At 40.6% G+C, this 72,089-nt stretch overlaps 1 pseudogene; it reads left to right on the top strand.

Moving 5' to 3' along the window:
• Positions 1-17,346: 17,346 nt before the first annotated feature.
• LOC149142315 (asparagine--tRNA ligase, cytoplasmic 1-like) lies at positions 17,347-54,193 on the top strand (annotated as a pseudogene).
• The last annotated feature ends 17,896 nt before the right edge of the window (positions 54,194-72,089 follow it).

Raw genomic sequence — 72,089 nt, 5'->3', positions numbered from 1 at the left:
TCACAGAAATAGGTTATTGGGATGGTGCAGAGATGAAAAGGTAAAGGGCCAGAATGAGCATGTAATGATGAATTCATTCATCAAGAAGAAAGAACACTTGCATGAAGGTATCAACAAAGAGCATATAACTTATGAATTTTGTTTACAACTCATGGGATGATCACAAGAAGGCATAGAAATGGCAGGAAAAAGAAATATTAGAGAAAAACACTTTCACAGACGCATACCACAAGAATCCCAAGATAATAACTACAACTTCCTGTTATATTACTGCAAAATGTACACTAGCTCTAAGCTATGATTCACAAGCATCCAATGCGCAATACTTTGAAATCTGAATTATTTATACAATTATTTACAAACATAGATATCCCAAAATAGAACTCAATATTTGTTACAAAAATTTATAAAAATAGTTTCAAACTGCTAATAATATCGGTTGGTTGAGTTTCTGGTGTTGTTCTAGGCATTTTTGTGGTAATTGAGGCCTCGAATAGACATTACTAATAGTCCTGTTGGCTAATGAACTATGTTGTTGTCCCTATTTTTCAACATTTTGTTTGAGTGGAGGTGGAATGGATGATTTGTGCTCTATGAAAGGAGGCTATCGTCATTTGGTGCTCTGTAAATGGAGGTAATTACATGAAAATCAATGAGAAACTATGACCAGGAGCACAAAAAATGAACTAATTTGACCACCTGGGAGGATTATGAACCGTTGATCTAGGTTGGTTGATCCAGGCTGATTAAATCTAGGTCATTGATCTAGGCCATTTTATTATCACAATCACAACAGGGGAGAGCCCTTTTACCATGATTTTTCCTATTTTTCCGATGGGCTAGACCCGAAACTTCAAAAACCATAATATATAAAATATCGTGTCTATTGCCTTTATCACATCGCAGTTGAAGAGGGGATGGTGGAGGAGGGACTTAAGTCTCATGCGATCCTCAATTACGATATATCAATCGGTAGGAAAGGACTTATAGCAATCGACGAGAGGACGAAACTTGTGATATCACAATTGGCATGCAGGACTTTATCACAATCGGCAAGGAGTGTTAACTGTAGACTCGGACCTGAAATGTATTAAAACTTAGCATATAGTATTTCAAATCTGGCAGGGCTCAATGCATATCGCAATCACAATGGTTGAGGGAATGGGCCTTGGTTATTGTGAGTTTCAATTGCGATTTTGCAATCACAATTGGAAAGGAGACAAGGGAGCCAACTTCTGTATACGTGGCACTGTAGGGCCCAGATCTCTTGCAACTGAGGAAGAAGTATAAGTGTAAAGGCTTTTAGGCCATGTAACATCATATTAATAAAAGTTACAGAGGTATGGCCAAGGCATGAGAGTTAACAACAATAGTGCAAGGCTAGAGTTAAAATGGATACATCCAAAGTTTAAATGATTTAAAGTTTAAAGTTTAAATGGATTATAATAAATGAAATAGTATGGGATATGGCTAGAGTTAAATGGAAAAGAATGGGAAAATATAAAATGGCTAGAGTTTGGAAATATGAAGGGAGAATGAAATTAAGGCTGGAAAAGGGAAAAAACACAGTCATGGGTCCACGAGACAAGTCAAATTTAATCTGAAAGTATTATAATTTGACATAAAAAATTGTCATCAATATGAAAGAGTACATTTGATCACAAATACTATTCAACACTAACATTGGCTCCAACTGGGGATGACAACTCCTTTAGGAGGTGTCAAGAACCGCAGATCTCTAAATTTTCAGATCAATGCCTAGTCCATTGGGCTACTCCCAACCATTACCCTGCAACCTGATGACTTGCAACCAACTTATTCTGCAATCAAACCCAAACTAAAAACCAAATTGTACACCACTGCAAACCAAACTGAAATTACTGTAGGCTGAAACAATGTTGAAAAACTTACTGCTAAAAACCAAAGCTATGTTACTGGAAAAATTTCTCAAAGTGTTGAGCTTATTCACACTCCTACTTACTCTAATTGATCCATAACCTTCTCACTCAAGTGATACGAAATTTCCAATGAAGCCAAAAAAGGAGGTGGTCATTCACTGAAATTCTTCTCACATCCTCTATAAGCACACAGAATGATGTACATGTAGGCAACCCATAATGAAAACTGAAACCAAGACTTATGCTAACAAACAAAACAACATTCACCTTTTCCCATGCTTGCAAAAGACTGCCCAAGGGGTCTTGAAAATCATGAAACATTACCTCCTTTGATGACTGTAATAAATCAGTAAAAGGATCTTCAAATGGAGGATCTAACAAGTTACACTTCTTTTCTATGCGGTCTTCATACCATGGTTTCAAATTTTCATCTGCATCATTTCTTTTCTGGAGCTTCAACTCAAAACTGTCATGATAAGGTAGTAAGACTTCCTGTGGCCTTTTTGATAAACGTGATGAGATTACTGATGGACAAGACAACAATGTTGTTTGCTAAACTAAATCTCCCTTACCCCTGTTATTGGGCTCACAAACAACCAATTCAGGACCACTCTAACTACAAAAATCATCCAAATAATTTCCTACTGGATCACTACAAATGTTGGGATGGGGTCCCCTGGGTCAATTTTGGGGAAAATGCCCAATTTTTTTATGTATAAAGATGTAAATTCTCCGCAAATTGTGGTTGCGGAGCGTGTAGTTAATTAAAGAGTCAAAAAGGGTTTTACCCTATTTTATGTAAGTCAAGTCGACTTTTGAAGATCTACCCATGGTTCGCAGACCATGGAATTGTATAAATAGGTGTCTCTTAGATATTCTAAGGCATAAAGAAGAATAGAAGTTGTCTATGAGTATGACAGAAGGAGTCTAAGTTAGCGTAGAAGGTAGACGAAAGGATCTGTTACGAATGAATGTGCTTTATGCTATGACAAATGATGGTTTCATGAAATAATGATGTATTGATGCGCAACTTTACTGGATCTATATTGTTATCTGAATGAAATTGATGTTAAGTTCTTACGTGAAGATTATATCATTGTATGTTAAAAATATTGAACACTTAAGTAGGTCTGAGTAAATACTAGGTTAAGAGTAATCTATAATTTGTGTAAGTAGCTAATTCACTTGTTCAGGGTCCACGAAAGCCAGTCATAAACCTTCATAGAGTTCTAGAGGATGATTAAAAGAAGTTACATCGATAAGCCATAAGGGATTATCAATCTGCATGAAGACAGATATAGGGCACAAAATGACATCACACTAATCTCTGGGTGCGGAAACTTGGTTCGAACATCCCCCCATACTACTTCGGGTGAGACTTCAGTCCGAGTTTCATGGATTGATGCCGAAAGGGCCAGTATTGTAGGGATTTGTTTGGTGCAACTAACTCTAAACCTAGGTCAGGACCCACTAAGCCAACAAATGGTTCTGTTGCCAGGACCAGGATCTACATAGAGATATGTGTGATGTTGCATCACTAGAATCTGACCAAGAAGGAAATTGAGAAGTGGTTGGATAGAAAGATCCACGAATCCGTGGCGCAAGAAAACAGAAATCTGTGCCTAAAAAAAGAATAGTGGTTGGACATATATTTATACACAGAAATAGACAAAATCTTCTTCTGCACCTTCCCAATCAAACTATACGAGTGGATCTCTAAATTGGTAGACAGCCAAGGAAGGTGGAGGCTTGACGGTCGAATAGTGTGGACTCCAGAGCTCATGCAGAGGGTGGAAGCTTCTGAAGATAAGATCACACGTGCAGTTGATCACTAGCTTGATCGAATCATTGGAGAATTTGTTACAGAGTTTGCGGTTGATACCTCAGTCAGTAAGAGCGAAGCAGATTGACACTTCTTTAAGGGACTATGAGGTAAGTACTTGAGATCTTCAAGTACTTGGATTAAAATGCTCTTGTGTGAAAAGCAGGTTATGCAATTACCTTGATGTTTGGGTTTACGTGAAGCAGACAAAGTTTTAGAACTCAAGAAAGAATAAGTCCTGAATATAGTCCATTGATTGGACCTCCTTCAAGTGACAACAAGGGAGTAGCACAGGCTTCACCATAGAGCATTGTCCAGTTGATAAGGCAGGGCTTTCCATGGATACCTCATCTACCCCAACCACCTCCACCTTCACTGCCACAACATACACCTTCACCCACACCGCCACCACCCCTGCCATTGGTTAACATGTCAAATACAATGAAGTTGTTGGTTTTCAAGGGATTAGGAAGTGAGGATCCAGATCAATTTTGGTTTCTTGCAAAGGTTGTATGGACATCACAGAAAATTATGGGTGATAATATAAAGAAGGCGTAGTTTGTTATGCTCTGTAGGATTGCGCGTTGACATGGTACATTAAGTACTGTACCAATAACCTGCTGGCATAATTAACAGACACTCAAACCACTCTGAAAAAAGAATTTGGTAAGCCTAAGTTTGAATCATGATTAGTAATTAGATTCAAGGAAATCATGATGAGTTCCAATGAAACACCCTAGTGTTGGGTTGTGTTATATTCTTTCCACGACTAACCTATGTAGTGAACCGGGGGGTTAGAGGGGGGGCGGAGCCCCCCCTTCATTGCGCTGATTGTGTAGTGGGGGAGTGTCATAGGGGCGTTTGAGGGGGGCAAGTAGCCCCCTTCTATGGGGTCCAGGGCAGCGCCTTGAGAAATTTTTTGTGGACCCTATATTAGGTTGGGCAAACCTACCTATGGTTTTTGGTCCATGGTTTTGGACACGATGGTTTTCGGTCCATGGTATTGGATGCTTCGGCATGTATAAATATGTATTGTACCATTGAAAGGAATATAATGAAAAATCAAGCTGGTAGTCCCAGTTTTGGGATCTAGGGAAAATCTCTATGTATATGTGTTTTATGTGTTATGCTCTCGCATTGTTTATTTATTGTGTTTAAGAATTTGTATGCAGGTAATTTCTATATGGGCTTAAAACCTACATTTAGTATCAGAGCTATTTTGGCTTCAAGGGGATGCCTTTGTTGCTGAGGGGTTTTTCTCGGGCTTGTGGTAGACCCTGTTCAGTGGGAGATCTGCGAGATCGATTCTGGTGGTGAAAGAAGATGGCAAGCAGTGGAAAGATAGAGATTGAGAAATTTAATGGTCAGAGCTTTGAGTTGTGGAAACTCAAGATGAAGGATCTTTTGGTGGATAAATATCAGTGGATCGTGGTAGATTCGGGTACTAAACCAATGGGAGTGTCTGATGAAGAATTGAAGAAGCTGGATTGGAAGGAAAAGAGCACAATACGATTGTGTGTCTCAGATTTAGTATTGTTGAATGTATCAAGGGAAGCTACGATGAAGGCTTTGTGGGAAAAATTAGGGACTTTGTACCAATCTAAGTCTCTAGTGAATAAACTGTTCCTACGGAAAAAGATGTATAACCTGAGGATGAAAGATGGAGACTCAGTGACAGAGCATCTGAATGCTTTTAATAGTGGTAAGTCAGTTAGCATCTGTTGATATTAAAATTTCAGATGAAGATAAGTGCATCAGTTTGTTGTGTTCTCTACCAGATTCGTGGGATAATTTAGTTATTGCAATAGGTAGCAATGCAACTGCCTTGCATTTTGATGAAATAGTCTCAGCCTTGTTGACGAAGGAGATGAGATGGAAAAATATGGAGAGCTAGAATGGTGATGCCTTGTCTATATGAGGACGGTCCCAGAACAGAAACAAAAATAAGTCATCGAGTGGGAGATCTAAATCTAGAGTGAGATCTAAATCTCTAGGAAAACCTGTAAAGGTGGTGTGTTGGAAATGCAGAAAAGAAGGGTACTACAAAAGATACTGTAAATCTAAAGCTCCTGACAAAGGAAAGGGATCTAATGAGGCTCCTTCTACAAAGGCGAAAACCACCTCAGGTGAAGGTGAGGATGTGTACTTGGCTTCTTCAAGTACACATGTAGATCATGAGGCATGGTTGATTGACTCAGGTGCATCCTTTCACTTCACTCCCCATAGAGAGTGGTTCAGCAAGTATGATAAATACGATGGTGGTGATGTCTTCTTAGGGGATGATGGGAAGGCTAGAATCGTTGGTCGTAGAAAAGTAAAGTTGAAGTTGCAAGGTGGAAGGGTTAGAACACTTTCGGGTGTTCTACATATTCCTGCATTAGCCAGAAATCTGATTTCTATAAGCAAGTTGGATGATGCAGGTGTAAAAACAGTGTTCAAGAAGGATATCTACAATATGGTTCGAGGAGCACTGGTATTGATGCGGAGAGTTCAGATTGGAACTCTGTACAAGCTACAAGGTAGCACTGTTGTTGATGGGTACAACAGATCTGTGGTTCCTAAATGTGGAGCAAAAAATCTAGTGGTCTCTGGAGAGAAGACCATGCTGTGGCATCAAAGGCTTGGACATATTGGAGAGAAGGGATTTGAATACTTCATGATAAAGGTATGGTAGAAGGTATGAGTAATAGCTCTCTGGATTTTTATTTCTGTGAAAATTGTGTATATGGGAAGCAAAATCAGGTGAGTTTTCCCTCTGGTGGTAAGAGGGCAAAACGGATATTAGTGCTTGTGCACAGTGATGTTTTTGGACCTGTGATGGTTCCATCCCTGGGTAAGTCTATGTACTATGTATCATTTATAGATGACTTCTCAAAGAATACATGGATATATTTCCTTAAGAAGAAATCTAAAGTCTTTGACAGGTTTAAAGAATTTAAGGCTCTAGTGGAAAACTAGATAGAGAAGAAGATAAAGGTGCTAAGGACAGATAACAGTGGAGAGTTTTGCAGTAACGAATTTGAAGAATTTTGTAAGAAGTGTGGTATAGTACGGCATAAGACTACTCCATATACACCTCAGCAAAATGGAGTTGTAGAAAGAATGAACAAGATGTTGATGGAAAGGGAAAGAAGCATGCTCAGTGGTGCTGGGTTAGGACAGGAATTTTGGGTAGAGGCGGTGGAGACAGCATGTTACTTGGTCAATAGATCACCTTCATCAGCGTTGGAGGATAAAACTCCACAAGAGGTATGGATTGGTAAGAAACCCTCTCTTTCACATCTGAGGGTATTTGGATGTGATGCATATGTACATGTTCCAAAGGAGAAATGAATCAAGTTGGATATTAAATATAAAAAGTGCATCTTTATTGGGTATAGGGATGGTTTAAAGGGTTATAAGCTTTGGAACCCAGTACCAAGGAAGGTTGTGTATAGCTGAGATGTGGTGTTTAGAGAGGTGAAAGATGTTATTAAACATGAAGTCCAACGAAAGGAACCTGAGAAGATTGAGTTTGAGCTAAAGGAGGAAGAATCAAACTCTACAGCAGAGGAGGAATCAGAAGATGAAGAGCCACAAACTCCGGGTGTAAGAAGATCAGTTTGAGAAAGAAGGTAGCTAGAAAGGTATAGCCCATCTGATTTTGGTTCAAATTTTGCTTTATCTATTACTGATGATAATCCCAGAACTGTGAAGGAAGCAGTAGATTCAGAGGATGGAAAACTCTAGAAAGAGGCCATGGTTGATGAAATGGCATCTTTGCACAAAAATGAGGCTTGGGATCTAGTGGAGTTTCTGGCTGGAAGAAAACCCATTGGCAGTAAATGGGTGTTCAAGAAGAAGACAAATGCAGAAGGAAAGATGGAGAAATACAAAGCTCGGTTGGTAGCAAATGGTTATTCCTAGGTGCCTGGAATTGATTTTGGTGATATTTTTTCTCCTCTTTCCAAGGTAACTTCTATTAGGTTACTTTTATCTGTTGTTGTTGCTTTTGATTTTGAGGTAGAACAGATGGATGTGAAGACTGCATTTCTTCACAAGAATCTGGAAGAGGAGATCTACATGAAGCAACCTGAAGGCTTTGTGGTGAAGGGTAAGAAAGAACTGGTATGCAAGTTAAAGAAGTCTTTGTATGGGTTAAAATAGTCACCAAGGATGTGGTATCAGAAATTGGATACATTTATATGGGGACTTGGCTTCACCAGAAGCAAAGCAGATCACTGTGTGTATTTTAAATTAACTGGTGACCGTGTTATTTATCTGGTCTTGTATGTGGATGATATGTTGCTGGTTGGAAATGGCAAATAAATTATCCAGGATTTGAAGACCCAATTGTCCTCCAAATTTGACGTGAAAGATCTTGCTGCGACAAACTATATTTTGGGCATGGAAATTAAAAGAGATCGGGCAAAGAGGAAGCTCTGGTTAAACTAGAGGAAGTATGTCGAGACAACACTGTAGAGGTTTAATATGCAGGATAGTAAACCGGTGAAGGTTCCTATTCCTGTAGGTGTAAAGTTATTTGCTGAACAGTGTCCCAAGACTCAAGAAGAGGAAGAGGATATGTCTCGTGTTTCATATGCAAGTGTAGTCGGAAGCCTGATGTATTCAATGGTCTGTACTAGACCAGACATTGCACATGCAGTGGGAGTATTGAGCAGGTTTATGTCAAAACTAGGGAAGGAGCATTGGACAGTAGTGAAGTGGGTTTTCAGGTATTTGCGTGGCACTAGTGATTATGGTTTGTGCTAGCAAGGAAGACCATGATTGCATAGAGTGTTGGATATTCATGGCTTTGTTGATGCAGACAGGGCTAGAGATCTAGATCAGAGAAGATCTACAAGTGGGTATGTGTTTAACTTATTTGGAGGTGCAATCAGTTGGATGAGTAAGAAACAATCTGTAGTGGAACTATCAACTACAGAGGCAGAATACATGGCAGCCACTCATGCAAGCAAGGAAGCAGTTTGGTTGCAGAGATTGTGTTCAAGTATGGGTTAATACAGGGAGCTATAAGGATGGACTGTGATAGCCAAAGTGCAATTTTCTTGGCAAAGAACCCTGAACAATGTAAACTTTGAAACGGGAACTGATATTGTTACCCATTTCGTAGAGATAGCAAAAAAGTGACCTCATTTTGAAAAGGGGTGATGCAGAACGAACATGTTTTTTTTAGAGCATAGTTTTTGGAAGGAATGTCATGGGAATGATAGTTTTATGTACATTACATTTTAGAATGGTAGTGATTTTCATGCTGATTTTGAAAAGTGAGTATTCTGCATCACCCCCTTTTTTTAAAAGACCTGTTTTTTGGCTTTAAATTTTCTAATGTATAAAATGTAAATAATTATTTTGTAAATTTGATCATTTTTGAAGTGGTCGTTTTCTTCACATTTTCTTGTTTTTTATTTTAATTTTAACCTTTTTTTTAGTGAGGTTTTTATTGTTTTGCATTTTTAAATTAGAAGATCGATATTTAGAATTTTCGATATTCTACATATTTATACATCCTTAATTAATTTTTAAATCCACATGAAATAATTGTTTCTAAAAAACAATATTTTTTAACAATGGACATAAAAATAACCATTTTTAACATAAATATAACTAAAAAACTACACGTTTTGATCATTTTTTGCTAGAATTGACATGTCAAAATCACAATTTTTATACGATAATTTTAACTAAAAATGGTTAAATAATAGCTTTTTTTATGAATTTCATGTCAAAAAGATAATAATAATCATTTTTTTTCAAAAAATAATGATTAACTTAAAAATCAATGCAAAAATCACATATTACAAATATTGAACGGATAACAACTCTAATTGAGTGTTTATTCTTCTCATAAAATGTCAAAGTCAAAACATTGCAAAGCTTGATTTACAAGCATACTTAAATTTAATCAGCAATGTCACGTAATCCAAACTCTTCGTCCTCTAGAGTTTCATCATTGTCTTCTTCCACAATATTTTCTGCTTCCTTTTGCTCATTTTCCTCTTCCAATGGATATTTGATATCTGCAAATCTCCCAATCTATGTCTTTCCAAACATTCCATGTAATGGTGGTTGGAGTTCCTTTGCCTTTTTTGCCACACGTGATTCACTAAAGTCCCATTTCTTCAACCCAATTTCTTGCATTGCATCTGGAAGAAATTGAAGAGCATTAATTCTTTGTTGAATAAAATTGCACTGTAGTGGATCTTTTTCAATTGCAATGCAATTTCTTCCTTTTTGAAGGCAACATGCTAATGTTGTACCTAATTATCAAGCAAAAAAGAAATAATGAACTAAATTTGTACAATGACATATTAATTAAAAAATAACATATTGAAATTCAATTCCATATAATAAAACTTACCTGAGCTAGAAAATAAATCCAGAACCCAATCTCCTTCATTTGAACAAATGTCTATAAGATAGTTAATCAATAATTGTGGTTTTTGATAAATGTTAACTATCTCTCATTTTGCTTCTTTGTCTTCATATGTTAGTTTTCTCACAAAACCATCATAAGTCAGTATTTGGCTATGACTCTTTCTTTGTACCCGATTAAAAATAATAGACATATGGCTATCATCTTTTGCCCAACTATCAATATGAATGAACTCACAATCATTTATAAATTGTTGATCTTCATTGTTAAGAAGATTTGACTTTTGCCTGTAACATGAAATAGTAAAAGTTCAATTAACTTATACATAAATGAATTTTTCAACATTAATCAAATATACATTTTAAACGTCTTACCATGTAAGTTGCATCCTTGAATTTGTTTTCCCCTTGAAGCTTGACAATATCATTGCCAATTGTGTGTCTGAATGAAATGTCACAAATCTCCATAATGGTGATGACGTGAGTTCTACAAATCCCGCAACCACTTTACTAAGAGCTTGATAAATATAAGGGTCACTATCATAGTCAATGTTTGGAATATTGAAACCATGGGGAATATCTGCAATGACCACCTGCCATCGCCCATGCCCGCCCTACCTGCTCATTCGCCCCCTCACCCGCCCTCGCACACCCCACCCCCTCACCTGCCCTCGCACCCCCCCTCACCCCCTCACTCGCCCCCTCACCCGCCCTCTCGCCGACCCCCTCACACACCCATCCACCCCCTAACCCGCCCTCGCCGTCGCCGTCGCCCACCCATTCACTAGCTCACCCAAACACTCACCCACCCTCACCCACGCCCACGCCCGCCCCACCCCCTCAGCCGCCCTCGCCCACACCCTCACCCGCCCTCACCTACATCCTCGCTTGCGCCACCCCCTCACCTGCCCTCGCCCACCCAGCCACCGCTCGCATGGTGGCTGTGTGATTCCAGGAATCACCCAGCCACTAGGTGGCCGCAGGCTGGGTGATTCCCGGAATCACCCAGCCACCAAGCATCCGTAGGCTGAGTAATTCCCGGAATCACCCAGCCACCAGCCGGCGGCCCGGCTGGTGGCTGGGTGATTTCCGAAATCACACAGCCACCAACCGGGCAGTGGCTTGTGGCTGGGTGATTCCCAAAATCACACAGCCACCAGCCGGGCGGTGGCTGGTTGATTCCAGGAATCACCCAGCCACCAGTCGGGCGGCCGCCTGTTGGATCGATGATCCCGGGAATCACCCAGCCACCAGCCAGGCATTCCAGGAATCATCAAGCCACCAGCTGCCTGTGATTGCTGGAATCACCCAACCACCAGGCGATCGCCCTACTGGTGGCTACGTGATTTCCGGAATCACCCAGCCACCAGTCGGGCGGCCGCCTAGTGAGTCGGGCGGGGGCTAGGTGATTCCAAGAATCACCCAGCCACCAGCCGGGCGATAGTTGGGTGATTCCCAGCCACCAGCAGCCCGCCCGACTGGTGGCTGGGTTGGGCGGCTGGTGGTTGGGTGATTCTTGGAATCACCCAGCCACATGCCCGGCTGGTGGTTGGGTGATTCCCGGAATCACCCAGCCACCAGCCGGGCACCCGAGAATCACCCAGCCACCAGGCGGCCGTAGGTTGGATGATTGCGAGAATCACCCAGCCACCAGGCGACCGCAGGCTGGGTGATTCCCGGAATCACCCAGCCACCAGCCGGGCGGTGGCTAGGTGATTCCGGGAATCACCCAGCAGGGTGGCTGGGTGATTCCTGGAATCACCTAGCCACCAGGCGGGCAGCCGCTTGGTGGCTGGGTAATTCCCAGAATCAACCAGCCACCACCTGCCTGGTGGCTGGGTGATTCCTGGAATCCCCCAACCACTAGGCGAGTGGTGGCAGGGTGATTCTAGGAATCACCCAGCCACCAGGCGGCCACCCGGCTGGTGGTTGGGTGATTCTCGGGGCGTCCGCCCGGCTGGTGGTTGGGTAATTCCGAGAATCACCCAACCACCAGCCGGGTGGCCTCCTGGTGGCTGGGTGATTGATTCATGGAATCACCCAGCCACCAGCTGCCTGCCCGGCTAGTGGCTGGGTGATTTCGAGAATCACCTAACCACCAGCCACCCGCCCAGCTGGTGGCTGGGTGATTTCGGGAATCACCTAGCCACCAGTCGGGTGGGCGGGTGGTGGTTGGGTGATTCTTAGAATCACCCAGTCATCAGCGACCCACCCGGCTGGCAGCTAGGTGATTTCACCTAGCCACCAGCCGGGCGGGTCGCTGGTGACTGGGTGATTCCAAGAATCACCCAACCACCAGCCGCCCACCCGGCTGGTGGCTGGGTGATTCTCGGAATCACCCAGCCACCATCTGGGCTCGTGGCTCGTGGCTGGGTGATTCCGAGAATCACCCAGCCACCAGCCGCCCAACCCATCCACCAGCCTCTGGCAGCTGGTGGCTGGCTGATTCCGAGAATCACCCAGCCACCAGGCGTCCGCCCGGTTGGTGGCTGATTCTCGGAATCACCCAGCCACCAACCAAGCGGTTGCTTGGTGGCTGGATGATTTATGAAATCACCCAGCCACCGCCCGAATGGGCGAGCGGATGGTTGCTGGGTGATTCCGAGAATCACCCAGCCACCAGCCGGGTGAGCGGGCGGGTCGCTGGAGTGGCACGGCCTGGCCGACTGGTGGCTGGGTGATTCCCGGAATCACCCAGACACCGCCCGACTAGTGGTTGGGTGATTCCAGGAATCACTCAGCCACTAGGCGACCGCTTGGCTGGTGGTTGGGTGATTCCCGGAATCACCCAGCCACCAGCCGGCCAGGCCGTGCCACCCCAGTCGCCCGCTCGCCCGCCCAGCTTGTTGCTGGGTGATTCCTAGAATCACCCAGCCACCAGCCGAGCAGGTGGATGGTGGCTGGGTGATTCTTGGAACCACCAAGCCACGAGTTGCCCACCCGGCTGGTGGCTAGGTGATTCCCGGAATCACCTAGCCATTGCCCGCCTGGTGGCTGGGTGATTCCTGGAATCACCTAGCCCCCGCCCAGCTGATGGCTGGCTGGGTGATTCTGGGAATCACCCAGCCACTGGACGACCGGAATCACCCGGCCGCTAGTGGCCGCCTAGTTGCTGGGTGATTCGAGGAATCACCCATCCTACGGCCGCCTGGTGGCTGGGTGATTCCCCGGAATCACACAGCCACCGCCCACATGGTGGCTAGGTGCTTCCCGGAATCTCTGAGCCACCGCCCGCATGCTGGCTGGTTGATTCCAGGAATCACCCAGCCACCAGGTGGCCACTCGCCTGGTGGCTCGATGATTCCTGGAATCACCCAACCAACAGCCGGCCTGGCCGCGCCACCCCGACAGCCCACCCGCCCGCCCCGCTCGAGGCGGGATGATTCTTGGAATCACCCAGCCACCAGCCTTAGAATCACCCAGCCACCAACCACTAGCCGAGCTACCGCTTGGTGGCCCCGGAATCACCCAGCCACTAGTCGGGCGAGTGGCTGGTGGTTGGGTGATTCCAGGAATCACCCAACCACCAGCCACTCGCCCGACTAGTGGCTAGGTGATTCTGGGAATCACGCAGCCATCAATCGGCCGCCCGGTTGGTGGCTGGGTGATTCCCTGAATCACCCAGCCACCAGCCTCAGAATCACCCAGCCACCCCGCCGACTGGTGGCTGGGTGACCCTGGGAATCACCCAGACACCAGGCGACTGCCCGGCTCATGGCTAGGTGATTTTCTGGGTGGAATCACCTAGCCACCAGCCAGGCGGTGGCTAGGTGATTCCCGGAATCACCCAGACACCAGGCGGCCGCCCGGCTCGTGGCTGGGTGATTTGCCGGGTGGTGGCTGGGTGATTCTTGCGAGGTGGGCGGCTGGTGGCTGGGTGATTCTGGGAGTCACCCAGAAACTAGCCGGGTAGGCAAGCAGGCCACCAGGGTGGCGCGGCCTGGGTAGGCGGGGTGCTGGGGTGGCGCAGCCTGGGCTGGCGCCACCCCGGTGGACTGCCTGTCCACCCGACTGGTGGCTGGGCAATTCTGGGAATTTCCTAGCCACCAGCCGGGTGGGCGGTTGCTGGTGGCTGGTGGTTGGACAATTCCCGGAATTGCCCAGCCACCAGTCGGGCAGGCGGGCGGGTCGCTAGGGTGGCGTGGCCCCGGCTGGTGGCTGGGTGATTCTAAGAATCACCGAGCCACCAGGTGGCCGCCCAATTGGTGGCTGGGTGATTCCTGGCTGGGTGATTCCGGAAATCACTTAACCTCCAGCCGGGTGGGCGGCTGCTAGCTGGGTGATTCCCGGAATCACCCAACCGCCAGCCAAGCGGCTGGTGGCTGGGTGATTCTGGGATCATCCAGCCAGCAGCCACCCACCTGGCTAGTGGCTGGGTGATTCCTGGAATCACCCAGCCACCAGCCGAGCGGCTGCTTGGTGGCTGGGTGATTCGGGAATCACCCAGCCGGAATCACCCAACCACCAGCCGGACGGGCGAGTGCAGGCGGCTGGGCAATTCCTGAAATCGTGCAGCCACCAACCTGGCGGGCGGGCGGGCCGCCGGGGTGGCGCGGATCACGAAGCCACTAGCCAGGCAGGCGGGCAGGCCGCTGGGGTGGCGTGGCCTATGCTGGCGCCACCGCGGTGGCCCGCTCTCCCGCCTGGCTGGTTGCTGGGCATTTCCGGGAATCACCCAGCCACCAGCCGCCCGGCTAGTCGCTGGGCGATTCCGGGAATCACCCAGCCACAACCCCGGTGGGCGGGTGGGCCACCGGGGTGGCGCGGCCTGGGCTGGTGCCACCCCAGCGGCCTGCTTGCCCGCCCAGCTGATGGTTGGGCGATTCTGGGCTGGCCGCTGGGGTGGCGTGGCCTGGGCTGGCGCCACCCCAGCAGCCCACCTACCTGCCCACCAGTCGCCTGCCCGACTGGTGGCTGGGCGATTCATAGAATTTCTCAGCCTCCATCCACCTGCCTGGCTGGTGGCTGAGCGATTCCGTGAATCGCCCAGCCGATTCTTGGAATTGCCCAGCCACCAGCTGGGCCGACGGGCGAGCCGCTAGGGTGGCGCGGCCTGGGCTGGCGCCACCCCGGCTGCCCGTCTGCCCAGCTGGTGACTAGGCGATTCCCGGCCCGCTTTCCTGGCTTGTGGCTGGGCAATTTCCGGAATCATTTTGCTTTTGTATCTAGCATGTTATGGTTGGAAACATGTTGAATTTATACTCTGGAAAGAAAAATGATATCCTACCAAAAACATTAATGTGTTTTTTTCCTCATAAACAACTCTGTTTGGCATATAAAAATTTGATTTTACTATAATTTTTTAAAAAGTTTGAAAATTGACCATCATCATTGTTCCAGTATCATCACTTTCATTTTGAAGCTATATTTTGCAGGAAAATTTCATAGTAAATTTCGTAGTCACTGTGATTTTTAAAACATGTTCAAAATTGACCACTAAAAAATAAAATCATCGTTCTAGTATACACACTTTTCATTTTTAGCACTATTTTTGTTGTCTTTTCGGGGTTTCTTGGCTAGAGTTCTCGTTTTGAGTTTATAGTTCCCGTTTCAAAGTTTACATTGTTCCTGCTTATCATTCAAAGACAAAGCACATTGATGTTCAGTATCACTTTGTGAGGGATATCATAGAAGACAAGAAGGTGTTGCTAGTAAAGGTGGACACTTTGAAGAATATTGCAGATGCATTGACAAAATCAGTGAGCTCTGAGAAGTTCTCCTGGTGTAGAGAGACAATGGGTGTTTGAGGGTTGGAAAAATGACTAAACTCTCCTGTGGCCCCTTGTGGAAAGAAAACAACAAGTGGGAGAATGTTGGGTTGTGTTATATTCTTTCCACGACTAACCTACATAGTGAACTAGGGGGTTAGAGGGGGGGTGGAGCCCCCCTTTCATTGCGCCGATTGTGTAGCAGGGGGCGGGTAGCCCCCCTCTACGGGGTCTGGGGCAGTGCCCCTGGAAAAAAAAAATTGGACCCTATATTAGGTTGGGTGAGCCTACCTATGGCTTTCAGTCCATGGTTTTGGACGCAATGGTTTTCGGTCCATGGTATTGGATGCTTCGGCATGTATAAATATGTATTGTACCATTGAAAGGAATATAATGAAAAATCAAGCTAGTAGTCCTGGTTTTGGGATCCAGGGGAATATCTCTGTGTATATGTGTTTTATGTGTTATGCTCTCACATTGTTTATTTTCTGTGTTTAAGAATTCGTATGCAGGTAATTTTTGTACGAGGTTAAAACCTACACCTAGGAATTAGATCAAATATTGAAGTGCCAGATCCATGAAGCTAATATGAATCTCACAGATATTCAACACCGCGAATGGTTTGTAGCCTCGCTCCTGCCCCACCTAACGGTTTCTTTATCACAAAAAAAGGTAGGAACTCAGGCAGATGCCCTATAAATTGTGATGAGATTGCATGAAATTCCTATTCAGGACACTTCTTTGGGGGTTCAACATATTCATGCGGAGTTGTAGAAACATTGCTTGGAGTTGCAGAGCTTGAAAAAGGAAAAAGTGGCTCAGCCGAAGGTACACGAAGAATTTTGGTGTCTCAAGTGTAAAAACTAGGAACATGATAAATACCACTACCCTGCCTTCGTGAATCACATCATAGGAGGGGAGCCTATGCCTCTAAGGCAGGAAGCTCTAGTAGGACCAAGTACGTGGTCCGTGCTATGGTACACTATTTTTCAAGTAGTCAGAAAACATGTAACAAACAATTGTCATTTGCTGCAAAAGTTTGTACATACACCACAAAAATTGTTCTGCGATTTCTGCAAATCTGTAGGCCACGATGAGCACCACTATCGGAGCTATGAACTAATTATGGAGAGGGAACCTAAATATCGAATGCAAGTGGAAACTATGCCTCTATATCAGGGCACCTATGTATTGAATGCAAGCAGAAACGCGGCCTCTGGATCAAGGCGTTGGGGGAATGCATAGAGGATATCAGGGGCGCAGATGAGGTTGACGAGGAGGAGGACCTGGTAGAGGTCGAGGGCAGGTCATTTGTTACAATTGATGGACACCAGGACACTACGTGTGGGAGTGTACAAATCATACATTCTCGTCATGTAAATACTGCACTCAGTTTGACCACACAATCAAAGAATGTCCTGTTTTGATGGCTAAGATGCGGGAGAAGAAGGTGCAACATTAGCATCCTACCTAGAACTTACAGATGATGAGGGCTGAGCCCCACAAAGAGGACTCAAATGTGAATATTCTACCACAAAGAAGGATGGCAACTGGTGATGATAAGGGAAAGCAGCCTGAAGGAGGTGGATGGATCCACAGGGTTCCAGAAAAGGAGGTTGGGTTTGATCAAGAGGCTGCGAAGGAAATGTTCATGGAAGAAAAGAAAATATTTGCTGAGAACTCTACCTCCAGAAGTAAAAAAAAAACTATTAGACACCAGTGTGCTTACAGAGGTTGAGCCCTCTGTGCTTATCACATTCTTGGAGACTTGTATGAAACTATTACGCAACAGCAAGGTTGTGAAAGAGCTACAAGAGTTAATAAACAAATGTGTTGGTATGGATATTTCTTCTGATGGACCATGTGTAGTCAGAAAGATTGGTAAGCATAAGGCAAGAATAGGGCAGGAAATGAGGCTTACCACGCAAATAGGAGACTATGAGATGGACCAGGTTATTCTGGATTTGGGATCTGACGTGAACGTATTGCCTAAGAAAACCTGGAAGAGGATGGGGAGACTTGCATTGGAGTGGTCTCCAATTCAATTGAGGATGGAAAACTAGCAGAAGATTATCCCTATGGGATGATTACAAGGGGTTACCGTAGATATAGAAGGTGCAAACGTGCTGGCTAATTTTGAAGTAATAGAGATTGCTGATGATAGCAATCCATACCCCATGCTCCTAGGAATTGATTGAGCTATCGATATGAATGTGGTCATGAATTTGGAGAAGCGAAAAATGTCTTTTGAAAGGAAATCACTCTACATCATAGTACCATTAGATCCTGCAAAAGGATCACACTATATTGAACTGGTCTGCGGCTATGAGGAGAGCGATGATGATTCGAATCAGATCTATAAAATAACAACATGAGACCAAGACTGGGTTAATATGACAGCTGATGGACAAATTGCATGGGACTGCGAAAGTTCTTGTACTTCGGATTCAGATGAAGAGTTGGAACATTGGAAAAACAGGTTGCATGAAGTATCCACATTGCGCTGCAACATTATGACCAAATCGTTGTGTTGTGTGTCATTGGAGGTAAGAAATTTTCCTTATTTTGTTGGTTTAACTGATGTGGATAAATTTTTGGATGCTTTTGAAAGATAAGTTCCAGAGAATTACTATTTTCAGGCATTGAAATGGGCACTGTGTGTTACACTGCTCAGTGGTGGGGTATGCACAAAGACAGCTTTGATGAGTGGCGTGATTACAGAAGAATGATGAGAACGCGGTTTGGTTGGCCTAAAGTATGGGTAAACAAGAAGTATGATGGGAGGAATGGTCTGCGCAATCACTTGTCTAAATGGGCTAAGGTATATGGAACAGAGCCACAGCCAGAAGGGTGCATTTATTCTATCACACTCTGGATGTAATCCCTATGAACTGGTACATGGAGACAGAGCTCTGCCACGGCACTGCGGAATGGGATGTCTTAATAGAAGGGTTCATGAGAACATTCAACTTTGAAGATGGGTTGGAAAGCGTTTATGAGGCTTTGCAGGAGGTTAAGGCAATGATCTTGAGAATAATGTAGGATCCTTTGGAATTGATTCAACCAAATTGGAGCAACTAGTTGCGCCATTCGCTAGAGTGTTATAATGTGACTACTGAAGGAGAGGATGATGATCCAAGGAATATTAACATCACAGAAACAAAATGCCACTGCAAGGTAAAGGGACCATAGATAGAGAATCCAGACATCACCACACCATTGAAAACTAGGCAAGTAAACATTGGCATAGAGGTGGAGCCGAAGTTTGTGAAGATTGGGGATTACTGGGATGATGCTATAGTAGATAAAGTTGTTGAGTTGCTCCGCAAATATCAGGATTTGTTCCCTACAAAATTTTCGGACCTAAAAGGCATCATAGGTGATTTGGTAATAATGAGAATAACTCTAAAACCAGATATGAAGCTTGTTAAGAAGAGGCCATATCGCCTTAATCCAAAATACAAGGAAAAGGTCTGCCTGGAGTTGGACAAGATGCTTGAAGTAGGTATTATTGAACCCATGGAGGAGTTTGATTGGGTGAGTCCAATGGTAGTTCAGGAAAGGAAGTAGAAGGACAAAATAAGGATTTGCATAGATCTCAGAAAGCTTAACGATGCCTATGTCCATGATCCCTTTCTGACATTGTTTACTGATGAAGTATTGGACAATGTGGGAGGACAGGAAGCATATTACTTCACTGATGGGTTCTTTGGGTACTGTTAGATTCAAATCGTGCTAGAGGATAATAGCATTACAACCTTTGGGATGGAATGGGGTTGTTTCCAGTATACAGTAATGTGCCGAAAATATTCTCTCGCTTAGTCATGCAGCGTACAGAGAGTTCATTCACAAATTCGTGGAGGTCTATTTTGATGACTAGACAGTGTTTGGGCTAGTCAAGTGCCATGTAGACAGTCTGTGCTTAATGTTGGATACATGCTGAAGGTATCAGATTGCACTGAACCTGAAGAAGTGCCTGTTTTTTGTCCCCTTTGGGATTTTGCTGGGTCATGTGGTATCCAGGAAAGTACTTATGGTGGACCCTGCCAAGATTGTGGTAGTAATCAATTTGGAAGCCCCAAGGAGTGTTAAATAGTTATGCACAATGCTGGGCCATACCAGGTATTATCGAAAATTCATTAAGGCTTATGCTCAGATTATTGTGCCCATGGAAAAGTTGCTAAGGAAGGATGCTACATTCTTTTGGAACGAAGAATGTCAGCACAGTCTAGATGTCTTAAAGGAGAAAATGGTTACCACGCTAATCTTGGTCTTCTTGGATTGGAAGAAAGAATTTCATGTACACGTTGATGCCTCGTGTATTGCATTGGGAGCAGTGCTAACATAGGCTAGCGAAGGAGAACTGGATCACCCTATAACATTTGTGAGTAGAATATTGTCAAAAGCTGAGAAGAATTACTCCACAACGGAGCACGAAGGATTGGCTATGGTGTATGCACTCCACAAGTTCAAGCACTATCTGTTAGGCTGGCATTTCAAGATGTGCACAGACCATTCTGCATTGAAGTATCTAGTCAATAAGCCTGTGTTGGGGGGGAATATGCAGGTGGGTGTTGTTGTTTCAAGAATATGATTTTGAATTAATTGTGAAGCCAGGAAGATTGAATGAAGGGTCTGACCATCTATCGTGCATTGAGAAGAGATAGGTGCCTACTAATTTGGAGAAAGGATTTCCCGACGTGCAGCTCTTCATGGTGTGCGTGACAGATTTCTCAATGATTTCCGGCCAAGTGTGTAAGATGGGGTCAGATGAGATACTTCAACGTTATGTGCTCTATTTTGAATGAAATAGTATCCTCATTGAAGCTCATGGAGGAGATTTTGGAGGACACTATGCAAGGAAAGCAACAACGCAGAAGGTTTTGCGCATTAGGTTGTGGTGGTTAACATTTCATAAAGGCTCTAAAGCATATTGTAAGGCATGTGATGCACATCAAAGGAAAGGCAGGCTATCATGGAGGGATGAGCTGCCTTTGAATCCGCAGGTGTCATTACAACCATTTGAGAAATGGGCCATTTATTTTATAGGGTTGATTCAGGCCCCAGGAAAGAAAACAGGTGCACACTACATCTTCATCGCGATTGAATATTTGACCAGATGGGCGGAGGCACAGCCTGTGAAGGACTGTACAGGGGCAACAAAGGCAAAGTTTTTGTTTGAATATGTGTTGACCAGGTTTGGTTTCTAGAAGGTATTGATGAGTGATCGCAATACACATTTCTTAATGAAACGATCAATGCACTGATAGAGGGGTTCTAAGTTTACCATCAGAAGAGTACGCCATATCATCCTTATGCCAATGGAATAGTTGAGGCTTTCAATAAGATATTTTAGAATGCACTGACGAAGATTTGCAATGTGCAATGGAATGATTGCCACGTACGCATACCAGTGGTGTTATGGCCATACAGAACTACTTGCAAAAAGCTAACAGGTTAGATGCCTTTCTGATTTGTTTATGGTGTAGAGGTTGTAATTCCGATAGAATATATCGTATCGAGTCTACACATAGCGACTTTCATACGAATGATGGACAACTGAGCCTTAGAAGAACGGCTCATGTAGCTAATGGAGCTCGAGGAAGATAGGTTTTTGGCTAGATTCCATCAATAGGTTCAGAAGAAGCATGAAAAATCCTGGCATGATCAGAACAGTAAACTACACACCTTCAAGGTAAATGATTTAGTTTTACTATATGACAATAAGTTTGCTAAGTTTCCAGGGAATTTTTAGATGCACTGGCTATGGCCATATGTCGTCAAAGAAATTATATATGGTGGAATAGTTCAGCTTGCAAAGTTGAATGGAGAACCATTCTTGGGAAGGGTAAATGGAAGCCAATTGAAGCCACACACAGGGGATCCATCCTAATGACTACATGGCGACAGGATAGTCTTAACGCTCCAGGCAGCTATAAGGGAGTATGATACTATAAACTACACTGCTTGGTGGGTGGAACTACATGATCGAGGGGTTGCATGACAGAGGGTGGTGTCTCAATGTCAGTAGATGTGCGAAGGGAGCTGCACTATGAGGGGAGATACTACAAAGCACATCCAGAAAATGACCATTACTGTAACTATTCATGATTTTACAGCCAAGAGATGGTTAAGAGGAGAGGGGGGGGACATTTAAGGTTGAATCTAAGAATGAAATCTTTGAATATCTGCCGCTAAATCAGCATTTATGGACGAATTTTTGGGGGAACGGTCGAATTTGAATTCAAATTTGCCTATAAATTACATGTGGCCATCCAGAAAAAAACACTTTGCATCCTTAGAATTTTTTCTTTGTGTTTTCCATCGTTTATGAATCCTCAGGGTTTTACAAATTTGGTTGCTAGCTTTGTATTTTATAGATTACCTGAGGATACCTAGTTGTTTATTCTAAACACGATGTCCGTACCAGGCGAAATCGCAAGCACTAGAGGAAATGTCGCCTCTAAGGGAGCTACTCCAGAGGTTGTGAGCATGGAGGCTCTCGCTGTTGTGCCTACGGCATTGAGGTCACCTCGAATGAAGCCTACACCAGTGAGAGAAGCCTGCAAGCCCAAGAAAGACAAGCAGAAGTGGATGATGTCGGTGTGCGAGTCACCGAGGAAGCACTCTTCTACCTAGGCCCAGAAGAAAGATAAACAGTCCATGAAGGATAAGGGGAAAGTGGTAGATTTGGAGGCCAAAGAGGGTGCTGAGTATATAGATGTCAAGGGCATGGAGCCTATCTCCAAGTTGTAGAATTATATCCCTCTACGTAAGGGAAAACTGAAGATAACCAAAGACTCAGACACAGAGAAATTCTTGATTCACATGCCCTTACTACCCGAGAGCATCACATTTGAAGGACCGTGCCTAGCACAGGTGCCCCATTTAAAGCTGGATGACTAGGATTTGTCAGACCACGAGAGGTTCCCCCACCTTGCGATAGAGAATTATATGAAGAGGGTATATTACAAGGAATATGGTGTCACCACGTTGGAGTCGGTCGAGTGGATTCGCGAAGTGAATCAGTTAGGGTTTTTGAACCTATTATGGGTGGCCCACTACCACCGCTCCAACATCAACCTCATTTGTATCAAGCAGTTGCTGACATTGGTGCATGAAAGGTGTTTATGGCTAAGCGTGCCGATCTCGATTACAGATATGCTAATCCATCGGATCACGCTTTTACTGCACTCAAGCTTGAATCCATCCAAGGAGTTTGGCGGAAAGACAAGTGATCGCAACCTTGCAGAGAAGATGAACGAAAAGTTCAATATGATCAAAAAGCCATGAGGGTACTCCATCACATCCATCACAAACCCTGCAGTGAAAGTTTCTACACAAATCTTAGTTGGAAAGGTCATGAGAAAATGTCGTAAGGATGAGGTTTTGGTGCCATAATTTCATTGGCTACATAGTGCGTGAAGGGCATGTAGTTCAATTGGTCGCATTGCCTCTGTAGTGAGTTCCTTTTGAATTGTCCTGAAACTCAGGATGAGAGAAAAACCTTCCACTACACATGGTTGTTCCTCTCCATCGTGCTAGTGCCTTGGGAACTACCGGAGGATAGTCAGTTTCCTCCCCTGGAGAAAGGATTACCGGAGGCTACCACTTTTCCTCCCTTTGGCCGACAAAGACGTCACGCGGGTCACAAAGACCAAAGTTTTTTTAGTGTTGATGGAGGTGATTTTTCGCATGGCCATCAACCAAAAGTCGAGGTTTTCCCCAATAGTGTTTGAGAAGCTATTAGAATACAGAGAGTTTAAGGCAAACTTCCACCATGTTATATCAGGGAATAGAAGGATCTATAGTAGAGATGGTCAGATCACTAGATCTCCAGGCAGTCACGTTACCATAAGGATCATTGAGCGTAGAGGCAGTCGATGAGAAAGTCATCATGAGTTCTCTAAAGAACATCGGTCTCAACCTCGCCGCACTCCCCAATGAGTAGCTTCACACGCTGTAGACAGATGTTATGACAGAGTTAAGAGCACAAGAGCAACGTGCCCTCGGCCTCATAAGTGAATATCGAGTGAACAACGAGTACATGTTCACTGAGAAGACAGTGGCCTTGAAAGAAAAAGAAACCATCCAGGCGCAGAGTGCTCAGTTGGCGGTCATGGTGGCAGAATCATGCAGGACAATGTTGGAGTTTCACATACCTGAGGAAGCACCATTGGAGGCCAAGATCAAAAAACTTGTTGTGGGCATGCACGATGCTAAGGCATAGATGGCCAGAGTTCAGTTCAAGATGAATATGAAAATCACTGAACTAGAGCTGAAGTCACAGCCTCAACCCCACCAGAGGTTAGGGAACAACACGAAGTCATTTTTAAGGATGGATTCGCTAGGGTGGATGCGGTGGTTGTGGAATGCACCGGGTTGTTTGAGCAGGATATGGAAGTAGTAATGACCTTGCAGGAAGATCCCACCCTGTAGGTATTAAATACATAGGTCAGCAAGCTCTAGCATCCATACAACGAAGTAAGGGAAACATTGTGCACCATTGCTACAACACAACACCTCGCCAAGCTACAGGAGGCTAAGGAGCTCCTTACATAGGTCGAAGAGGCACACAATAAAGAGGAAATCCTTAAGGCCAAGTTGGGACCGTGGTTGGATGAATCCAACATAGCCTCAACCAACATAAAGGAAAAGTTGGCGAACTTGCAGAGTACGTAGTAGAAGATTAAGCAGGATAGCGCAGGACCGACCACATAGCAACTGGTAGAACAAGTCAAGAAGGAAGCCACGTAGAGCACGGATGAAGTAGTGGTTTCTCAAGTGGAAATGGGGGATCTTTGAAAAAATATCTCTGCATTGGCCAAGTGACTCAAGGGCGAGTCACGATCTTTGTGTTGGGAGCCTGTTGGGATGGGGTCCCCTGGGTCAATTTTGGGGCAAAAGCCCAAGTTTTGGGGAAAAAGCCCAAGTTTTGATGTATAAAGATATAAAGTCTCCGCAAATTATGGTCGCAGAACACATAGTTAATTAAAGAGTCAAAAATGGTTTAACCCTATTTTATGTAAGTCGAGTCAGCTTTTTAAGATCTACCCATGGTCCGCAGACCATGGGATTGTATAAATAGGTGTGTCTTAGAGATTCTAAAGCATGAAGAAGAATAGAAGTTGTCTATGGGTATGACAGAAGGAGTCTAAGTTAGTGCTGAAGGTAGAAGAAAGGCTATGTAGTTGAGTGCACAGAGGCCTAGAGTAGAGTCCACAACTGAGTGCACGAACCCCTATAGCTAAGTGCACAGGGAAGTCTTGAGTCTGTAAGCTTAACTAAATATCAATAAAAGAAGATTATTCCAGAAATTCCAGTGTTTTATCTCTTTACTTCTATTACAAATGAATGCGATTTATGTTGTGAAAAATGATGCTTTTGTGAAATAATGATGTATTGATGCGTGACTTTACTAGATCTATATTGTTATCTAAACGCAATTGATGTAAAGTGCTTACATGAAGATTATATCATTGTATGTTAAAAATATTGAACACTTAATTAGGCCTGAGTAAATACTAGGTTAAGAGTAATCTATAATGTGTGTAAGTAGCTAATTCACTTTTTTAGGGTCTGTGAAAGCCAGTTGTAGACCTTCGTTGAGGTCTAGAGGCTAATTAAAGGAAGTTACATTGATAAGCCATAAGGGCTTATCGATCTGCACAAAGACGGATCTAGGGCATAAAACAACATCACGCTGATGTCTGGGTGTAGAAACATGGTTCTAGCATCCCCCCATACCGCTTCGGGTGATACTTCAGTTTGTATTCCGCAAATTGATGCCGAAAGGGCCCATAGTGTAGGGATTTGTTTGGCGCAACTAACTCTGAACCTGGGTCAGGACCCACTAAGCCAACAACAAATATGAGGAGGTTGTTTTAAGTTGTTTTGGACCAGTTCTAATGAAACTGCATGATCTTGTATAAGCTCTTCATGTTCCACATTTTTAGCTACATTTTCAAATTGAATGTTGCTAACTATGATTGCGGATTGAAAAAAGGCTCTATATTACAAACAACATTCTCAACAATTTCAGGAGAAGATTTCCAACTGTTGTCAACTTTCTTATTTTCTTCCTTGGAAACCTTATAGTTTTCTCTTATTTTTGAAAATGAGGAGAAACAAAAGGGTAAGGAGTCCTAATCAGGAATTTCATTGCCTTCTTCGTGCTCAATATCAAAACTGAAAGATCGCTGATTTCTAATTTTGGGAAAATTCTCTCAGAAATTGAAATGAAGTGAAACATAAGGGAAAATACCTTTCACTTACTTTGAAAACTTCTACATTTTCTTCATTGTTGTCCTGATTGATATGCATAGGCTGAGTACTATATTTGAGTTTTTGTAACTGAACTTCCTCCTCCCAAAAACATGTCGTTGATTGCTTTGAAAAGTCAGCCTCGATTTCGACAACATAGTCATCATCATACTGATCATACTTGGGTAACTCATCAATATAAGGAATGTCATCAAGCATGCACATTAGATCAACAGATTTCTTCTCCACAAATTGATCTACAAATCCATTTTCATGACTATCCATAAATGAATACAAAAAACAATCATTTTCTGATCTATAGTAACTGGGTTTAGCAGCAAAATGGTTAGGATCAACAACCTCTTCTTCTTCTGCAATAAGTGGGACATGGTGTTTTTGAACAACAAGTTCATATCTCATGGTGATCCTTTACATCATTTATTCCATTGTGCTTACCAAAATGTCGAGCTTCATTTCTGAAGATGTTAGGTGCTCCTTCTCTATATTCTCCCAGTCTACTTCCTTCAACTTTGACCTTTTGACCAGCAGATTATCTTCCATAGCTATTTCACTGTCCTGCATTTTTTTGAGTGTGGTAGGGTCCCTTTCTCTCAATTGAAATTCCATTTCTGGATCAAAGGAATCCGGGTAGTGTAAGAGAGCTAAACCGGGAGGCGGTTTGATATTAGCAGGGATTGAATGGTATACTTGATTGAACCTATTTGAAAAGTATTCCACTGTTTCTCCTGGATGTCTTTTCAAATGATTATATTCTTGTAAAATGAGAAAAGGATTCTCTTGATCACCCATTTATCAAAGAAGACTTTCACAAACTTGTAGAAATCGAAAATGCTTGTAGCTGGCAAGTTCTTGAACCATTTCTTGGCTTCACCTTGCAAATATAGAGAAAAAATCTTGATACTAACATCATCTTCTTCAACCTCCAAAAGGTCAAGAAAGTTTTCAAAACTATGAATGTTTTTTTCAGCAGTGATGTTACCATATTCCCCATCAAACCTGGGAAGATACTTGTAATAATATCGAGGGAAGTAATGGAGTATAGGAGGTAAGATGGGAGGCTTGTACCTATCTGGAATTTTACAAGGTATGGGAGTATGTACAGAAGCTATGGGACTATTCTTGATCTCTTGAGGCTCATCAAGTTGAATATGATCAAAATAATTTTCATAAGAGGGGACTTGATCAAAATCAAAAGTGTAAGGAGAATTTGTATTCACAATATTCAAAGGAAAGGAATAAAATGCAGGTCTAGGATATTTTCTCAAGTACAATATAAATTTGTGTTGATGCCTTGAAAATCGTTGCATCAACATCGGGGGATGACCACCTGGTCCAGACCTTAATACAGATCCTTTTCTGTTTGGGATGGTGGCTCCGACTGGATATAATGGGACCAGTTTCCCAGTAATGAATAAAAAGGGGATGGATGAGTGACTGGTTTTCTAATAAGTGATAATGAACAGATGACTTAATCTAAAGGCGAAAATACAAATGACTATTCTATCCCAGGAAGCTTCTAATCTTAAGTGCAGCGTTTGATGATCTATGTTCATCAATAGGCATATAGATGACTCTATTCAATAAACATAGACATTCATTCATATAATAATTGCTTTGTTCAAATAGTTGAACAAAGTAATTAATAAAACATTGTTACACTTATCTTTTTATATTACTGATACATGTATGATTAGAAGAAAAGCACATTGTAAACATCCAATAGTGGAAAGTATAAAGAATGATGTTAAAACACATGCATATATTCAATAATAGCAAGAATGATCAAATAACAATTCACATAAAAAGAATGAATTCAGATATAGATAGTAATACCATATGAGCTGCAAATCATTCCCAACATTAATCGCAATTCGAATTCCTTCTTCCGACTCAGAAATACTTTTAAATAAAGGCAGTAATGCACATCCACATAAAAGCTTCGTTATCAAAATTGGAATAATTGGCCAGTCTTTATAAAAAAATATACCTGAAGTACAGTAATGCAACTTTAGGTTTAAGTCATATACAAAAACTTATGACCCCTTCTAAATACATGAAAGTGTCTATAAATACTTAATTAAACTAACTAACTACAAAATTAAAATGCTACTAAATTGGTACAACTTGATCTTGAATATCTCCCCCATAGCAATCTAGTAGTCGGCAGCATGATTCATCACTCTGGCTATTTTCCTTTCGACCTGAGTTGGCATATCGCTAGCATCGGTTCCACTTCTTGAGGGCGGCTGAGACGAGAATTGAGTTGAGCAGCATAGGTGGCATCGTGTATATCGGGAATGATACACTCGATTGCATCTGTTAGGCACTTGAGGGCGGCTCTCTGGCTGTATGGTTTTACTAGGAACAACCAATAGGTGTCCCAAGTTAAACTTTTAATACCTGTGATCAATCTCCCATTCTTTTCCAGCTCTTGATAACATGATTGCTCCAATGTTTTGGCTGATAGTAATTTACCTGGTGTACACTAAGAGATCATATTAGATAAATAGAGAGTATTGTTAATTAATTCAATCAAATTACTTGTGGATAATTTGCATCTAGAAACTGCTCTCTCTGCCTTCATTAACTGGGACTGCCACTCCATAAATAGGATTTCTTTATGGGATTCTAAGATTTTAGGCAAATTTGCTGCCTGTCCCTCATTAGTGTCCTGCCAATTAAGAAAATTTGTTAAGGTCTCATCGGCCTGCTCTAAGTCTTGTCTAGCATCGACTGATTTATCGATTATTGATGTTGTTATGTCACACAGGGGTTCAACTTGAGCAATTTTATGACATAATAATCTTATTTGTGTTACCAGTGCCTTATTAATCTATAGTGCTTCTGCTCTGAAATCGGCAGGCTGCGGAAGACTCTTGAACTTCTCTATTTGACCCGATAATTGAGAAATTTTCTCATCTTTTGTCTTTACCATATGTTCATTTATTGCTTTCAATTTTGCTAATGCCTCCGATAGTTCTTTCTGCTTTTGAATCGCACTCGAATATACCCTCTATTTCTCTTCATGCAACTGCTTGTTCAATTGATTATTTATCTGTTGCTGCGTGGACAATTGCTGTTCTAATTGTTCTGCTTTCTGTTGTGCCTCCAATAGCTGTGCTTGTAACGAAGCGATTGCCTGGTCTTTTTCTTTTAACAAATTACTCACTTCCAATGCCTTTTCCATGGTGGCCGCCGAATAGGCTCCAGCATATTGGGACAATTTTGTTAGGTCATCAGAAGGATCAAACTCCTCCTTCCAAACTACGTTGGCTGTCACTATTTGTTCAGGGAACAGGGAAGGTTGATCAATCCTTCTCCTTTTCCTCTGTCGCTTTACTACGGCCCTGTGCTTTGGGCTGTAAAAGACATCCAATGGAGGTATATCCTCCACTTGCAAAATGATTTGATCTGAAGGATCTTTGGGAATTATTTCTAAGTCTGTTGTATGGGTTAGGCCGTTGGTTCCTTCGCTTGGAACCTCTTTTGATGTTGTATCTTGTGTATCGGCTACTTTGGATGTATCGGCTTCTCTTGAGCTTTCTAGATTACGTATGATTGAATCGAATTGCTGCCATTCCTAGCGCAACCTTGGGTCAATCTGGGTATCGAAATTCACATCCTTGCTACTCTGCTCTTGCTACCTTTTCTATTCCTCTTCACATATTCTCTCTTGTTCTTTCCTCTGTGCTTCCTCTTTTTCTTTCCTCTGCGCTTCCTCTTCAAAAATTTCTGATGTAGCAGGAGGTTCATTGGTAAGTCGCTATTCAAGCTCGCTTGACTGTGTCATCGGGGCAGTGGCTAACAAATCTAGAGGCAAAGTTTGCAACCTCTGCTCTCTAAGTTTGTTAAATTCGACTAACCCGTCATCGTGATATCTCATTTTAGCTAGCGCTTGAACCTGAAATAATGACTCGGCCCAGGAGAATAGGTCATCGAACTCATCATTTTTATATTCAAATTTAGTGAGTTTTGCCTGTTCTAGTGCATTATAGATGACTTTGTTTCGATCAAATCGTCTGTTAGGAAGAGTGGCAAGATTCAGTGTATTTATCTTTTCTGCTTCTTTCTCTGCATGCTTGTAGTCATGCAGAGTGTAAACACCACACCTTAGAGGAAAAGGAGGCCAGACTTGCTTCTTTTTATTCCTCAGAGTCTGTGTAACTCCTTTGGATGTAAGCTGATATGCTATCTCTTGAGCCAATATTTTGTCGGGTATATACAAGGGGAGGACATGAGGCCTGGCATGACTGCCAAAAACTCTTACATATGTAAATTTTTCTTCTCCAAACCAAGTTCCTACGGCTGTCAAGTCAATCTGTGCTTGTGAGGAAATCTTAGGAGCAGGTTTGTCAAAAATTGCATAGTAAATGGGTAACATAAATCCATTGCAAACTTGATATAGGTGGTGCTTATAATAGGTTTTCCACAACTTCTGGTGATAGATATGAATGGGAAAGGGGTCCTGTGGAGTTCATCTCCACCCCAGCATAGGAAATTCAGAGTTAAAACAAAGAGTATCTAAGATGTAGGCACTAAAGTAAATTGGAGGAATGAACCTTTCAGTAACGCGGGATTTGTTTCTGAACTCAAGAATAGCTGTTGCTAACTTATCAGATAATATATTCCCCCAATCCATTATTTCTCTATTGCATGCTACTTCCATTAAAGGTACCATCTCTATGGAAAAGTTTGAGGAATCATGCAACCCCAAAATTCTACACATCATTGCTCCAGCATAACAATAAGGAGAACACAAGGAATCAACAGAGTACTTACCCGAGGACTCATGCTTGTGTTTCGCTGGGTTTTGTCTCCATTGTCATATAGGTGCTGATTCCATTTCATTTTCATCTTTGAACTTCTCTAGGAATTCTTTGTTATACTTCTTCTCTGGTTCGGGAAAATGGTACATTTGTCTCAAATCATCGGGTTGAAATGAACCGAATACTCTCCCGTCGATAGTGAAAAATGTTCTGTTTGTAATTGGAATTTCCTCAACCGCCCATCTTACCACATCTATGTATGGAATAATTTGCTCTCGAGTCACTATCCATTATAGGTAAGAATCGGCCAAATCCTTTAGGATTGCCTCGGACTTCCGGATTGAGTCTGTTGTAGCTTGTACTGATGTTTCCTGAGGCTCTTTGGCATCAACCAGATTATAGATGCTCTGCCAAGTAGTATTACCGAGACCAAGACATGTGGTGTTTGAGATTAATCCTTTTTTACTTGGTCCTGGATCGGCAATGTGTTGTCCTGTTACTACGGAAGCTGAAGTTGTTCCAAATTTCTTAGACTTCTTCCCCATTTGGCCTAAATTTGCTGCTTCGGAGGAGCTCTGCACAGGAGATAAAAATGAACGTAATGCGGAGAATAGGTGGTGCAAACCAAATATAAAAGAGTTATATCAATCAATGAATAATGGAGGATTAACATAAGGTGGTCACAGATACAATCTCTGAAGAGATTTTGGCATTACTGCTCCATTAATTGGTTGTTTAAACTTGTTAATCATTTAAATGCTCATCATATTGTTTATTGGCCGAATAATTCCTTTAAGCGTGGCTTTGATGTTTTGGCGGTTGGGCGCAAGTGAATCACTATCGGGAAGGGAAAGGCTTTTAATAATAATTCAACATAATATACCTAAGCCTTATCAATCCTTTTTGAAAGTCGCGCTTAGCTTTATCACAATCGGGGATCGGAGGAATGCTTAAGTTGTTATATTGGTGTCATTACGGGATCCCCGATCGCTGATAGCGATATCGCCAATTCGTATCGGGAGCTTTTTAGAAGAGGGCTTTTATTTGCATGCATGTTACATTCCCCGATCGCCGATAGCGATATCGCATCAGAGCAAAGAGAGTGGCCTTTTATTACAATTGCTTACCTTCCCGATATCTGATAATTATTCGCGCTTGTCGCATCGGGGAAAACCAATGTGTATTTTGTTATGCATCCTTTGTTATTGCGATATGCGATCTTGCGATCGCTTTATCGCAATAATAAAGAATTATTCATATTTTATTATAAGACCGATTATATATTGTCTCAAAAGGTTTATAATGCTTTGTTTCTTTTCGGAACTTTTGAGGAATGATAAGTTGATACCAATTTAATCTAAAAGGGACCCATTTCATATTATAATTTTGAAAGTAAAATTTTATGAAATGGGGGGTTGTTGTACAACACAACAATTCGAAAACCATCTTGACATTCTCAAGAAAAGAGAAGAAATAATTTACAATAAATCATATAATGTCTTGGATGAAATCCTAAGTTGAATACCCGATCTTTCCATATTGTCTTTTCATGTTTTTGTTGGTAGGGTTCATCCTCTAGTGGAGTCTTCAAATTAGGTTGAAAGTTGACTGGAGTTTCCAGGTGAATGGTTCATCCTTCATATGTGTCTGACTACTAACCACCATCAGCAAATCAAATATAAACTTTGATAATATTTCCGGAGGAATATGAAATTGTCCACTTCCCCAGTATGGTTTCCAAAATGTTAGCACTCCTCAGCGTCCCACGGCTAAGAAAGGAAGCCAAGGAGGTAACCTCAAACCAATCTTTAGACTTGGCAGCTAGCACTACCAAATCAGAGCGGGCTCTCTCAAAGGTCTCACAACCAATAAAATGACTGGAGAGAGAATTCACATGTTAGGCTAGATATTAAGCTCAGGGGTGTTTGATTTTATGGTTTGTTGGATGAAGCTCATAGATCTACGAACTAGGCTAAGGTTTCTAGTTATCAATTGCAGAGATATAATGGGGCAAGGTAGGCATGTCCATTGATAGAAATAGGTTTTCAGGGTAGTGCAGAGATGAAAAGGAAAAAGGTCGGAATCAACATGTAACCATGAATTCATTCATCAAGAAGAAAGTACACTTGCATGAAGATATCATCAAAACAAAGCATATAACTTATGAATTATGTTTAAAACTCATGAGATGATCACAAGAAAGCATAGATATGGTAGGAAAAAAAATATTAGAGAAAAGAATTGTCACAGAAGCATACCACAAGAATCCCCAGATAATAACTGCAACTTCCTGTTATACTATTGCAAAATGTACAGTAGCTCCAAGCTATGATTCACAAACATCCAATGCACAATACTTCAAAATATGAAGTATTTATACTATTATTTACAAAAATAAATATCTTGAAACAGAATTCAAGATTTGTTACAACAATTTATAAAAATAGTTTCAAACTGCTAATAATATTGGTCGGTTGAGTTTCTGGTGTTGTTTTGGGCATTCTGGCGGCAACTAAGACCCCAAATAGACATTACTGTTAGTCCTACTGGCTAATGAACTACGCTGATGTCCCTGTTTTTCTGCATTCTGTTTGAGTGGAGGTAGAATGGATGATTTGGTTCTCTGTGAAAGGAGGCCGTGATCATTTGGTGCTTTGTAAATGGAGGAAATTACATGAAAAATAATGAGAAACCGTGATCGAGAGCACAAAAAATGAACCGATTTGACCATCAAGGAGGATTATGAACCGTTGATCTTGGTTAGCTGATCCAAGATGATTAAATTTGGGTCATTGATCCGAGTCGTTGTATTATCATAATTACAATAGAGGAGGGGAATTTTACCATGATTTTTCCTGTTTTGCCGACACGATGGACCTAAAACTTCAAAAACTGCAATATATAAAATATCGCGTCCGTTGGCTTTATCGCATTACAATCAGAGAGGAGGTGGCAGAGGAGGGACGTAAGACTTGTGAGATCCCCATTTTTGATATCTCATTCAGCGGGAAAGGACTTATCACAATCGGCGAGGCTACGAAACTTGCAATATTGCAATCGGCGTGGGGGACTTTATCACAATTGGCAGGGAGTGTTAACCATAGACCCAAACCCAAAATGTATTAAAACTTAGCACATAGTATTTCGAATCCAGTGGGGTTCCACGCATATCACAATTGCAATGGTAATTGCAATGGTCGGGGGAATGTGCCTTAGTTATTGTGGGTTGTGATTATTATTGCCCAATCGCAATTAGAAAGAAGGCAGGGGAGTCAATTTTTGTATACGTGGAACTGTGGGGCCGAGATCTCTTGCAGCAGAGCAAAAATTAGAAGTGTAAAGGCTTTCAAGCCATGTAACAACGTATTAACAAAAGGAATAGAGGTATGGCTGAGGCATGAGAGTTAACAACAATAATGCAAGGCTAGAGTTAAACTGGATATGGTTAGAGTTTAAATGGTTTTTGGTTTAAAGTTTAAATGTGTTATAATAAATGAAATAATATGGGATATGGTTAGAGTTTAAATGGTTTTTGGTTTAAAGTTTAAATGTGTTATAATAAATGAAATAATATGGGATATGGCTAGAGTTAAATTGAAAAGAATGGGAAAATAGAAAATGGCTAGAGTTTGGAAATATGAAGGGAGAATGAAATTAAGGTTGGAAAAGGGAAAAAATGTAGTCATGGGTCCATGAGACAAGTCAAATTTAATCTAAAAGTATTATAATTTGACAAAAAATTATGTCAACAATATGAAAGACTACATTTAATTGCATATACGTTTCAACACTAACACAATCTCAATTAGAAATTCAATCTGTTAATCAAAAAATTATTATTTTATAAAGGTGAGAGTTTTTTGGAATGATATCCATCCATTTGTTAATGATGGATGCATTTGATTAGTCTTGAATGTCTTCCTATCAAATGTGAGAGGCTAATAAAAATATAGAATTCCACAATGTAAATTTGACATGAAGATGTACATATATGCAATACTCTTTGTTAACTCCTAGGTTGCTGCAAAAGTCCCTTAGCACAAGTTGTGAGACCCCAAGGGAAACTTAGGCAAGCTACCCACTATCATCTCAGTAGCTTTGCCTTTCTAACTTTAGACTATGTGAATGATAGCCTAGGGGTTATCCCCTATGGTTACTAATCTCAATGTCCATAGTATAGAATGGGAACAATAAAGAGCTTAGGAAACATAAATGGTTTTTAGAGATTCTATAATTTTAGGTAGATTAGTGCCTACATTTTTTTGGGATATGGGGTCATGCATGTAACATCAGAGGGTTGTTCTTATGAGTATTAGGGTCTCTAGGTAGCCAAAGTGATTCACACAAAAATAGCCCCAATTTATTCACTAATATCACAAAATTTATGGGGGATAAGGTCTATCTAAGATCCACTTCTCAAGGTAACATTAAGAGTGGCCCCTGCCTAAACACTGTTTGAAGCTGATTTAGAAGCTACTAAGTTCCTTGTTAAAGAGAAAGGTGAAAAGGTATGAGTCTGAAGGCAAACCAAGCTTGATAAGTCAATAATTAGTGCTGCAATATATGAGCTTTGAAAGTCTAAAGATCAACTCTTAAAAATCAAAGAAAGGTATAGATTGAAACCTGGCATTCTACAAAAATACGGGAAGATCAGATTTACCCAGGACTTCATTGCCCACCAAGAATTCTTGACTGTCTGTGGTCATCTCCAGGTTGAGACCTATGGTTGTGCACATAATAGTGTGTACACATTTGGTCTAATATTCCATGCCAAAAATTCTCATACATCAAGGCATTTAGAGGAATTTTGGATGGTTGAGCCTAAAATTTCCTTTGCAGATTTATAGGTTGGACCTATTTTGAAATACCCTGTATGCATTTTTTCTTTGTGTTATCACCAAAAAATGCTCACCCAGCCATTTCTAACTAGGCAGATCGAAATACACCATGTAGGATTAATTTTACCATAGTAAAATTACTTTCACTATGGGAAATAATTTAGTAAACCATTTTTAATAAATTATTTCTGATTAAAATTTAAAAACCCCATGAGAATAATTGAATAAATCATTATTTATTTAATTTTCTCTATGAATAATTATGAAATAATTATTTGATAATTATTCCGTGTCACATTTAACTAAATCACCTAGGAATAATTAAACAATCATTATTTATTTATTATTCCTTAATTCTATTATTGGAATAATTGTTAAATCCATATTAAATTAATAATTATTTCAATTTCACACCATTCTTAATCCTCGCAAAATAATTAATTAGTAAATTTATTTGTTAATTATTTCTAAATAAAGACATTTGACCATTTTAAATATCTTTTCCCCTCTCCAAAAAATATAATAAAGGATTCCTAATGGTTAGATCTTGATTCGATCAATATTATTTTACTATTCTCCATTTTCGAGATCAACCCAATAATTTGTTATAAATAAGAGGGTTTTCCATTCATTCTTCACCATGATCATTATCATTGTCACCAGTATCGTCTTCTTGCATTTGAGCTCCCACTTAAGTTCTACACACTGTTTTGGGTTTTTCACATATTGAGAGAGAGAAACGATCATTGAAGCATCAAGGACATCAAAGGACCCGTCCCACAAAGGAGGATTAACATACACTTTTGTAGATCTCCTTCAACAAGTGTTAAGAAGAACAAATCATTATGCACGAATCACCCTTATTATTTATGTGATAATTATGGTCATTATTCTCATCACTATCCCCATCTTGAATTAGAGGTCGCTCGTAGTGGTTCCACCTCTCCTCTAACAGTGGGTTCTGGTCCCACTCCTATGCCAGAGCAAGAGGTCTTTCAAACACCCATCATGATCCCTCCCCTTGATGTTGAGATGACAAATAATACCACTCCTATTCTCTACCTGTTGTCATCCATGGGATCGATATGTTGGGACTCTCTAAACGTCTCCTATTGTGATTTTGTTGAACCTTCTTCAACGAACACTTCAGTCTCAACATTAGTAGACTTCACATCTACTAGTCACCTGTCTCCCAACCTGGATGATGAATATGTGAACTGTGTCTCTCATGAAGATCTCTCAAGTATCTCCTCTTCATCATGTGGTCTCTCTTCCTCTAGTCTCTCCATTTTCCATTCTAATGAAGACATCATGGAATCCATGACCACACCTGATTATCCTTGGGATGATTATTATATCCACCATCGTGCATACTTCCTTTTGCAGAAAACCCACGACCAATATGCTATGGAGTCTAAAGAATTCTTCCATGGTGAAGTTGATTGGTTTAAAAATCCCATTCCTACACCAGATGCTTTCAAAGAAGGAAATATGGCTAACATCTCCCCTACTATCAAAACCAACATTTCGAATAAACTAGGGATCAAAGAAAATATCATCTTGGGGGCACAATGCACCCCGGAAGAAATCTATGCTTACACTAAGTTATTTAAAGAATTCTGTGATTTTTTCTCTTGGTCTTTTCTGAAATGCCTGAAATTGATTCTACCATTTTTTAATATCACATTAACACTTGGCCTGATGCCATCACTATCCCGCCAAAATAAAAGGCCTATCCATCCTTCCAAATGTGAATATATCAAAGCTAAAATCGATACGCTCAAGCATGATGGTTTAATATATCCTATCGAATACACTAGATGGTTCAACATGCCATGACTTATTGTTTCCATGACTTGGCTAATGTTATCATTTCATATCTATATGATATCACCACTCGTTCCAAACTTCGGTCTCAACACCTTCATGATTTGTGTACCATCTTCCTTTGATGTCACATGTAAAACATCTGACTCAACCCCCTTAACTGTGTCTTTTGTGCTCTTTCCAACCGAATTTTGGGCTTCATTGTGTCCAAAGACGCATAGGTTTATCCCTACCTATGACATCACTGCACATGGGTTCCTTAGACTCCTTCAATCTAACACTCCATTCTTTTGGGATGACTAAGTTTAATAGTCTTTCGATGCCCTCAAACATGGTCTAAATTCCGCTCCCTTGATTAGTCCACCTAACTTTGAGAGTGATTCATTTTGTATATCTTTTTGGTCGCCGATTCAATCGTTGTGGTCCTAATCCAAGAATATGGTGCTAGGAATGAGAATTTCATCTATTATGTCAGTAAGAACCTTCATGGTCCCATTGTGTCCTATTCACATGAAGAAAAACTGGCACTGGTTGTTGTGTTCTTTCTTCAAAAGCTTCATCATCATATCCTTACACGTACCACCAAAGTTGTGACTAATTCCAACCCCATGGACTTCCTGCTGAGTCGATGGATCATTAATGGGAGGTATGCTTGTTGGATCATTATCCTTCAAGAATTCGATCTTGAATTTGTTACACACAAGAGTAAGAAAGTTTTAGCCCTTGTTGAATTCATTTATGCATTTCCCACTGGTGCACTTGATATGCTGGTAAATGATGACCTTCAATATGAACACTTGTTTGCCATTACCTCAGATGATCCTTGGTATGGAAACATCCTTACCTATTTGTGAACCCATAAATTGGCCCACCATATCAATCATGATGATCGACAACATATTCAACATCAAGCCCCTCGCTATCACCTCATTGGAAACGATCTTTATCATCAAGATGTCGACATTGTCCTCTTTCATTGTCTCACCCATGCCGAAGATGATAAAGTGCTTAATGCCTTCCATGGTGGCGCTTGTGGTGGTCACCTCTATAGAATGACCACTTCCTAGAAAATCATGTGCGTCAGATACTTTTTTCCTTCTCTCTTTAATGATTGCATTAAGGCAGTCAAACATTATCCCAATTGTCAATTATATGCCCCTAAGGCACAAGATCCACCTTCTCCCCTCCATCATGTCATCATATATGGTCCTTTCTGTAAATGGGATATTGACTTTATGGAGTGTTGACCTCCATCTTCTAATCACCATAAGTATATTATTGTGGTCATCGACTATTTCACCAAATGGGCTGAAGCCATGCTAATGTTCAATAACACCGCATCTACTGTAGCTCTCTTTTTCTTTAACCATGTTATCACTTGATTTGGGTTTCTGAAACAATTGGTCTTTGAAAATGGCTGACACTTTGAAGATGAGCTCTAGTGTGAGCTATCATGTCTTTTGGGCTTCGAACACCAATATTCATCATCTTACTACCCCCAAGGCAATGGCCAAGTTGAAGCTGAAAAAAAAATCCTTAAAACTATGCTTCAGTGGACAGTGAACAAACACAATACCAACTGACATGTTATTCTCTTCCTTGATTTTTGGGCCTATAGAACTTCTTTCGAAACCACCATTCGATTCATTCCTTTCCACCTCATTTTCGAAGAGGAGGGATTCTTACCAATTGAGTGTAAAATCCTCTCCCTCCACCTTGTTTTCAAACTCCTCCCAGACACCTAACCTCTAGAACAATGACTTATCATGCTAGAGCATTCCAATGAAGACAACTATGTTGCATTGAAAGCCATTGAAGCGGCCAAAAAGTGCACCAAATCTCAGTATGATCGAAAATTCCACCCTTGTACCTTCCATGAAGGCGACCTTGTTCTCATCTATGACCAGGCTCTTGATGGCCTGGGGCATGGGAAGTTTGAATCATTACAGTTAGGTCCTTACATCATCCATAAGTGTTTGGGAAAAGGGGCATACATTTTAGAGGGTCCAGAAGGAGAAATCCTTCCTAACCCTCACAATGCACTCTACCTAAACAAATTTTACGCATAGAATTTCCCACTGGAATGCATATATCTTTTTCTTTTCCTTACATTTAGGTAGCTTTCAACACCCATCACCTCACTCATTGTTTTCTTGTGTCTTTCATATGGATCCATCATCCATACCTCATATCGATTATGTCGATGGCATGAGTTGCTTCTCCAGGAATCTAGCCTTAGCAACTTGGGACATTTTTACACCCTTGCATTCAATAGTTCACTCCAATGGGCTCTGCATTGGATCTACCACCAATAACCAAGATATGATATTATGATAGGTTTTTTATTTGATTCCCTTGATCATCGCATCCTTCACCTTCATGTTTGTCTTGATTCCTTGCTACTTGTCACACAATTGAATGATTCTTATCATGTGCGTAATATTGCACTATTTAGAAAATATCTACAAGTTAATATTTTCGCATATGAGTTCAAATCCATTACATTCAGTCATGTTCCTAGAGCCCAAATTCATTATGTAGATACCATTGCAAATAACATTCTAGATTTGAATTTATCACATGCATATAAAGGAAGACATCCATAGCATAAACAAATGGCGAACCAAAAAAGTTATAAAAGATGCATAACCAAACTATGTATCATAATATCCAACATATAGTTTTTGGAGTCCATTACGCTAAATACATCTGACATGCTCATCACATGTTACAACAAAACAAAAATGGGGACCCACATGTCCCTATGCCCAATCCTTATCATCTTGAGGTTCCCGAGCCAATGGCTCCATCCCACCATCCCGTAAGTCTCGAACTTCCTGACTGGCCATAAATATGCACCTCATTATAGCTCTCCATTCTGAGGGAATACTAGCGCACTCATATGTATACCGATTTTATAACTCATTCCATCTGTGCTCTATCACCATGGGTAGTAGCACGTCGAACCTACGATGGAGATCCTCCAGTAGATCATCACCACCTAATCTCTGTTTTGATGTCGAACCACCCTGATCTGCAGCCCCAGGCACTACAGCTTGTCCTGTATATCCCATCGACTCTAGGAACAACTTTCACTTATCATCTAAACCCCATGCTCGTCTTGGTGGAAGTGGTAAGTCAAGATCTCCCTAATAGTTCATTCCAATATACAGATAATCATCTATGTATAATGGCATATGGTCCCAATGTGAAAATAACTCAGGTAAAAATACCCATCCAACTCCCCCTCCTCCACCTTGTCACAATAGCTACCCCCAACGAAGCATCCTGGGGTCCTGTGGGCACCCATCGCAGACCTATACATGTGGTCGGATGGTCAGGATCTTCTCAAAGAAGAGTGAGCACAAAAATATCCCAAATGAATAGTTATTATTGGTCCTTTACCTGCATAGTGTCAACTGTACTTTCAACGATGACAACATCATCTGGGCCCACCCATAGTATGCCCCTGCCAATACACTCTCCAAAAGCATCATCTTCCCCCTAGTGATGTGATGAAAGGCATGACTACCGAAGATCTGCAACACTACTGTGGCTGTAACCTATGTCTCAAGCCTCTCTAAATCACTAATCTAGATGGTTGTGCCCTTTGAACGAACACCCAGTACGCAATGATGATAAAAAATCTCCCTCCCACAATGCAACACCGGATGTATCTCTCGCACCACCCCTAGCGCAAGTCCTGTAAAAAATTATATGTCCTCGATAATGATCTTGATCTTATGCCCCTGAACTACAAAGGCCTCAATATCTAGATCCAAATAGCTCACAATCCTAGATAGCAGTGGCTCACTAGCGATCATCAATGGGTTCTCCAAGAACTTCAACACCCCATGGCATGCTAAAACCCTTCTGACTGCTTGGTTCCCCTGAATCTCAACAAAACGAGTTTCCAAATCCTGTTCTCACCACAACACCTTTAGCTCTTCCATACATGTAATATACCATTATGTTTTTTCAATTCAAAGTCAAAGGAACACACCATTGGTTCAAAGCTTTAGATCAATAGAGACCCCCCCATCCTTCTTTTCTTCTCATCCCAAAACGCAATATTTTCCCTCAAAACTACATTGGACTCATTTATTGGCCTAGTTTCTGTGCTTCGGAATGCAAAACAGGGTCCAAAATGTGTGCTCTAGCCATGAGGAAGATAAAGGGTTTCCCCCAATTATCTGAAGCCCTAATATGAAAATATAATCCACCAAAATTGATGACTAAGCTTAGGCCACCTACCTCAAACTTGCAGATCCTGATTCTAATGGTCGCTTTTTCTACTATGATCTCCACAAGATTTAGGCCCTTCACCTCCTCTCTGAATTCTCCAACAGCTTACTATGAATCTGGTGCAGGAATGGGATTTTTAAACCAAAAAATATAATAAAGTATTCCTAATGGTTAAATCTTGATTTGGTCAATATTATTTTATTATTTTCCATTTTTGAGATCAACCCAATACTTTGTTATAAATAAGAGGGTATTCGATAGAATAGATGAAACCAACCTTCTTGAGCTTATCAATTTCAACTTTTATTATTTTCCATTTTCGATATCAACCCAATAATTTGTTATAAATAAGAGGGTATTCAATAGGATAGACGAAACCAACCTACTTGACCTTATCAATTTTAGCTTTGATAGCTTCACGTTTGGAAGGATGGATAGGACTTTGCTTTTGGTGGCTAGGGATGGCATTGGGCCAAGTGTCAATGTGGAGGGATCAAGCCCAAGAATTTCATAATAAGACTAGGAAAATACATCACAAAATTCTTTGAATAACTTAGTGTAAGCATCAATTTCTTCCAGGGTGCTTTGTGCCCCCAAGATGATATTTTCTTCAATCCCTCGTTTATTTGATCAATAGTGACGATCTTTCCATTATGAGGGAAGCACATCATACGAAAAACCACATATGCGAAAAATGACATAGCATAGGTGTAACTACGACCTAAGAGGATGTTATAATCTAATGGGGCATCAATGAACTTGATGTCGATTGAGACAGCCTTGCCGGAAACAGTGATAGGACAATTGCGATATAAGCCAACGGGCTGAGAGGGATGAAAAATCCCAAGCACAAAGAGTGATGGTGTAAGGGACAGGTCAAGTGAACCAATTTTCTTCCAAACACTGGCTACCATCACACAGGTGGAGGCGCCTTTGTCTATGATACACTGTTGAATAGTGGTGTTTCTTATGGAGACTAGTATTTGAAATGCAACGGATGAGGGAAGGGGGGGATGTTCTGATTTGTCAACATCAAACATAATCATACGATCATCAGAAGGATCATAGATGAAAGCACCTCCACCTATGTGATGGAAGCTATTGTTTGGAAGAAACTTGGTTCACCTGACTTGTCCCCTTCCACCATCAATCTCCATGCTTGGGATGGTCATCCCAATCAGCCCCTTCAATTAAATTGCAAATACTCTACCATTGTTGCCAACAATAATGTCTCAATTGAAATCAAGGTCATTGATGCCCCATTATATTATAACATCCTCTTAGGTCATAGTTACACCTATGCTATGTCAGTTGTTGCATATGCAATTTTCCGTAAGATGTGCTTCCCTCATTATGGAAATATCATCACTATCGATCATTGCGGGAGAGAAACATCTAGTGCTACCTCATGGGAGGAATATAGGGAAGTTCGTGGATCGTCATTATGTACTGGGTCTTCGTGCAAAGGGAACAACCATCCAGATCAGTGACTTAAAGATCCTCGAGACATGAGCTAGATCTGCAGCAGTGTTGTAGATATTGGGTAGTCATGCCTTTCATCACATCATTGGCGGGTAGATGATGCTTGTGGAGAGTGTATTGGCAGGGACCTACTGTGGGTGGGACAAAATGATGGTCTTGTCATTAAATTGACAATTGACACTACATAGTGAAGGACCAATGACAAATATTCCTTTGGGACAATTTTGTGCTCATTCTTCTTTGAGAAGATCCGGAACATTCGAACACATGTACAGATCCGTGATGGGGGCCCATGAGAGCCCAAGATGCACCACTGGGGGAAACTATTGCGACGAGGTGGAGGAGGGGGATTCAAATGGGTATTCTGAGCTGAGTTATTTTCACATTGGGACTAGATGTCACTGTACAAAGATGACTATCTATATAGTGGAATGAACTCTGAAGGAGATCCCGACTTACCACTTCCGCCGGGATGAGCATGGGGTCCAAATCGTAAGTTAAAGTTGTTATATATTTGATGCATTTAAATTTTAAGAAATATGTTTATGTGGTAATAATTTCTAAACTTTTGGTATGCATATATAGCATCGATTAGGCCGATAGGATATACAAGACAATTTGCAGTGCTTAGGGCTATAGATCAGGGTGGTCCGATATCACAACAGAGATCGGGTGGTGATGCTATACTGGAGGATCTCCACCGTAGGATTGATATGCTACTAATCGAGGTGACAGAGCATGGATGGCATGAGTTAGAAGATCAGTATACAAATCAATGCACTAGTCATAGCTATGGTTGGTCAGGTAGTTCCAGACTTACTGGTTGGTGGGATGGAGCCATTGGCGCGAGAGCCTCCAGATGTTAATGATTAGGCATAGGGACATGTGGGTTGACATTTCTATTTTATTGTAGCATACGATGATCATGTTGGATGTATTTAGAGTAGTGGACTCCAAACACTATATGATGGACATTATGATACATAATATGGTTCTTCATATTTTGTGATGAATGTGGTTCACCATTTGTTTATGCTATGGATGTATTCTTGTATATGCATGTGATAAATGCCAATCTAGAATGTTATTTACAATGGTATCTACATAAAGATTTTGGGCTCTAGGAAAATGATTGAATGTAGTGGATTCAAATTCACGTGCCAAAATCTTAACTCGTAAATAGTTTCTAAGTAGGGAAGGATTAAGCACATGATAACGGACATTCAATTGCATGACAAGTAGCAATGAATCAAGACAAACATGAAGGTGAAGGATGTGGTGATCAAGGGAATCAAATAAAAAACCTATCACAACATCATATTTAGCTTGGTTATTGGTGGAAGATCCAATGCAGATGTCATTGGAGTGAACTAATGAATGCAAGGGGGTAAAAATGGCCCAAGGTTCTGAGGCTAGATTCCTGGAGAAGCAACTTGCACCATCGGCATAACCGATATGAGGTTTGGATGATGGATCCATCTAAAAGACATAAGTACTATCAATGAGATGATGGGGGATGAAAGCTACCTAAATGCAAGAAAAAGGAAAATATATACACATTTCAATGGGAAATTCTATTGGTAAAATTTATAGAGGTAGAGTGCATTGTGAGGGTTGGGAAGGATTTCCCCTTCTAGAACCTCTAAAAGGTATGCCCCTTTTACCAAACACTTACAGATGATGTAAGGACCTAGCCATAATGGTTCAAACTCCCCATGCCCCAGGACATCATGACCTTGGTCATGGATGAAAACAAGGTCACCTTCATGGAAGGTATGAGGGTGGAAGTTTTGGTCATACTAAGATTTGGTGCACTTTTTGACCACTTCAATGGTTTGAAATGAAACACGACAATAGTCATTAGCACACTCAAGCATGATAAATCATTGTTCTAGAGGTTTCGTGTCTAGGAGGAGTTCGACACAAGGTGGAGGGATGGGATTTCACACTCGATTGGTAAGACTGCCTCCTCTCCAAGAAAAGGTGGAAAGGAGTGAACCCAGTGGCAGTTTTGAAATAAGTTCTATAGGCCCACAAAGCAGGGAAGAGCATAAGATGCTAGTTAGTCTTGCATTTGTTCACTATTCACTGAAGCATAGTTTTAAGGATTTTTTTGACAACTTCAACTTTGGCATTGCCTTGGTAGTAGTAAGACGATGAATATTGGTGTTCAAAGCCCAGCATAGAGGATAGCTCACGCCATATCTCATCTTCAAAGTGTTGGACATGGTTGGAGAACAATTTTTTTGGAACCCAAAATCAAGTGATAAAATGGTTAAAGAAAAAGAGAGCTACAGTAGTCGTGGTGTTATTGGACGTTCACATGACTTCAACCCATTTGGTGAAATAGTCCACGACCATGATAGTATACTTATGGTTATTAGAAGTTGGGGGTAGACAAGATGATTATTAGTAAATGGGGGTTATTACAGAAAGGACTGAAAACAAGGACAGGATGGAGGGGAGAAGGTGGAGCTCACGCCTTAGGGATGTATAATTGACAATTGGGACAATGTTTGACTACATCACTGAAATCCCTAAAGAGAGAAAGAAAAAAATAATCGTCTTGCATGATTTTTTGGGAAGTGTCCATTTCAGAGAGGTGACCAACACAAGTGCCACCATGGCAAGATTTAAGAACTTTCTAAAATTCATCATGGGTGAGACAATGAAAGAGGATAGTGTCGACATCAAAATGATAAATGGGCCTTATGTCAAATACGTCATCGATCATCGTGAGTGAGATGGGGAGCGAATTTCTGGGTTTGCAGATAGGTAAAGATGTCACCATACTAAGGATCATCTGAGGTAATGACGAACAAGTGTTCATCCCAAAGGTCATCATTTACCAGTGGATTAAGCACACTAGTGGGAAATTTAGAAATGGATTCAGTAAAGGATACACCTTTCTTACTCTTGGTTGTGACAAATTTGAGATCGAATTCTTGAAGGATAACAATCCAATGGGTATACTTCTCGTTAATGATCCGTCGACTTGACAGGAAGCCCATGAGGTTGGAATTGGTCACAACCTTGGTGGTATGCATAAGGATATAATGACAAGGCTTTGAAACAAAGAACACAACAACCAACGCCAACTTTTCTTCATGTGAATAGGACACATGGGGACCATGAGGGTTCTTATTGACATAATAGATGACATGATCATTCCTAGCACCATCTTCTTGGACCAGGAACCCAATGATCGAATATGCATCGTAGAGATATACAAGATGAAATCCCTCTCAAAGTTAGGTGGATTGATCAAGGGAACGGAAGTGAGAGCATGTATGAGGGAATTGAAAGACTGTTGAGCTTGGTCATCCTAAAAGAATGGAATGTTAGATCAAAGGAGTCTAAGAAACCCATGCACAGTGGTTCCATAATGAGGGACAAACCTACGAAAAGGTTGGCTTTGCAACTTGCGAAGGGTACGAGGAGCAGGAAGTTGAAGAATGGCTTGAAATTTGAGAGGGTCAAGAGTGATACCTTATTTGGACACAATGAAGCCCAAAACTTGGCTGACAGGAACACAAAAGACACATTTAAGGGGGTTGAGTGGAATGTTATACTTGCGACATTGAAGGAAGATGGTACGCAAATCATGAAGGTGTTGTGACCAAAGTTTGGAATGAGCGATGAGATCATCTAGATATGCAAGGATAATATGAGCCAAGTTGTGGAAACAGTAATAAATGGCATGCTAAAAAGTGGCCCAAACATTCTTAAACGAAAAGGAATGACCATATAAGTGAAAGTTCCCCATGGATTAGTGAAGGTGGTTTTAAGCTAATCGACATAATGTATATGTATTTGTTTATAACTGGAGAATCCATCCATTAAGTAAATAACCTCATGCCCCACACAATCATCAATGATTTGGTCTATGAATGGTGTGGGAAAGTTGTACTTGGGAAAGTATTTGTTCAAATCGCAAAAGTTTGTGCATACACAAATGGTGGATTATTTCTTTAGAATAGGAATAGGATTGGATACCCATGTAGTCTATTCAATAGAATATATGAAACCAACCTACTTGAGCTTATTGATTTCTGCTTTGTAGCTTCATGTTTGGAAGGATGGATAGACCTTTGCTTTTGGAAGACATGGATGCATCAGGCCAAGTATCGATGTGACATTCAACAATGGCAAGATCAAGTTCTGGAATTTCGGGATAACAACAAGCGAAAACATCACTAAATTATTTGAATAACTTAGTGTAAGCATCAATTTCTTCTTGCGTGCATTGAGCCCCCAAGATGTTAGTAGGGGGTATGTTAGCCATATTTCCTTCTTCAAAAGCATCTAGTGTAGGAATGGTATTTTTAAACTAATCAACTTCACCATGGATGAAGTCATTAGACTCCACAACATATTGGTTGTGGGTTTTCTACAAAAGGAAGTGCACACGATGGTGCATATAATCCCAAGGATATTCAGGGGTGATCTTGGCTTCCATGATGTCTTCATCAGAATGGAAGATGGGAGGACTAGAGGAATAGAGGCCACATGATGAAGAGAAGCTACCTGAGGCATATTCATGAGAGATGAGGTTCACATACACATCATCAATTCTGGGAGACAAATGTCTAGTAGGTGTGACATCTACCGATGTCATGACCGAAGTGTTCGTCAAAGAAGGTTCAATGGAATCACAATAGGAGATATCTAGAGAGTCTCAATATATCAATCCCATGGATTATGAAAGGTAGAGAATAAGAGCGGTAATATCTGTTATCTCGACATCAAGGAGAGGGATCACAATGGGTGGTTGAGAGACCTCCTTCTGTAGAATAAGAGTGGGACCAGAAGCCATAGGTAGAGGAGAGGTGGAATCACTACGAGAAACCTATAATTAATGAAGCACTTGAAGTATATCATGAAATTCTTCGAGATGGGGACAATGATGAGAATAATAGCCATAAGTATCACGCAAAACACAGGGGTGATTCATGCGTAATGATATGTTCTTCTTAGATGACTCGGTTAAGGTGACATGGACCTCAAGAATGTTAAAATTAGGAAAGGTATTAGAGACCACATTCTTGATATGAGGGAGTTCAGGACAATTATTTGTGGCATGACCAACAACATCACACAAACCACATGGAGTAGGCTTTGGCAGCTTAGGAGGAGCTAGAGTTGATTGGGGTGCCTTGTCTTTGGTTCCATTTTTCTGGGCTTTCCCCCCTCACCAAATTATTTCGCAACATGAGTAGGTTCTTGTTGCGGTTATTGAGGAACTGAAGCAAAGGAAGGGATAGTAATGACATGTTGAACATGGGTCAAAATTGTGTAAGGTTTGAGTTGATCAGGGAGAGTGTTTGTGGTAGGATCAATGTACCAGACTTGGATCCCCAAGGTAATGTTAGGTAAACTCAACATAGCCATGATAGGTGTAGAAGAAACTCCAGAGGGAAGAAATAAGAATGATATCTTACCATAAGGGTAATGACTTGGGGGAACTGCTCTGAGATCGTTAAGACCTATGAGAATGGTTCCGGGTTGAAAAGGACTAGGAGAGATACCAACAAAAGGAAGAGGACCATGAGGACTAATACCTAAAGGCTGGGTTGATTTGGTAACAATAGGTTGCAGAAGTGTTGGCTACCATGAAGATGTACCAGACATCTTGTGAGTAGCATGTGATGGTTGAAGCATGCAAACAATGAATGCGATAGGCTCAGAGGGAGTAGGCAGTGGACCATAATAAGCACCAAGCAAGGTTCAATCTTTATAGACTCCAGGAGAGACATTTTTTAGGGATGAGACAGTCTTATTTCCAGTCATTGATGAGATAGTGGACTGAGGTGAAGTCTGATACTTAGGATAACAGTAATTCAATTTATCGATAGTGACGATCTTTCCATTATGAGGGAAGCACATCTTATGGAAAACTACAGATGTGACAACTGACATAACCTAGGTGCAACTACGAACTAAGAGGATGTTATAATATAATGGGGCATCACTGACCTTGATGTCAATTGAGACAATCTTGCCAGCAGCAATGATAAGATAGTTGTGATATAATCCAAGGGGCTGACAGGGATGACCGTCCCAAGCATGAAGAGTGATGGTTGAAGGGGACAAGTCAGGTGAACCAAGCTTCTTCCAAACACTAGCTACCATCGCATAGGTGGAGGCGCCTTTGTCTATGATACAATGATGAAAAATGGTGTTTCTTATGGAGACTGGTATTTGAAATGAAACAAATGAAGGAAGGGGGGGATGTTCTGATTTGTCAACGTCAAATATAATCAGACAATCATAAGAAGGATCCACAACACCCAAAGCATAGAGTAGATATTTTTGTTAGGATGTCTGGAGAACTTCCCGTGTTGATGTGGTAGCAAGAGACTACACCAAGCCATTTTATGTAATGAACCTTTGGGGATCTTTGGGGATAACCTCTACCATAGTCAGAGGGATCTATAAGGTATCATTTGATGATGACAGAGGATCGATGGAAGCTTAGGGTTGGGACTCAATTGTTGGCTCAGTAGGTGGCTTATCATATTGGCACGATCGAGTCTGAAGGTTGACTTGTTCAGTGTTGACTTCGTCGAAATTCATCATAAGAATATGATAATCATTGTGACGATGTGGTGAATGATATTTAAAAAAGTGTCTACAAATCCCCCTTTGTGGGAAGGGTCCTTTGATTTCCTTGACACTTCAGTAATGGATTCTCTCTCTCAATATGTGAATAACCCAAAACAATGTGTAGAACTCAAGTGGGAGTTCAAATGCAAGAAGACAATAGTAGTGACAATGATAATTATCATGGTGAAGAATGAATGGAAAACCCTCTTATTTAAAACAAAGTATTGGGCTAATCTCGAAAATGGAGAATAATAAAATAATATTGACCAAATTAAGAACTAACTGTTAGGAATACTTTATTATATTTTTTGGAGAGGGGAAAAGATATTTAAAATAGTCAAATATCTTTATTTAGAAATAATTAACAAATAAAATGATTTATTAATTATTTTGTGAGGACTAAGAATGGTGTGACATTAAAACAATTATTAAACTACGATTTAACAATTATTCCAATAATAGAACTAAGGAATAATAAATAAATAATGATTTATTTAATTATTGCTAGGTGATTTTAGTCAAATGTGACAAGGAAAAAATATCAAATAATGATTTATTCAATTATTCTCACGGGATTTTTTAATTCTAATCATAAATAATTTAATAAAAATGGTTTACTAAATTATTTCCCATGGTAAAAGTGATTTTACTATGGTAAAACTAATCCTACATGGTGTATTTCAATTTGCCTAGTTAGAAATGGTTAGGTAATCATTTTTTGGTGATAACACTTGTTGAGCTAATTTATTGACTAAATTAACACAAGTATTTAATTATCAATATGGGTTTGTAAAACTTGGAGGAAAATCCACTGTATATGGACATTAGATATAATCAAGTTTAGAAGATAAAATTTGAAGAATTAAAGAAGTACATATTATAAATATAAACCTATTTTAACAATTTCTACTTCATTTATGTAATATATGAGGGAAGAGGCTCCTAACTTAGGAGAACCAGGTTGCCCTTCCCTACAATACTACTTTCATGAAGATAAATCTAAGATCACTAATTAACAATGGTTTATGATGGAGAAGATGTAGAAGAAGATGCTCTTAACTAAGGAGGTCCAGATTTTCCTTCTTCACAATCCTACTATATCACAATCACCATTGCTTCAAACCAGAAATGCAGAAATAACTTCAAATGAGAAATGGAGAATGAAATTTAGTTTTAGTTCAAGATCAAATAGAATGGGAATTTAACTTAAATTTCTTTGTTTCCCTTCATATGTAGATTAGAATTAAACCAATATTCATTCATCAATCATCACACATCTAAATACATTTGAAACAAAAACTAGTCTATGAAAACTATGAAAATTGAACCAAGAAGTGTACTTAGCTTGGTGTGGGGGCCCTCCACCCTTGCCTTGCACACTTGAAGAAATCTCAGCTACAGAAACTTTAGTAAATCAACCAAGCATGAACAACAAATTGGAATGAAACAAGCTCTTCAAATTAGCTCCCAACTCCAATTATACAAAAGTTACATACAAATTCCATTACAAAAGCCATCAAAGTCTTGGCTTTAAATAGAGGCTTAATGAAACAAACTGATCTATATTATCTCTAGCACTCATATCTACTCATATCCACCTATCTAAGTCGAACTCATCCAATTCATCCCAAGAAATATGGTCAATCCCATAAAATCTCAAAACTGCCCCATTTCCTAGGGATTTTCTGGTGACTAGTCATGTTTGACCAGCCTTGACCGGGCCTAATAAAGCTTGTTCTGGCCGAACCAAGTGGATTTAGCTTAGTCCTAGTTCCCAAGCTGTCCATCCATGCATCAAACTCAAGCCCAAGTGTCCTGCAAACATGTCATCCACATAGCTATTACGGGAATTTTTTATTCAGTCCAAAACTGCACTTGAAACTCAATTTTCATAAAAACTTCTAGAAATTGCAAAATTAAAATTAAACACCTGAATATGCATAAAATACATCAAAATGAGATGGATGTGATGGAAAATGGATGGAAAATATAAGGATTAAGTAATTTTTCTCAAGCAAAAATAGACCAAAACTGAGGGCCAACAACACTTTGTTAGGATTTTCTTAGAAATGCATTTTTAATGGAACTTTCATTTGATTTATACGACAAATTATAAATTTCCTGGTTGGAATATATGATTGATTGTAATTTAATTTACAGGATGACATGAATTGTGCATAAGGTTGTAAAGTTCTTTATGTCAATGGTTGCTTGACAACTTCCTTGATGATATGGAATTCATGTCAAAAATGTTTGATAAGACTACTATAGATTGACTTCATTTGGTGGAAAATACCTCATTTGTGTGTATTACCTACACATAAGCAATTCAACTTCTAGAGAAAGTTATGATTTTTTTGTAGCTTGGGTGTATGCATAGATGCTTACAATTTTGAGTTTCTAGGATTTCTAAGTTTTTGGACACAAGAAAGGCTTGAGAATTGTGGCATGTGGTTGAAAAAAAATAGGTTACAGATAAGAAGTTTGACAATGAGGTGGAGTGGGGCATTGATTTAGCATCGGAGCATGAGAGGCATGTAAGACAAAAAGACCACCTTGACATTATGTTAAAATCAAAATGCCAATTTTTTTTCTTATACCATTTACATTTTTTAAGTTGCATCTGGGCATTTGGGAAGGTGAAAAGATGGGAAATTTTGTTGATGTTTTACTGTCTAAATTGATGCAGATATTTCATAGAGGAGATATTTAAAAAGTCAGTAATTGTGTACAACTATCCAAAAGACATCAAGGCATTTTACATGTGGATCAATGATGATGGAAAGAATGTTGCTGCCATGGAAGTACTTGTGCCTAAGATATGCTTCTTTCTTCTTGTAATTCATTATAATATGATATGTTTTTCTTATTTATTTCTGGATATAAACTGTGTATGAGTGAAATTGGTTTCTCCAAGGAGCACATTGAAGTTGGTTAATGATAATAAGTCTAAGCATATGGTTGTAGTTTTATCCTCATTGTTTTGACATAATTTAAGCTGGTGTATTCTTCACAAGTTGGGGAATTGATTGGTGGGAGTCAAAGAGAGGAGCGATATGAAGTCATTGTAAATAGGTAAAAGCACTATGCCTTATTTCATTCTTTGTTAAGTATGCATTTGAAATTGTAAAATTTTCTCGTCGATCTGCTATTTTTCACCAACAATTGGGATCAGATATTGTTAGAAACATGGAATAGATATATGTAGGAAATAATAGGATTGAAAAAAATAATAAAGGAAAATTTAAATAAAAAATAAACGACAAAAAAAATATTACTTATCGACAAATTACAATTTTAGTAATAGATGGTAATCTGTAGATTCTTCATATCAAGTTTCAAATATAGCCAGCTATGACATCATGATCCAGATTTAGTAAGGCTACTCCTCTCTTATCATTATGTTGTTGTTGTCATGCATTCATCATTCTATTGCTGTTGAACTCATATTCTAACCTGAACCGTGTGACATAGCTTACAATAGGTGTCTTCCCTAAGGATTTAATGCATTTTCACAACCTGTGAATTTTAGAGGATGCTTCCATAAATATTTATTCTTTGTTGTACTTGAGGAAGGTCACTGCTATCTTCACTATAATTTCAAACAACTAGATAGATCCTTTCTCGTTTTTTTTATTTTTTGTAAAGGTTTTTCAACTCCTCAATAATTGGGACTCTAGCTTGTGCCATGCCATTCTTGTTTGGTGTTGTAGGATAACGACTTAACAATAGGTCAAAGTTTATTAACACTTCAAATTATTTTATATTGTTGTACAATTTTGCAAATTTATTTAAATATTTGATTTTATATATTTTTTTATATCTCAATTATGGTAGATTTGTCAAGTTCATTGATGAAAACATATTTTATTATGTATTTTTGCGTGGAAAGTTCCTTCTTTTTCATTTGTACATGTGGGGGAAATTCAATTTGTATTAGTCTTGACCTTTATCTCTCTTGAATGTATTGAAACTCTTTTGAGTCCTTTTCAGTGCAGTTTCACATTTTAATTCATAAAATGCTATAAGTCATGTAGGTTTATCGAATATTCCATGTGGTGAGCTGTAATATTGCACCAAGAGTGTTTCAACTCCCAAGGGCTCCTCAACTTAAATTATCAACCCAAGTTCATACAAACTTAGAGATGACAGTGTTGTATTATGCCACCCTTAGTCATTACATCAAATCAAGGTGTTCAAATACCATTCCTCCAACTTAACTATAGTGAAAACTCTTGATGAAATTGATTTTGACTAGGAAAGTGAAAATTCCATTCATTCAACTTGTATATGCTAATTAACATTACATGAGAAAAAGAGGATAATCCACTTGCAAAAGTGAAGCTAATATATTTTTCACATTTCATCAAATCAATAACCTACTTGCATGTATCATTGATCTTCTTTACAATTGCTTGAAAATAAGAAATTTAACTTGTAACATGCTTGTGAATTAAAAACACTAATTCTACTATATTTTGCAATGATGAAAAGAGGAGGTGGGAGTGGTCTAAGAGCTTCTCTAGATCATCAAATCACAAGTTGGGGGTCATTATTCATCTTAACCAAGCTAAGGTTGAAGTGGGGATCAAAACAGGCAGAGGAAAATGGTGCTATAGTCTGGCTACAAGTGCTACTATAGGAGCTCTTGTATTGCTACAGGAGGCCCTGTAATGCTACAAGAGGGGTTCCAAGAGTATATTAAGGGTGGAAATGGTGTCTTGAGTGAAGGAAGAGATGGATGAAGGTAGGAGTGAGTAAACGAAGTTTGGGAAAACCTCCTAGCTAAGCCCAGGACCTCTCAGATGCATGTATTTCTCCAAGATGGATGCCTACAATGTCTCTAATTGCCTAAACAAACTAAAAGTGGAAACAAAGTTTGATAGCAGTGTGAGATGTAAAGGGAGAATATGGAAAAATTCAAGTGAAGGTGAAATATGTGGCCACCCCTGTAGGTCAACACAACCCTGCAACTAGCCCACTAAATGCATTAAATGATCAATAACACAGTGACATAAATTTTCGTGGAAAATGTGAGTTGAATTTGACTACAACTTATTCAATTTCACAGTGCTACTCTAATTAATAAAGTAACTCCTAGGTTGCATAAAGTAAATATGAAAAATGATAACTAACATCTACCTATTTCTAGGAAAACATAAACAAATATTTTTAGACTGAGATTGTGAATATTTCCCTCCACTTTTTCCAAAAGAGAGGTGATAAGGAAACTTATAATCATAAGTTTTTATAGCTTAACATCTACTACAACAAACGAAAGACATTAAATGCTTGGAAACAAGAATAAGAAAAAAATACAGAAGAGGGACTAAAGCCTATGGGTTGGTCCCAAACCTAAGGGTTTCAACCCTCTAGAACTAGCTCATATGCAACTCAATAACAAACTTCTCATTATTAGAAAATCATAGTCTCATACATCACATGAAAGTTTACAATAACAATGTCAAGCCCAAGGCTCAATAGCTACTCCTAGCTGAATCAAAAATTTGAATCATAATGAGCCTTTCAGCTTGTTTATTTATATAGAAGGGTAGGTGGTAGTAGCTCACTTAAAAATATGAGTGATTCCCTCCTTGATCTCGAAAATTGTGGATCTTTTCCTCCTTGAAATTCTCACGCACTTGGAGTTACTCGTCTGTCAGTGAATTTGAGATTTTGAGTGAGGATTTGATGATATCAAGCTGAGTTAGAGAGTTAAAGAGGTGGACAAGCCTCCCTAGATGCTAGGCCCCTATACTACTAGTGTAACCCCTTATTGTTATTAGTACAACCCCCTTATTATATTGATGTACAAATGTAGTGCCCATATTGTTACTATTGTGACCCATAGAAGCCCACTATTGTTATTATTGTGCCCTTACATTATTATTGTTATGTCGGTTTTGATTATATTATGACCCCTTAGACTCCTATATATAGAAAGGAGGTCTTTTCATTTGTATCATCCAAGAATTGTTCATTTATGTAATGTAAAGGAGGTTTCCCCCTCGAAGAGGCTGAATTCTAAGGCTTTGATCTACATTTTCTATCTTTTTGTGAGCTGGCTTCATAACATTTGGTATCAGAGCTTTGGATTCTAGGGTTTCATTGCTCCAAATACGTCATCATGGAATTTTTGCTATAATGTTTTTTCTGCGACATTTCATAAGCGAAAAAAAAAACCCATTTGAGACGAAATCGCACTAAACCGTGGGTCCGAATTTCAGAGATTTTCGCGCTATATGTGTAGCGATATGATCTGAGGAAGTTGGCCTTTTTGCAGACTCCTGAATTACATTCCAAACAGGTGACCTTGGGAAAATAGTCATAACCTTTGTTTTGAGCATCAAATTGAAATTTCATAAGAAGTTACATAAAGAGGATGGATTGTAGTTTCCTGTATATATTTTTCAGATCCTAAGGTCGAAATAGTGACACGTGGAACTTCCTACAATTTATCTCTTCTAAAAAGGTATATGATCAGGTCATCTTGGGAGAATCTAAATTTGATCAGACTGGTGGCATTGGAAAGAGGACACAGAGGACTACTGCAGGTTGCAATTTCAGAACTAGAAGAGCCGAAATTACAGAGTTATAGTCATTTCAATATCAAGCTCCTAAAATCAAGAAAAGGTGATATGAGGAAGTTTGATGGCAAGGATCCGGTAAATTGGATACTTCAAATGGAGCAATATTTTGATCTACATGTTGTACCACTGTTACAAAAGGTATGTATTGCATCTTCATATTTAGAACCGGATCAATTTTTATGGTATAAAGGGCTTTGTTCTCATAAACAAGTTGTTACATGGTCAATTTTCATGGAGGAAATGATAGCACATTATGAGGATACAAAGAGAAACACCTTCTTTAGAGAAACACCACAACAATTGGAAAGAGTAAAAGGGATTTGTTACATAGTGGAAAGTAAAATTATGGCAACAAGGAAGTCTACCCCTCACAACTATAAAGATGGAAGTGTTGTTTCTCCTAGCCTTCCACAACCTACAAGGGTTACACCACAACAATTGGAAGAAAAAAGAGAAAAAGGGCTTTGTTACAATTGTGATAGAAAATGCACTAAAGGTCATAAGTGTGCTGAGAAGAAATTATTTTACATAGAGTATGAAGAGGAGGAAGAAAATGATCAAGAAACATCAAAAGAAGAGGATATATGCCAGGACCCAACCCTAGAGAAAGAAAAAATGAATCATACCATATCTTGTAAAGCATTGGCAAGATTTACCACTCCTCAAACTCTCAAGATAGAAGGAAATATCAAGAAGAAAAAGGTGCAAGAAGTGAAAGATCACATCGAGAAAGAAGAAATGAATCCAACCATATCTTGTAATTCATTGGTTGGAATTACCACTCCTCAAACTATCAAGATAGAAGGACAGAAGTGAAAGATCACATCGAGCATCAAGAAATGAATCTGACCATATCTTGTAAAGGATTGGAAGAAATTACCACTCCTCAAACTCTAAAGATAGAAGGACATATCATGAAGAAAAAGGTTCGAGCAGTGACAGATCACATCGAGCATCAACAACAAGTTATCCAAATTTTAAAGGATAACACCACTTTGGTGCAAAATCAAATGAAACAACAGGTAGATCAACATCGTAGTGAAAAATGTTTTGATGTAGGTGATTAGGTATTTTTACTGCTACATCTCAAGCAAGCTATTTATGAGAAGGGAACATTGGCAATACTACATGCACTTAAGAAATGGCAACCTTACCGAATGGGAAGACACTTAAAGGTAAAAATGGATCATGATAGTCTTAAATACTTTTTAGAACAACTATTATCTTTAGAAGAACAGAAAAAATGTGTCACAAATATGTTGGGTTATGACTTTGACATCATCTATAGAAAATGGAAGCAAAATTTTGTTGTAGATGCACTCTCAAGAAAGGATGAGGATGTGGAAGCATTATTTTGTGCTATTTCTATTATCCAACCAGATTGGATAAACGAAGCAATGGATGAATGGAAGAAGGACGAAGAAGTATGGCCACTTATTCAAAAGTTGCAAAAGATCCCAATTCAAACAATATTGCCAGAAATTTAAGAGGAAGGAAAAATCATATTGGACCCTGGAGCAGTCATAGAAACAAGAATCCAACAGCTACGAAATTGATCAATTTTAGAGTATCTCATCAAGTGGAAGAACTTACCCACTAAAGATTCCACATGGGAGGACAAGAATTTTATACAGAAGCATCAAGAACTACTCAAGCATTGAGGACAACACTTTTTGAAGGAGAGGGGCATGTTAGGCCCCTATACTACTAGTGTAACCCCTTATTGTTATTAGTACAACTCCCTTATTATATTGATGTACCCATGTAGTGCCCATATTGTTACTATTGTGCCCCATAGAAGCCCACTATTGTTATTATTGTGCCCTTACATTATTATTGTTATGTCGGCTCTGATTATATTATGACCCCTTAGACTCCTATATATAGAAAGGAGGTCTTTTCATTTGTATCATCCAAGAATTTTTCATTTATGTAATGTAAAGGAGGTTTCCCCCTCGAAGAGGTTGAATTCTAAGACGTTGATCTATCTTTTCTATCTTTTTGTGAGCTAGTTTCATAACACTAGATTCCCTCTTGGTTGTCTCCATCAAGCCCCTGCATAGTAAATGCCTCAAAAATTATTCGTTTTCCTACAATTTAATCACATCAGGTCACATACTATGGAAAACACCTTTTACTCTTCTTACTACAGATATCATAACAAAAAATGTGAATTATTGTGAGAAAAGGATAATTTTAAGGCTGGAGGATATCATAATGAACTCCAAGATATACCTATTGATGGGACTCATCATCACCCCCCTACCTAAGGTGTTTATCTTCCTCTAAGAAACTTAGTCATCCATATGAATCTCATTCATGGCCCTGGTGGCCTCTTTGACATCCCAAGACACCTCAGATGGTGTGCCCTCCTGTGGATAAAATCTTGCATTTTCCTCTACCTATGTCCATACCTTTTGTTCCTCTGCCTAGTTTATTTTTTCTTTTAAGCCCAATAGAAAAATTGGAATGAGTTTGAGTCCTATCCATTTGATTTTCATTCTTTGCATGGTTTTTTGTACAATGGAGTTCTTTCCAAGGCATTCGATAGCCTTTTAGGAGAGTGATGCTCTTTGATTTGTAGACTATAGGTTAAGGCATGCCCCCTTCTCTGACAAGATTGTAGACTCTTTGTTCCTAACATCCTAAAAGTGTCCTCAAAGTGTAGAATGGATTTCTCTTGGGTTGTGTTGACAGTGCTAGACCTGCCACCATTTAGGGAATCTCCCCGGTATGAAGTCCCAACTAGACCTCGCACCGTTTGGTGTAGGATTCACATCATGTACGATGGCCCGATTGCCATTATCTTAAATATTTTCCTTAGCTATTTCTTGTCATCACGTGAGAGTGGTTTACTTTGTATTCGAACAACAAGGTTTGCATGCCTGGTGAGTGCTTAGTGCCACTTGTGTCAAATTTCTTTCACTGTAGAGGGAGAGGGTGGAAGTGAGTCTCAGGTTGAAAGGGATAGTCCCAACTCTACTAGAGATGCACAACACAACAACACATGCGCAACTTTTGACAGAGTAGTCCAAATGGATGTGGCAGTCACAAACACAAGGTGAACATATAGCACATACAACATCCAGAGTAATATTCCACACGAGTGCGATGAGAATTATAACAAGTTTACAAGAATGAATATGTCGAGTGTCCAGAGGGATTTCGCACACAGGTGAGACAACATTAACAAATGATACAACACAACTCCAAAAGCATATGTACTAAAATGACTGAAATAGTTCAACTATCTTAATACAGGTTAAAGCAACATGCATTACAAGCGTCCAAAGAATAGTCTTACAAACAAATACAATACATGTGTTCAAACATGATGGCCTATTAACAGGATTTGGAATTAAGTGAAAGTTACAAGACACATATGTACACCATTACATCACTAACACTGATAGCGGGGCGTTGGAGCCACTGCTCGCTCCTCAAATAAAAGATTATAGACTCTCAAGGCTATGTGGGAGGAACCAAGTTGAAAAGTATTTTGCATGTACAAATGAGGGGTATATATAGTCAAGGGTGAAACTGACCCTTGTGACTGTTCAACTTCCCTCATGATTTTTTGACTTACATGACTCCTCAACTTTACATGTGGGTCTCTTGGATTTCCACATTACATTACATTGATTACAACAGTATGATCCACAGTAGTGATGTGGCCTAGATGAATCATGACATGACTTGACACGAAAGTGTTGGTATGTTCATGTTGATGGTGGTGTCTATGTTGAGCCATAGTGCTGCTAAGTGATGATTGTGCTCTTGGTGTATCATAACTTCACCTCTGCATGGCAAGGTGTGTGAATTCTTCAATGGTCTTGGTGTTCGCTTGATCGTTCATGCATGCACATGTGTATCCTTCGCTTGCTACTTGTTACGCTTCGTGTGTTCGTCCATTCGCAAACAAGTCTCCTAGCATGCGCTCCTTGTTTATCTCGCTCTTCATCATGCCATGTCTTCTCCATGTAGCTGTATTTGCAATCACTCATGATGAGACGACATCAAATCCAGAAATATCCTAGTATACCATGATGCATCATCTTTTGTTTTCGGGTGTAGGTAACCAAGAGAGAGGACAAGGCTCTGAGACTCTACAGAGAACATTTCAGGTCGCAATGTGGGCTTTGAGAATTGTCGAGGAAAATTTCACAGAGGTCACTAGGAAGCTGCGATGGTAATTCTGGATCAACAGTGACTATCAGCAAGGTGGGCAATCTGCTGACTTTGAGTAGCTCTCAAGAAGCCGACACCAGGGAACCGAAAGAAAAGGATGATGAATCAATGCCTAATGTAGAAGAACCCATGGATCCGATTGATCCTCATCCACATGAGCCTTCCTCTTCTAGGAAGAGGCCTTCATGGATTAGGGGGATACTTAATGATGCTGAAGGACATGCTGCACCGTGAGGAACCTTCCATCAAAGTAAGAAACTTAACAGGTATCAGGGATACCTGAACATCATGAGCATGATCATACAAAATGAACCTTCGTCATTCTCAGATGTCATCAAGCATTAACTATGGAAGGGTGTTATGACCATAGAATATGAGTCTATTATGGAGAATGATGTCTGGGAAGTAGTTCCCAGACCCTGGACAAGACAATTGTTACTTCAAAATGGCTTTACAAGATAAAGCATGTAGCAAATGGAAGTATGGAAAAGTATAAGGTTCATTTTGTTGCTCGTGGTTTATCCTAGAAGGGAGGTATAGACTATGATATTTTCACCTGTTGCCAGATATACAACCATCCGCTTGATCATAGCCCTTGTGGCTTCACAAGGATGTAACCTACATCAGATGGATGTTAAGACCGCATTCTTGCATGGTTCTATCAAAGAAGAGGTCTATGTGGAGCAACCTAAAGGATTTGATATTTATGATTGAAAATCTCATGTATGTAGATTGAAGAAGGCTCTCTATGGGCTGAAGCAAGCACCCCGAGCATGGTATGAGAGGATCGATAGGTACTTGATGAAGCTGGGATTCACTAGGAGTGAAGCTGATCCTAACCTTTACTTTAAGGTTGAAGATGACAAGCCTCTCATACTGATGTTGTATGTGGATGACCTCTTTCTAACAGGTGCAAACCCTCTCATTCACAAATGTAAGAGGGAGATGGCTTATGAATTTGAAATGAAGGACCAAGGACTTGAAGTGTGGCAGAAGCCAAGGGAAATTTTCCTATCTCAAGGAAAATATGTGGTAAATATATTGGAAAGATTCGGTATGATGGATGACAAGCCTGTGACTACCTCGAGGATCTTAACTTTTAGAAGTTATATGGTAGTGATGTCGGACCAGACTTGGGAAATGCCTCTAAGTTTCAAAAACTCATTCACATTGATGTTCTTGGTGAACCTCTGTCCGAACATATGTTTTGCAGTTAGCATTGTGAGCTCATATTTGGTTGAGCCTCACTGGATTGATGCCAGGAATCTTCTGAGATGTCTTCAGGACACAATCTCTCATGGATTAAGATACATTGCCGGAGATGTGAGACTACTTGGATATACTGATGTTGATTGGGCAGGTAGTGTGGTGGACCGTAAGAGAACTTCTGGGTACTGTTTCACCTTGGGATCTACTTCGATATCTTGGATGAGTAGTAAGCAGAAGTCGGTGGCTTTGAGCACTGCCGAAGCAAGATATATTTTTGCTAGCATAACCTTGTGTGAGGTAGTCTGGTTGTGAAAGCTCTTCAGTGAGATGTTTGGATTTACATTGGATACCACTGTGATTCTCTGTAACAACCAGAGGTGGGATTCGATTATTGAGGAATCCTGTATTCGTCAATTGCTCTAGCAGATAGACATCATCTGGGATATGGTAAGTCGATGAGAAAGGAAGCTCCATCACATTAAGATGATGTACAGGTTGATACACCTTGTCAAAGCCCCGAAGAAAGATCTAATCTGTGATTTTCCCAAACGACTTGGAGTCGGCAAGAAACCCTTGTACAAGGGTCCTGCATGTTGCATACATTGAGCTCTGGGAGCTCTGAGGGCTTGCGATTCCTACTGGAGCAACATATGACCACAGGGTGACTCACCCTCCCGTGGTGGTGCACACTGGAACAAGATGATTCGCTCTCTTGTGGGACAAGATGATTCGCTCTCTTGTGGAACAGGATGATTCGCTCTCTTGTGTAGCAGGATGATTAGTTCTCCTATGAGGTCTGGATTGTTGTGTTCTCCATGGTAGCCTAGATTGATGTGTTCTCCACGGCGATTGTAGCAGGATTGATGTGTTCTCCTGTGAGGACAGGATTGATTAGTTCTCCTGTCAAAGCATCCTACCCATGCAGTCTGGGACTCATGGGAAGTACCTCTCATATGATCAATGAGCAGGGAAATGAAGTTAGGGACCATAGTAGTACTAATGGATGCATCATTGTATCTACCGTACTCCCTACGCTAGGATGACCTCCATTGATCTGGGATCAATGATATTGGTCTGGGACCAGTGGTAGGAGTTGTACCATACTATGACACTGACTTCAGGTCGGTTGAGACTGGTCTAGGACCAGTGGTAAACACTCCGAGACTGACTTCGTGTCAGTGCAGTACTGGTCTTGGACCAGTGAGAGTGGTACATACTATGACGCTGACTTCGGGTCGGTTGAGACTGGTCTGGGACCAGTGGTACACTCTCTGAGACTGCGATATTGGTTTGGGACCAGTGGTAGGAGTTGTACCATAATATGATGCTGACTTCGGGTCGGTTGAGACTGATCTGGGACCAGTGGTACATACTCCGAGACTAACTTCGTGTCAGTGCAGTACTGGTCTGGGACTAGTGAGAGTGGTACATACTATGACGCTGACTTCGGGTCGGTTGAGACTGGTCTGGGACCAGTGGTACACTCTCTGAGACTACAATACTGGTCTGGGACCAGTGGTAGGAGTGGTAATTACTATGAAGCTGACTTCGGGTCGGCTGAGACTAGTCTGGGACTAGTGGTACGCACTCTAAGACTGACTTTGAGTCAGTGGAGGATGATACTGGTCTAGGACCAATGGAGTTGTACTCAGTATAACGCTGACTTCGGGTTGGTTGAGACTGGTCTGGGACTAGTGGTACATACTCTGAGACTAACTTTGAGTCAGTATGATACATCCTCAATCATTTCTTCTTCTTCATAATTCGGACAAAAGCAGAGCAGAACAGAACAATGCAAGAGAAGAGCATAACAGAGCAAAATAGTGCAGATCAGTGCAGGGCAGAACAAGACAAAGCAGAATAGGCAGAATAGAGCAGAGCAGGGCAAGGGTCAGGCTGTATAGGGCAGTGCATTTGATGGATGAATAGTAACGACCGATAGACAGATTGCAGATGAAGTTCTCCATGGTTGAGAGGGAGTGTTAAAATTGGCAACCAGGGCAAAACTTCATGTGGGTCATCTTATTCATGGCTAATAATATTTTTATTAGATTCCTCTCATCAAGAGGTGTAGGATTGATATAAATATCATCCGACTTCGATAAGTATTCATGGAGATATGAATTTATTTTGATTATGGAATTATTATCAAGCCGACCTACAACTCATGTAGGCTCAGAAACCCAACAGTCGCATCTATTCACCCACCAACGTTGTGTATAAATATAAGAGGACTTTTCCTCATTTGGACTCACTCATCTCATCACATCTCTCTCTCTCTCTACTACGCAGAAATGAGTCTCTTCTCTACTGTGCTGAAATTGGACACTCTCTCACACATGTGAAGCCGGAAGCTGTTGAATTTGAAGTTGTAACTGCAGAAGTAAATATTGACTTGCGTGGCCTAGAAGATCTCCTAATCTGAACTGCACTGTAGGTTCATCTGAACCTCCTCTAAAAGCTGCAACTTTTGGTGGTGGAATGAAGTCAATCCGACGAACTATTTGCAAGATATCGACTGCCCTAGTTTGAAGCCGGAAACTGCTGAAACTGAAGTTGTAACTACAGAAGTAAAGATTGACTTGCGTGGCCTAGAATATCTCCTCATCTGAACTATGCTGTAGGTTCATCTGAACCTCCTCTAGAAGCCGAAACTTTTGGTGGTGGAATGAAGTCAATCCGACGGTCGGTTTGTGAGATATGGTCTGCCCTAGTTTGATAATGAAGCGCTAATGCTGATGCTGCAGATCTAGGGTTTGCTACTGCTAATATGAATCAGATTTATTGTACTATTTCTCTCTGCTGAATTATTGAAGATAAAAGAAGATTTGATCAAAGGGTTTCCCCACACATTGTGGGGTTTGTCCCTGGCTAGCCGCCACATCTTGTGTCTCTTGTCTTGGCTTGTTTTCTGTCGATCGTTTAATGTTCTATCTGCACTTTACTTTATGTACATGTGATTGCTAATCGGTGGAATATAATAAGAAAAAGAAGTAAACAATTATAAGCATAGAACATACCATAACTTAACAAGGCCCATCTACGCAATGTTTGCATGCAAGACCAACAGGACAACTTGGATGACACTTCGCAGTTTTGAGGTGCAAGACATTGTTACGAGATGGGGGTCTTGGGAGGAAACCTTTGCACAATTTCTGAGTGTAGTGCATCCAGATTGCTCTTCGCATTTATGGAGAGAAGTGTTGGTTTCCTGACTACTCTACACATTTATGGAGAGGAGTGTTGGTTGCCTAACTGATCTGCACATTTTTGAAGAGCGGTGTTGGCTGGGGTCTCTGCTAGCTGTGGGGTTTCAATAGGTAAGGGAGGAATCTTGATGGTTTCAAAAGAAAAATGCACAGTTCCGGGAAGCTAGATGAGGCTAGGTTCCTCGGGAAAATGGCTATGTGTGAGATTAGTGAAGCATATGTAAACATTTATGGGACTTGACCATGATCGCACATGGACACTTAGTGACACAACGTAGACCATCCATAATGCATAAGACATAATTTTCTTGATGCAACAACCTTCGTGACAAGAGTGCGTGAAGTGAGAGTGAAACATGTTTATGTGATGACGACCACTCATACACACACAATTCCCTTGAAGCAAAACAACATTGCCTTTGCATGACATACAACAACCTCTATGCCCAAAAATGACACATGTTGCATAAAGATGAAAACACTGACAACTGCTAGGATCAAGGAGGGGATCTTGAAATCATCATCTTACTAATAAGTTACCAAGGATGATCGATCGCAGGATCCAAGGTAAGATCTAAACTTTGCATGCGAGCTAAAATTTTGGAGGGTGGTTGTAGCTACTACAACACTTGGCGACATACTAGTAGAACTCCAGCTCTTTGAATGGACCTCGTTTCATGAAAAGTGAATCTAACCCTTCTAGAAGTATCATTCGATTATTTGATCATCGTGGTTTCCACACTACCTTGTGTGAATGATGCAGTCCGTACAATTCTCTTGATCGGTCAGCACACATTCCAAGCCAACTTAGTTTTCTTGATTGGGGATGAGGGATATATTGATGCACAAGTAATCTAATTGTTATATTTTAAGTTTCATCTCTCATGTTTCTCCATTGCCAGCAAGCCTGGATAGTACCCCGATGAAGTCACATAGGAACACAAGCATCACTCTGCTACCTATGAGCCTGGTCAGTACCCCGTTGGAGTTACTTGCATCACCTCTCTATGCCAAAAGCCTTTCTCTTCTTTCGCCTTATTCATTTTTCAATTTTTAATTTTTTTTCAAAGAACTATGCATGGCCACTTATTTATTTCAGAGGCGAAGAGGGATCCCATCTTATTGAGAGTAGGAGAGGTTATTCCTTCAGAGAAGTATGTTATATATACCTTTGACATACTTGTTAAGGTTTTCCCCCTAACCTTACTCTACTTGAATGAGCTGACAAGGGTTAACCCAAAGGATAGAATAGAGTAGATGGTATTAGTTAACACTGCAAGCTTTGGTTTTTCACCATGACTTACTCTCAACAAAATGTATTTACCCTCAAGGCATCATCGACTGAAGACAACAAGTTCTTCATAAAGAGAGAGGACAACTGATAACCAGATGTTGATAGTTGTACAATTCCTCTTAGATTTGCCCGACTTGTCTTGAGAGCCAAACATGGTTTCACGAGAGGCTAACCTACAAGTATAAGAAAGCAAAGAAAGAAAAAATAAAAAAATAAAAAGTAGAGTGAAAGAAAAATAGGTAAGCAAAGCAAGAAAGCAAGCAAACCAAACCTGGTAAGCAAGAAAAAAAACATACAAACCATAAGGAAAAGCAAAGCAAAGAAGCAAACACTACTCCTCCTCCTACACTAAACAATGCATGGGCCTACTCATATGAAGTGATATTTCGAATGTAGTCACTAGCGCATTGGCTGACCCATGTTGGTGAAGGCATGGCTCATGAGAAGCATAATCAAGTGAACTAGTAAAGATGAAAGATATAACAATGAATACCAACACACTCTGAGATTAAACGCATACATAGAAAAGAAAAAAAAATTGAAAGAAAAAGACAAACACTCTGTGGACTTACCATGGTGTTGTGACACACTGCGTACAGATGATAAGCATGTGCACTCTCTTGACTGTGATAGACAATCAAGTGTGCTTGTTGTGAATGATTCCATGAGTGCGTAAGTGATGGGATCATGTGATTCTCGTGGATCATGCAAAATCTATGTGTTGGATTAATCTTCAGTGCATACAGATGAGTGATGAGGAGCCTTGGGTGTTTCACAAATTTTCTGATCGGAAGTGGAACTAACCTCAAGACAGCGAGGGCCTGACATAACCATAAACTCAGGCTAAAGTGCCTCAACAGCCTGCGGGATTTCCACTTCATCAATAGATAGATCATTGGAGACCAGTGGCGTAGATAGATTAACAGTGATTGAATCAACATCATGATCAAATGAAGAATTACAGAGATCACGACAACCAAGATTAGAAAATTTGAGATGTTTGTCAGCATCCTCGTGATTTGATGAATCATACAAAGGGGTAAATGAGAAGTAAGGATGTTCACCCTCAGTATTTCCAAAAAAGGTAGGTGAAAAGTCAAGTGGATTCTCAATGAAAGATTTTTCCTCTCTGCTATCAAATGATGGATTGGCATCAGGTGTGTTCTTTGAATGATTGGAAGTAGATGCATCCATGGATTTATTTACAAGAGGAAAAATAGAGATACCAAAATCATCAGAGATGTTAGGAAAAAGTGGAGGAGTCTCGGACAGAAGCGTGGGTTCATGCCCAGATTCTCGGTCATACTCTTCATAAATAACAACATAGGTCGGTTGTGTAGCATCAACTCCATAAATAGTTTGATCTCATTCACAACAAGTGTAGAGTCTGGAATGGAAGAACAAAAGATAGTGCAATCTGGAGGATCAACAGAATGCAAAGATGGAGGTTGAGGTAACAAGTGTGAATGACAATGCATGGGCTTCCCAACAAAATATGCACATAAATTAAGAGCAGTGAGGGTCAGGGGATGTGACAGTTGAACAAATGTATGTGCAGGCTATCCCACATCAGTCTGCGGGGATGGAGTTGTTTGATTAGGGGAAGATAGACAGTCACTTGTGACAACAACTGTGTCTTCTTGTGATTGCGTAGCTCCACCATTGAGGTATGTTGGACGGGGTTTGAACTTTATATTCATTTTGGGATAGAGTGATTTGGTAAGGCAGTATTCAAATCTGTCCATGAGATATTGGAATTCCATCGGACTTTTTGGAGCTTCAAACATGAGTAAATGGAAGCGCTGCCAAAAATCCATAGGCAATTCATGTGGGGCCTTCCATTGTTTTAACATTTTCTTGTCAAGATCTTCAGGATCAAAATAATGGAAAACTGATTCGATTAAATCACTGAGGTGCTTAAATGAGTGCATGCAATTGTGAGGCAGTTTGTGGCACCATCATTCCGGGGATTCACGAAGTGTGTATGCAAGAAACATGTTGACCTCTACGTCATCAAACTCTTCCTCATTCCCCAAGAATGCAAGGAAGTCATCTAAGTTATTAGGCCAGGCCATTCGCCTTCACCATCATACATGATTTTTGACAAGCCATCCTAGAACTCCCTCTCAACATGAAATATATGTCCATTGGATAGACATTTCATAGGGTGAACTATAATAAACTCCATGATAGATGTGTGAATATTCAAAATATAGGTAGAAGTGAGTCTCAAGTTGAAAGGGTATAGTCCCAACTCTGCTAGAGACACACAACACAATAGGACATGTGCAGCTTCTGGCGGAGTAGTCGACATGGATGCGGCAGTCACAAACAAAAGGTGAACAGATAGCACGTACAACACCTAGCGCCATAATAGTCCACACAAGTGCGACGAGCATTATAACAAGTTTAAAATAATAAATATGTCGTGTTTCCAGCAGGATAGCCCACACAGGCGAGACAACGTTACTTACTAATACAACACATTTCCAATAGCATATGTACTAAAACAACCGAAATAATTCAACTGTCTTAATACAGGTTAAAGCAACATGCATTACAAGCGTCGAATAGTCTTACAAACGAATACAATACATGTGTCCAAACGTTCTGGCATGTTAATAGACTTGTGAATTAAGCGAAAGTTCCAAGACACATCTGTACACCATTACACCACCAACCCCGATAGTAAAGCATTGGAGCCACCGCTCGCTCCTCAAAGAAAATGTTACAAACTCTCAAGGCTATGTGGGAGGAGCCAAGGTGAAAATTCTTTTACATGTACAAATGAGGGGTATATATAGCCAAGGTTGAAACTGACCCTTGTGACTGTTCAACTTCCCTCATGACTGTTTGACTTACATGACTCTTCAACTTTACATATGGGTCTCTTGGAATTCCACATTACATTACATTGATTTCAACAATATGGCCCATAGTAGTGATGTGGCCAAGATGACTCATGACATGACTTGACACGATAGTGTTGGTATGTTCCTGCTGATGGTGGTGTCCATGTCGAGTCACAGTGTTTTTGAGTGATGAGTGTGCTCTTGGTGTATCATAGCTTCACCTTCGCATGACAAGGTGTTCAGAGTCCTCGATGATCTTGGTGTTCACTTTATAGTGCATGCATGCGCATGTGTCTCCTTCGCTTGCTACTTGGTACGCTTCATGTGTTTGTCCATTCGTGAACAAGTCTCCTAGCATGCACTCCTTTTTCATCCCACTTGTCATTGCGCCATGTCTCATTGATGTACTTGTATCTGCAATCACTCATGATGAGATGACATCAATTCCATAAATCTCCTAGTCTACCATGATGCATCATATTTCATTTTCAAGTGCAAGTGACTAGGAGAGAGGACAAGGCTCTGAGACTACGCAGATCACATTTCAGGCTAGGATGCGAGCTCTGGGCACTGTCAAGGAAAATTGTGCAGATATCACTAGGAGGCTGAGATGGGAAATCCAAATCAATAGTGACTGTCCAGCGATTTGCCTCGGTTGAAGGGAAGATATGTGCAAATTTTCTAAGGAGGCAGTGCAAGTAGCAGGGAGGACACAAGCAGTAAAAACTACGCAAATTCTCCAGGGAGGCAGGCAGCCTATTGCGGGAGCATGTTGGCCAAAACTATGTAGAGCTGGGAGACTGGTCTGCACGATGTCCCTGCATAGTTTCTTGGCTAAGCGGGATGGTGGGCAGCTGGGAGGCAGCCCATGAAAACGATGCAATTTTCAGGAGGAACAACAAGTCAGCTGATGAGGTGGCTGACAGACAAAACTACGCAAATTTCAAGGACAGTGCAGTGACAGGAAGCAAGTGCATGTCCTTCATTTCTGTGCAATTTCTTGAGTCAGCGGAAGTGGGCATGCTTGGAAGCTTCTGCACAATTTTTTGGAGGAGTGAGTCCTAGGGTCACTGCCCGGTCAAACTCTCTAGTTAACCAGCGGGAGGCTTGATGGATTTGTTTGTAGGTAGCACAGATTGAGATGACTTGTTGAGCAACTTCTATGTTGTTATGAGTGACATTCAGTCGGGTCGATTCCAGGATTGCGTAGTGCAGACTGCCTGGGAGACAACCTCAAGCTATGTGCAATTCTAGGCAACAATACATAATCACTGAGAGTTGAGACTGCACAATGCAACTTAGCAAAGGTCTGACTATTGAGGGGTGGTCTGGTCGATAGAGTTTCAAAAAATTGACTAAGTGTGTGAGCGAGTGAACTTGTGCATAAACGACCTTGCAAACACACACTCGAAACAACTCGAAGACAAGACACCTAGAACCAACAAGACAACAAGTTTAGTGTGACTAACTGTGGAACTGTCAAATGGTGAAAGCGACTAGTGCGACACTTCAGATAGACATTTGGATGATCACGACAACACTAGCGTGATAGTACTTGCAACATCATGTGTGAGTATGATAGATGTTTACATAGAGAACACAACTCAAACAAAACCTTCAACATCACCAGAACGAGGTCGCAAGCATGACATAGAAATAAACATGCCAAAGCTGAAAGTTGGTAAAACAAGTGAAAAGGAAGCAAGACATGTAGAAGAAACACATAAAATTACTTTTCATGTTTGCGCACATGCATGTTACTAAGGAAAGGATGATCTGACAATGAGAAGAAGTCTTGAAAACTCAACTAAGAGGTGTACTTTGAAAGGTGTTCTTTACTTACCATCCTTACCCTCAAGATGATCATGCATCAGAGGGAGTTTTCATGTGGTCCTGATATTTTCCATTACTTGGCCTCTTGGTCCTTCTCATCAACTCCTTGGGAGTGATCTTAGCATGTCACCTTTTCTTGTAGTCACTGGGCGATGGATCGACGTGGTTTCAGCGAGAAGTGACTATTACCACAATCAGGCCATGGGAGGCCCATCTATGCAGTTTCTACATGCAAGACCAACATGACAACTTGGACAACACTGTGTAGTTTTGAGGCACATGACACTGTTGCGGGATGGGGGTCCTAGGAGGACACCTCTGTGCAGTTTCTAAGTGCAGTGCAGCCGTACTACTCTATGCATTTATGGAGAGTAGTGTTGGTTGCTCGAATGCTCTGCACGGTTTTAGAGAGTGGTGTTAGCTGGGGTCTCTGTGGTCTGCAGGGTTTCAGCAGTCAAGGGTGGTTAGTGTCTCTGTGCACTATAGGGTTTCAGTAGGCAAGGGAGGAAGTTTGATGGTTGTAGAAGTAAAGCGCACAGTTCCGGGAAGCTGAATGAGGCTAGGTTGCTCGGGAAAATGGCTAAGCGTGAGACCAGTGAAACACATGTAAACATTAAAATAACTTGACCGTGATCACACACAAACACTTAGTGTCACAACGTAGACCATCCAGAATACATAAGCCATACTTTGCTTGATGCAACAACCTTCGTGACAAGAGTGTGTGAAGTGAGAGTGAAACATGTTTATGTGATGATGACCACTCATACGCACAAAATTCCCTTGAAGAAAAACAGCATTCCCTTTTCACGACAAATAACAACCCCTATGCTCAAAAATGACACATGTTGCATAAAGATGAGAATGCGGACAGCTGCTAGGATCAAGGAGGGGAGCTTGAAATCATCAACTTACCAATAGTGACCAAGGATGATTGATCATAGGATCCAAGGTAGGCTCTGAAATTTGCATGAGAGCCAAAAACATTTAGGGTGGTTGTATCCACTACAATAGGTTGCTATGTATTTATGTGCTAGATCAAAAACAGAGGAGATGAGGTTGC

Source organism: Pinus tabuliformis, chromosome X, assembly GCF_031772625.1.
Source record: "Pinus tabuliformis cultivar Carrire ecotype Pingquan chromosome X, CPIR1, whole genome shotgun sequence".
NCBI classification, from domain to species: Eukaryota; Viridiplantae; Streptophyta; class Pinopsida; order Pinales; family Pinaceae; genus Pinus; species Pinus tabuliformis.
This window is presented reverse-complemented; position numbering and strand designations above follow the sequence as displayed.